The sequence below is a fragment of the Crotalus tigris genome, unplaced genomic scaffold (assembly GCF_016545835.1).
Source record: "Crotalus tigris isolate CLP2741 ecotype Arizona unplaced genomic scaffold, ASM1654583v1 scf7180000024513.1755786, whole genome shotgun sequence".
Lineage (NCBI taxonomy): Eukaryota > Metazoa > Chordata > Lepidosauria > Squamata > Viperidae > Crotalus > Crotalus tigris.
In genome coordinates this window covers 183,695-244,642 of record NW_024100685.1, presented here as the reverse complement: position 1 = coordinate 244,642, position 60,948 = coordinate 183,695, and the positions used below count along the sequence as shown (strand labels likewise).

Here is a 60,948-nt window from a genome sequence, read left to right as displayed (position 1 = left end):
AAATAGAAAGAAAAATGGAAAGAAATAGAAAGAAATAGAAACAGAAAGTAAGATAGAAAGATAGAAATAGAAAGAAATAGAAAAAATAGAAAGAAATAGAAAAAATAGAAAGAAATAGAAAGTAAGAAAGATAGAAATAGAAAGAAAGGAAGGAAGATAGAAAGATTGAAAGAGAAAGAGATAGAAAGAAGGAAAGAAGGAAATGTCGGAAGGAAGGGAGGGAGGGAGGGAGAAAAAGATAGAAGGAAAGAAAGAAAGAAAGAAAGAAAGAAAGAAAGAAAAAGAAAGAAAGGAAAAACACTAATAGGGTTTTACTGATAAACAGCTGGAGAAAAAATATCACAAAATCCAAAGACCTGCAAAATAGAAGGACGGTGGCAAAAACAAGGAAAGGCAGTCCCAACAGTGATAGGCGCCTTGGGTGCAGTCCCAAAACATCTGGAGCAGCTCTTGAACACCATCAGGCAGGCATTGACAAACCCACCCTCAGTCAGTTACAAAAGTCAGCTTGACTTCGACCAGCTGACCTCAGGGGGGGTCTCCAAAATTGGCAACTTTAAGACTTGGGGACTTCAACTCCCAGTATTCTCCAGCCAGGCAAGTCTGGAAGTTGGATACCTGGCTTAGATCCTGCAAAGATAATAATAAAGTTGGAAGGGACCTTGGAGGTCTTCTAGTCCAACCCCCTGCTCAGGAAGGAAACCCTATACAATTTCAGACAAATGGCTGTCCAGCCTCTTCTTAAAAATTTCCAGTGTTAGATGCTTCTAACTCCATCAAACGACCACATCTGCCTATCCCAGTTGCTGGAGAAGGACTCCAGAGGTGGACAAAAAAGCCAAATCCAGCCTGAACATCTGGCTGACTGTGCAACAGAACCATCATAATAAGCATCAAGGCATTGACAAATTCCCCACCAGTCAACTGCAAAAGGCAGCCTGACTCGGAACAGCTTACATCCTGCAACGATACTTCTAACCCCATCAAACAACCGCATCTGCCTATCCCAGGATCCTTGGGGTAATATCTAAGCCTAGTCCTGCAATTCCCACGGAATTCTGGGAGCTGAAGTCCAAGCTGAAAGTTGCCGAGGTTGAGAAATTCTGCCTTACGCGAAATCTCATATGGATCTCTGCAACATCACCCCGGGCAGAAGAAGCACAACAACTCACACTAGTTCAGGGGTAGGCAACCTTGGCTCTTTTGTGACTCGTGGACTTCAACTCCCAGAATTCCCGAGCCAGCCATGCTGAGGGGAAAGGGAGAGGTTTCCAAGCTGAGCCGTGCTGGCTCAGGAATTCTGGGAGTTGAAGTCCCCAAGTCATAAAAGAGCCACGGTTGCCTACCTCTGGCCTAGGCCTAGGCCGCTTTCTGACTCGTGGACTTCAATTCCCAGAATTCCTGAGCCAACATGGCTCAGCTTGGAAACCACTCCCTTTCCCCTCAGCATGGCTGGCTTAGGAATTCTGGGAGTTGAAGTCCACGAGTCACAAAAGAGCCAAGCTTGCCTACCCCTGCACTAGTTAGCATCAGACACCTGGTGGAGTTCACACTCCACCAGGGAACCCGAAAGCCCATCATTCCCCAACCTAGCCTATATATGAGGTTGCAACTCCTGTCGTTCTCCGACAGTTTGAGGACTTATGGAAGTTGTAGTTCAACAGTTGGAGGGGCCAACAGCGCCACCTGCCTGTGGTTTTGAGCTTTTCTTCTCAAGCTGCCCCACCCTCTTGGTTGTTAAGTTTTAATCTTTCAGTTCTCATGTTGTTGTTGTTTTTTAGCACTTTTAAACTTTATATTCCATGGTATGGCATCCAGAGTCACTGGATCAGTGAGATGAGTGGCACAGAAATTTAATAGATAAATCATAAATATTAGCCGGGTAGGGCCATGTAGCTGTCAACAAAAGTGCGTATAGTCCAGGCCATGGTTTTCCCAGTTGCAATGTATGGCTGTGAAAGTTGGACCATAAGAAAGGCTGAGCGCCAAAGAATTGAGGCCTTTGAGCTCTGGTGCTGGAGAAGACTCCTGTGAGTCCCCTGGACTGCAAGGCGTTCAAACCGGTCAGTCCTGGAGGAGATCAACCCCGGCTGCTCTTTAGAAGGCCAGATCCTGAAGTTGAAACTCAAGTACTTTGGCCACCTAATGAGAAGGAAGGTCTCACTGGAGAAGGGCCTAATGCTGGGAAAGATGGAGGGCAATAGAAAAAGGGGATGACAGAGAATGAGATGGCTGGATGGAGTCCCTGAAGCAGTAGGTGTGAATTTAAATGGACTCCAGAAGATGGGAGAGGACAGGAAGACCTGGAGGAACGTTGTCCATGGGGTCGCGATGGGTCGGACACGACTTCACAATTAACAACAACAGCAACAAAGGGCCATACAGAGAAACAGTCATTTTCACATGGAAGAAAGTGTGACTTATTTCTAAATTTCATTTTTACGTCTGCGGGTTATAAGCGGCCCCATTTGCAAAAAGGCTGAAGCTTGCAACTGAACTGCTTTGACGGCTCTCTTTTATCCTTTTATTATTGGTTATATCTTTTTTTCCAAATACTGACATGGAAATTATATAAGGTATTCCAGAAGCAGATGCATAACGCATTTACATGTTGGGCTGGCAATTTTGGCAAGATAACAGAATTGGAACAGACCTTGGAGGTGGAGGACTAACAGGGAGAAAGGAGAGTCGACGGTAGCTGAATCGCCTCTGTTCTTATTTATTTGTATCCCATCTTTATTATTTTTTACAGATAAGGCAGTGAACATCTCCAACATGTCTTCCTATTTTGCCCACAACGACAACCCTGTGAGGTTGGTTGGGCTGAGAGAGAGTGACTGGCCCAAAGTCACCCAATGGCTTTCAGGCCTAAGGCAGGACTAGAACTCACCGTCTCCTGGTGATTGGCCCAAAGTCACCCAGTTGGCTTTCAGGCCTAAGGCAGGACTAGAACTCACCGTCTCCTGGTGATTGGCACAGTCACCCAGCCGGTTTTCATGCCTAAGGCAGAACTAGAACTTACGGTCTCCTGATGATTGGCCCAAAGTCACCCAGTTGGCTTTCAGGCCTAAGGCAGGACTAGAACTCTCCATCTGCTGGTATTTGGCCTAAATTCACCCAGCTGGCTTACAGGCCTAAGGCAGAACTAGAACTCAGGATCTTCTGGTGATTGGCCCAAAGTCACCCAGCTGGCGTTCCTGGCTAAGACAGGACTACAATCCACAGTCTCTGGTTTTCTAGCGTGGGGCTTGGTTCTCATTTAAAAAAAGCAAAACAAAAATGAATTTGGATTTGAACATGTCGCACGGGTGGAAATCGTTGTGTTTGGCAAATACTGTCGCGCTCAAGAGGGAGATAAAGAGAGCCTTGGGGCCAGGATGGAGTCAAGATTCGAAAGGCCTTCAGACAGACAGAACTCCCCCCCCCTTTTGTCCAGCTTGATCAGCCCAGGTTTGGCCCGCTTGCGCACCCATCTGCAGGTCCTCTCCGTAGGTTCACAAGCTGCTTGTGCAACTGGACTCTGACGCAGCCTCTTTCGGGGCAGCGTCGGCCTTCAAGGTTAGCTTTCGATAGGAGCAGCAGAACCGTCCAGCCGGAGGCGTTTCGGGGTTCTCTCCATTCAGCTGTGGAAAGACCAAGAAAGCTAGTCAGAAGGAGAACCTCAGGCGTCTACTTCAGGGGTAGGCCACCTTGGCTCTTTTATGACTCGTGGACTTCAACTCCCAGAATTCCTGAGCCAGATATGCTGAGGGGAAAGGGAGAGGTTTCCAAACTGAGCCAGGCTGAGTCAGGAATTCTGGGAGTTGAAGTCCATGAGTCATAAAAGGGCCAAGTTTGAAGACCCCTGATCTACAGAATAGAATAACAGAAGCTGGAAGGGGCTATGCTGGCTCAGGAATTCTGGGAGTTGAAGTCCACACGTCATAAAAGAGCCAACGTTGCCTACCCCTGGTCTACTTGAACCAAAGAAAGCTTTTCTGATGCCAAAGCAGACCCCGGGAGAGGGAGCTGGTCACTGTGTCTCTGGATGAATGACTGCTCTGGTCTTAGAATAGAATAGAGCTGGAAAGGACCTTGGAGGTCTTCTAGTCCAACCCCCTGATCAAGCAGGAGACCCTATGCCATTTCCGACAAGGGACTGTCCAGCCTCTTCTTAAAAACCTCCAGTGATGGAGTACCCACAACCTCTGGAGGCAGGTTGTTCCACTGGTTAATTGTTCTCACTGTCAGGAAATTTCTCCTTAGTTTTACTTTGCTTCTGAATAGAATAGAACAGAATAGAATAGAAATAAGGGAATAGAATAGAATAGAATAGAAATAAGGAAACAGAATAGAATAGAATAGAAATAAGGAAACAGAATAGAATAGAATAGAATAGAATAGAATAGAATAGAATAGAATAGAAATAAGGAAATAGAATAGAATAGAATAGAAATAAGGAAACAGAATAGAATAGAATAGAATAGAATAGAATAGAATAGAACAGAATAGAATAGAAATAAGGAAACAGAATAGAATAGAATAGAAATAAGGAAACAGAATAGAATAGAATAGAATAGAATAGAATAGAATAGAACAGAATAGAATAGAAATAAGGGAATAGAATAGAATAGAATAGAAATAAGGAAACAGAATAGAATAGAATAGAAATAAGGAAACAGAATAGAATAGAATAGAATAGAATAGAATAGAATAGAATAGAATAGAATAGAATAGAAATAAGGAAACAGAATAGAATAGAATAGAAATAAGGAAACAGAATAGAATAGAATAGAATAGAATAGAACAGAATAGAATAGAAATAAGGGAATAGAATAGAATAGAATAGAAATAAGGAAACAGAATAGAATAGAATAGAAATAAGGAAACAGAATAGAATAGAATAGAATAGAATAGAATAGAATAGAATAGAATAGAATAGAAATAAGGAAATAGAATAGAATAGAATAGAATAGAATAGAATAGAATAGAAATAAGGAAATAGAATAGAATAGAATAGAATAGAAATAAGGAAATAGAATAGAATAGAAATAAGGAAATAGAATAGAATAGAATAGAATAGAAATAAGGAAGTAGAATAGAATAGAAATAAGGAAATAGAATAGAATAGAATAGAATAGAATAGAAATAAGGAAATAGAATAGAATAGAAATAAGGAAATAGAATAGAATAAAATAGAATAGAATAGAATAGAAATAAGGAAATAGAATAGAATAAAATAGAATAGAATAGAATAGAATTGAGGAAATAGAATAGAATAGAATAGAACAGAACAGAATAGAAATAAGGAAATAGAATAGAATAGAATAGAATAGAATGGGACCTTGGAGGTCTTCTAGTCCAGCCCCCTACTCAAGCAGGAGATCCTCTATCATTCCCAGACAAGTGGCTGTCCAGTCTCTTCTTAAAAACCTCCAGTGATGGAGCACCCATGACTTCTGGAGGCAGGCTGTTCCACTGGTTAATTGTTCTCACTGTCAGGAAAGTTCCAGGTTGCTTCTCTCCTTGATTCCTTTCCATCCATTGTTTCTCTTCTACCCTCTTACATGAAGTGCAACCCATTTTGGTCACCATACTACAAAAAAGATGTTGAGCCCTTGGAAAAAGTTCAGAGAAGAGCAACTAAGATGATCCAAGGCCTGGAGACTAAAACATACGAAGAACGGCTGCAGGACTTGGGTCTGGCTAGTCTAAAGAAAAGAAGACATAAGAGGGACACGATAGCAGTATTCCAGTATTAGCGGGGCTGCCACCAAGAAAAGGGGGGGTCACATTGTTCTCCAAAGCACCAGAGGGCAGGACGAGAAACAATGGTTGGAAATTGACCAAAGAGAGAAGCAACCTGGAATTAAGGAGAAACTTCCTAACAGCGAGGACAATTAACCAGTGGAACAGCTCGCCACCAGAAATTGTGGGCGCTCCATCACTGGAGGTTTTTAAGAAGAGACTGGACAGTCAATTGTCTGAGATGGTACAGGTTTTCATGCTTGAGCAAGGGGTTAGACTAAAAGACTATGACTCGTGGACTTCAACTCCCAGAATTCCTGAGCCAGCCATGACTCTGTTGTTCTGTTTGTCACTCTAACTGAACAAGCCAATACTGAAAAGAAGGCTGTGCAAGCTTTCATTTCATCACCAGGGCCACCACCTTGACCACCTCTTGACCTCTGGATACCTCTGGAAACTAGCGATGGCAATGTTTCTCAACCTTGATCATTTTAAGGCATGTGGACTTCAACTCCCAGAATTCCACAGCCAGCAATGCTGGCTGTGGAATTCTGGGAGTTGAAGTCCACATGCCTTAAAATGGTCAAGGTTGAGAAACGCTGAGCTATGGGAAGGCAGCTGTTGTGTTGATGAAAAGGCTGCCCCAGTTTTGAGTCCAGAGGTATCTTTCTCAGCCTGTAATTTGAGATGGATCTAGAGGCCTCGTCCTTCAAGGCTTTGGTTTTTCTGACCACTGTGGACCTTTTGTGGGCATCTGAGAATTTGAACCAGGAGATCCTCAGATTCCACAGGCAATGTTGATATCTGGGACACCTTGACCACCATTCCCTGGTTCTGGATGTCCAGGGACTTCTAGCTGGCTCTCAAGGCACCTGCTGATGGATGGATGGATGGATGGATTTTGAAGACCATCCAGTTCCTACTTTGGGCGTCTTCTATTCTTACGTTCTCCTGGCCCAACAAACTTGCCAGCCTTTTCAAGGAGGCTGTGCTTTGTCTGGTCAAGATTTCTAGGCCTAAACAGTGACCTTGGGTGCCCAACATCTCCCCACCCCACTCATGATGGAAGGCATCTTCTGAAATCCTTGGCTGATAGCCATATTGCCCTGGAGAGGCTAGGAGAAATTAAATGTTCAGATTATATATTAAAATCCGGCCAACTTCTTTCCGAATGGCCTTCTTCTCTTTCTGAAGCCTGGTGGCCTTCAACCCCGTTGCTTCTACACGGAGAACAAACGGTCAGGAAGTTCTTCCAGATCCAAGCTCTAAGCAAGATTTCTCCCCAGCCGCGAGACGGACCTGGATCACGTCTTCTCTGTTTTCGGCCGGCTGCACCTCCTCCATGCTGCTCTTCTCTTTCATCCACGTTACCCATTTTTGGTACATCCTGCAAAAGATTTATCGGTCAGACGGCACCGTCAGCTATCACCTAGCCGCCAACTCGGATGGTTTTGTCTTGCGAGAATGGGAGACCCCCCAAGGACAGATCGGGCCACCAGGTCAGCTAATGAAGAGTTCTCCAAATGAATGTGAATTTGGGCAAACTCCAGGAGACGCTGGAGGATGGGGGACCTGGCGTACCGTGGTCCATGGGGGTCCTTCACCTAAGGTAGGGAGTCTCCGAACTTAGGCAACTTTAAGACTTGTGGACCAACTCCCCAGCAATGCTGGCTGGCAAATTCTGGGAGTAGAGTAGAGTAGAATAGAATATAGAATATAGAATATAGAATATAGTAGGGTAGGATAGGGTAGAGTAGGGTAGAGTAGAATAGGATAGGATAGGATAGGATAGGATAGGATAGAACAGAACAGAACAGAACAGAACAGAGTAGAGTAGAGTAGAGTAGAGTAGAGTAGAATAGAATATAGAATATAGAATATAGAATATAGAATATAGTAGGGTAGGGTAGGGTAGGGTAGAGTAGGATAGGATAGGATAGAATAGAATAGAATATAGAATAGAATAGAATAGAATAGAATAGAATAGAATAGAATAGAATAGAATAGAATAGAATAGAATAGAATAGAATAGGAATAGAATGGAATGGAATGGAATGGAACGGAACGTATAGAATAGAATGGAATGGAATGGAATGGAAAGAATAGAACAGAACAGAACAGAACAAAACAGAACAGAATCGAGCTGGAAGGGACCTTGGAGGTCTTCTAGTCCAACCCCTTGCTCAAGCAGAAGACCCTACAGCATTTCCAACATTAACCAACCCATCATGGTTATGGGCTAGTTTTTGGCAGAAACCGGTTTCGGGGGGGGGGGAGGTCATATATATCTCAGTCACGTGACCAGGAGACATTGCAAACCTCCATAAATGCCGGTCACGTGACTTGGGGAGAAGCCCTGGGAATTTCAGAACTGGTTCATAAGTACCTTCATAGGGGGTGGGGGGTGTCTGTTGTAACTTGGAATAGCAGCTAAACAACCGGCTGTAATTCGAGGAGTAACTCTATGGGTATAGCTAACCTGACTGTCAGGCTAAAGGGGAGCTTGGGAGGGACTCTGCCCCACTCCTCAAAGACCCCTGCCTCAGTCTCACCGGGAGCCGTTGTTACGCACTCCGAGGATCAGGCCCCCCAGGACAGCTACGCAGACCAAGGCAGTGGCGATCCCAGCCCAGATCTTGAAGATGGTCAGTTCAGAGAGGCCTGCGGGAAAAGAGAAGAAGAGACACGAGTAACAGAGCTGGAAAGGGACCTTGGAGGTCTTCTAGTCCAGCCTCCTGCTCAAGCAGGAGACCCTCTACCATTCTAGACAAGTGGCTATCTAATCCAGCGGTTCTCAACCTTTTTAATGCCGCGACCCCCAACTGGTCGTAAGTCGAGGACTACTCAACCGGTCGTAAGTCGAGGACTACTCAACTGGTGCAGCACCGTTTGCAGAATGGGACTTTTGGCGGGCTCGGCAGGGCAGAGACAGCCTGGACAATTCCTACTGGCTTTTGAAAGCCAATAGAATTGGACTCTATTCAAGAGAGTCTCTTCTCTTGGCTTTCAAAAGCCAATAGAATCAAAGGGAATAGCACAGCTAAGGAAAAGGGGGGAAAAAATGCCAGACTGTGTTGTTTGGCGACCCCCGTGCAATGGTCGTTCGACCTCAAATGGGGTCCCGACCCACAGGTTGAGAACCACTGGATTAGACCTACCCAATTCCAGCCACCGTTCTTTGTATGTTTTCACCTCCAGTCCCCTCATCATCTTTGTTGCTCTTCTCTGCCCTCTTTCTAGAGCCTCAACACCTTTGTAAAGTTCTTCCAAGTTCACTAAGCGAACGCCTGTAAGTCAAGGACTGCCTGTGGGCATCAGCTCAGCTGGCATTGACCCAGCTAGTGAGTCTAGAAGTGGAAGCCTAGCTTCTCCAGAAGTTGCAAATTGGAGCGGTCCAATCCACGATACATCTTCAGCTCTGAAGTCCCCCCCCCTTATCTTCATCCTGTCTCTCTAGGGCAGGGGTCCCCAACCTATGGGCCACCGCCCGCTACCGGACTGCATGAGTGGCTGGGCAGCGTACATGCATGTACGCACCTGCACACCTTCCTCCACTCGCGCTGGCATTGCAGCAAGTGCCGTGTGGGCGCTAGCAATGTGGCGAGAGTCACACTCGCAGCCCCATTTGCGTCACACTCAACGCTCCTTTTGTGTGCGCGCTCACACAGGTGCCTCCCTCCCTCCCCCTTTCCCCCAGGCCACCAACTGACAAAGGTTGCAGAACTCTGCTCTAAGGAGTCCACTTACATCTTGCATTGAAGGCGATGCTGCTGGTTGCATTGCCCAGTGTGTTGCGTGCTTGACACACAAAATGCCCTGAATCTTTGGCGGTGAGGTCCTGTATATCCAGTCTCAGGCTGTTATCAGAGTAGAAGGTGTGGAAACGCTGACCAGCTGGTGACCAGCTTTTGGGGTCAGCCAGTTGACCTCTGTATATGGCCAGGCTGGAAGATGGGTAGCTGTCCACTTTGCAGGTGACGATAGCCAGGTTCCCATTCTGAGTGTCCAGGTAAACGGTCAAGGAGGGCTGTTCAGGCGCATCTACATGAACAAGAACATCGGAGCTTCCTCGGTCAACAGCCAAAGTCATGCGGAGATAAACAACGTTTACGCGCCGTTCCAATGAGACCAACCCAAAAAGCTAAAGGACCACAGCACCTCCTTGCCAGCAATCAACACTCACGTCAGCAGAGGTGAACACCAAGATTAACACCGGATCAAAAATCAAGCAATAAAGAATAACCCAATCAAGGAACGATCCACTCCGGCAAACAATCAAAGGGTAAACAACAGCCTAATCAAGGAATCGCCAAGAACATGCGATTTATTTAATGCTACACATTTTAATGGCTTCCAGACTGGTTTTTGCTCAAAATTGGAGGAATAAGGGAACTCCAACGGAAGAAGAGATCCTGCATATCATGTGCTGAGATGGACAGGCTTACAATGATTCTATCATGTGCTGAGATGGACAGGCTTACAATGATTATGAAAGACAAGACAGAACACGAATACTTTGAAATCTGGGGCAAATTTTACCGTTGGTATGAATTAAGAAATGCTCGGACTTCAAGTTAATGGTAGAATTAAAAGATATACATAACTGTACATATAATTGTATATATAATTGTATTGTATAGAAGATGAGGCTTATATAGAGGTTAAGAACGATGTATTAAACTTTTGTACCATGATAGGAACTGATAGGAAAATTCATTCTGGAATGTCATGTTTGTCCACTGTTGTTTTAATTGTATTATGAATAAAAATTATTATTATTTTTTTTCTTTCTTACCTTTTTTTTTTATTAAAAAGTTTTATAAATTTTACAGAAAATAAAAGACAATACAAAAACAAAAAACAACATATACAAATAAAAAACAAACATTACCCAACAAAACCCCCCTTCCCCCACCCCTACCCAAACCCCCCCTTCCCCCCCCAGGGCCTCCCAGAGCAGAATATAGGCTTAATTAAAAAAAAGTTAAAAAAATTTATATTTATAAAAAAAGAGAATATAAAATAGAAAATATATATATATATAGAGTTAAAAATTATGAAAAAACTATATAGTATTTTTTTATATCAAATTTAAATTGTATGAATTTTATCCATTTATCCCAAACAGCAAGAAATTTCTCTTGCGTTTGACCCTTTAAGAAAGCCGAAATCTTTGCCATTTCCGCCAAATGAGACACTTTAAGAAACCATTCCTGCAATGTAGGCAAAGATTCCTTCTTCCAATATTGTCCTACTAACAGCCTCGCAGCTGTAATCAAATTTAACATCAATATAACCTCCTTTGTATCACAATCAATAACTATACCTAACAAAAATAATTGTGGAGTAAATTTTACCCTCCTTTTAAAAATTCTCTGGATATTCCACCATATCTTAATCCAGAATGCTTTTATCTCTCTACACGACCACCAAATATGATAATAAGTAGCGTCCATACAACCACATCTCCAACATTTAGGTTGTAAGTCAGGGTACATAAAAGACATTTTTTGTGGATCAAGGTGCCATCTATAAAACATTTTATAAAAATTCTCCCTGAATAAAAATTATTACCCACCTAAGTAACATCATCAGTGCTAGAAGGTGGTGGGCGTGTTCTTGGCGATTCCTTTTTTTTTTTTTTAATAATTTTTATTATTAAAAAAAAAAAAAAAGGAATCGCCAAGAACACGCCCACCACCTTCTAGCACTGATGATGTTACTTAGGTGGGTGATGAAATGTCTGTAAGAAAACCACCAAGCTCAGAGAGCATCAAGGACACCATGGTCTCTTTCCTCCTCCTCCTCCTCCTCCTCCTCCTCCTCCTCCTCCTCCTCCTCCTCCTCCTCCTCCTCCTCCTCTTCTCTGCAAACCCCACTCCCTTCTAGCACTGATGATGTTACCTAGTTCGGTGATGAAACGTCTGCAAAGAAACCACCAAGCTCAGAGAGGACCAAGGACCCTACAGTCTCCTCCTCCTCCTCCTCCCCCCCTCCTCCTCCTCCTCTTCTCTGCAAACCCCACTCCCTTCTAGCACTGATGATGTTACCTAGTTTGGTGATGAAACGTCTGCAAGAAAACCACCAAGCTCAGAGAGGACCAAGGACCCCACAGTCTCCTCCTCCTCCTCCTCCTCCTCCTCCTCCTCCTCCTCCTCCTCCTCCTCCTCCTCTAACCTCACTCCCTTCTGGCACTGATGACATTTATCATTCGTAAGGAGGCAAAATTGCACACCACATTCTAAAGCCACAATACTTACAGTGCACCTTCAGACGGACTATGGCTGAGGTCAGGCTGCCTGTTCTTCCAGTTGCCCGGCAGTGGTAGTCACCCTTGTCATCCTTGGTCACCCCGCTCAACAGGAGGGACTGACTGGGGCTATCCCAAAGCCACTGGCTGTTCTTGTACCAGGTGTAATTCATGGGCTCCACTACCTGGCTGGCTATCTCACAGGTCAGGTTGGCTGTAGCACCTTTGGAAACATCTGGGGATGGGTCAACGATGATTCTTGCACCTGAGGAGGTTAAGAGCAGACAAGGGACGCCAATAGCCCAGCCTCTTTGTTGGCTGGTTCTTCTTCTCTTCTCTGCCCTTCTCTCTTCCCTGTGTCGAGAGGACTCTGTTCCCACAACCCACTCGTTGGGTTAAGCTGGGCTAATGTTAATCTGAGTTAGTTGAGGGTGCTGTGCAAGGCAGCTCATCTGGCGAGATCTTCAGCCAGCCTAGCCTGGAGAGTAGAACATGCTTTAATTCAGAAACCGGATTAAGCGTCTTGTGTGAACGCGGCCACGTGGTGGACTGGAACCAGGTTCGGTATGCTGAAACAGTTTCCCGTTGAAAGTCAACCTTGTCGCGCTTTCCGGTTCCAAGGAGACAAGGTTCACCTTGGATAGTGAGACGGGCAGAGTATACTGTACAGTAATTTTAATAAACGGATGGATGGATGAATCAGAAGGAGGAGGAGGAGGAGGAGGACGATGAAGAGAAAGAAAAAGCAGAAGAGAAAAAGAAGCAGAAGACCGCATCCTGCAGAAGAACTTAGTCTACAACTCCCATCATCCTGAGCCACCTAACACACACCACTGGGTTAGAGAACTTTGGCTTACAGTAGAAAGAGGAAGTGTGTGACAGATTTTATCTTCCTGGGCTCCAAGATCACCTCAGATGGGGACTGCAGCCAAGAAATTAAAAGACGCTTGCTCCTGGGGAGGAAAGCTATGGCAAATCTAGACAGCATACTAAAAAGCAGAGACAGCACCCTGCCAACAAACATACACATTGCCAAGGCCATGGTTTTCCCAGTTGCAATGTGTGGCTGTGAAAGGTGGACCCTAAGAAAGGCTGAGCGCCAAAGAATGGAGGCCTTTGAACTCTGGTGCTGGAGAAGACTCCTGCGAGTCCCTTGGACTGCAAGGCGATCCAACCGGTCAGTCCTAGAGGAGATCAACCCTGACTGCTCTTTAGAAGGCCAGATCCTGAAGTTGAAACTCAAATACTTTGGCCACCTAATGAGAAGGAAGGACTCCCTGGAGAAAAGCCTAATGCTGGGAAAGATGGAGGGCAAGAGAAGAAGGGGACGACAGAGAATGAGGGGGCTGGATGGAGTCACTGAAGCAGGAGGCGTGAGCTTCAATGGACTCCAGAAGATGGTAGAGGACAGGAAGACCTGGAGGAACGTCGTCCATGGGGTCGCGACGGGTCGGACACAACTTCGCAACTAACAACAAGAAGAAGAGGAAGAGAGGAGAAGGGAGGGAGGAGGAGAAGAATTACTCACCTGGCACACCGAAGTGTATCGACGCTGCAGAGGTCCCGTAGGTGTTGTTCGCTGTGCAGCGGTATTGTCCCTCGTCCTCCTGAAGGACCTTCTGGATCTCCACTTTCAGGAAGTTGTGAGAGGCCTGAACGACATACCGTTGACCGGGCAAGTTCCCCGAGGTCCTGCTGGAGGCCACCAGCCCTTTTCCTCTGTAGAGCGTCAGCTCCGAGGGTGGGTAGCTCTCCACCACGCACTGCAGGACCGCCTGGTTCCCAGACGGGGTTTCCAGGAAGGAGGTGAGGGTGACCTTCTTCGGCTCGTCTGTGGAGGAGACCAGGTGGAGAACGTCAACCGTGGAAAGGCGAAGCTGCTTCTGGAGCAGGCAGTGGCCACTGGCTGCACCCTGGGATCTGGGGCAGGCAGTCCTCGACTTACAACAATTAATTTAGTGACCGTTCAAAGCTACCGCGGCTGTGAAAAAAAGTGAGCATCTTTCACACCACCACTGCAGCATCCCCAGGGTCACGTGATCCAAATTCGGAGACTTAGCAACTCCTCCTCCTCCTCGTCGTCTATCTTCTCCTTTCTCCCTCCTCCCCCCCCCTCATGTATCTTGTACTTTCTCCCTCCATCCTCCTCCTCCTCCTCTTCCTTGTCTATCTTCTTCTTTCTCCCCCTTCTCCTCCTCCTCCTCCTCCTCCTCCTCCTCCTCTTCCTTGTCTATCTTCTCCTTTCTCCCTCCTCCCCCTTCTCCTCCTCCTCCTTTTCCTCCTCCTCCTTCTTCTTCTTCTCCTCCTCCTCTTCTTCTTCCCTGTCTATCTTCTCCTTTCTCCCTCCTCCCCCTTCTCCTCCTCCTCCTTCTCCTCCTCCTTCTCCTCCTCCTCCTCTTCCTTGTCTATCTTCTCCTTTCTCTCTCCTCCCCTTCTCCTCCTTTTCCTTCTCCTTCTCCTCCCCCTCCTCCTTCTCCTCCTCCTCCTCTTTCTCTTCCTCTTCCTTGTCTATCTTCTCCTTTCTCCCTCCTCCCCTTCTCCTCCCCCTCCTCCTACTTCTCCTCCTCCTCCTCTTTCTCTTCCTCTTCCTTGTCTATCTTCTCCTTTCTCCCTCCTTCCCTTCTCCTCCTCCTCCTTTTCCTCCTCCTTCTTCTCCTCTTTCTTCTCCTTCTCCTCCTCTTCCTCTTCCTTGTCTATCTTCTCCTTTCTCCCTCCTCCCCCTTCCTCCTCTCCTCCTCCTCCTCTCCTCCTCCTCCTCTCCTCCTCCTCTTTCTCCTCCTACTCACTCACTCACTCACTCACTCACTCACTCACTCACGTAGGTGTATATCCATGACCTCAGAGATCAATCATTATAGGGCATGAATGTAAAATAGCACCTCCAGGGCCCCCCCCAAGCTCATCTTGCCAAAAGGGTCCGATCCCCTTTTGAGCCTGGGGACCTCCATACCTGCTGAAGCCCCCACCATCTTCTCCAGCCAATAGTTCAGATTTCCCGGAAGGGCAAAGACAACAGGGCTGAGGAGCGACTGCGACGGGTCTGACAGCGCGTGGGACCCAGCCAGACGGGAAGTTGTGTCCTCCACCACCAAGCCGGAGGTACTCACGGTGCACATAGAGAGTGACGGCTGGAGAGGTCCTGACGCCCCGCTCGTCTCGAACCTGGCACACGTAGGATCCCATGTCCCGGGGAGTAACAGCTCGGAGTAGGAAGGAGGTGGCCGGACCATCTCCCAACCACCTGGCGTCCTTGTACCAGGTGTAGACGGCGGAGGGCTGGGAGCTGGCATCTTGGCAGATCAGAGAGACACGCTGTCCTTCATGCACCTCTGGGGTGGGATCGATCACCAGCCTGATAGCTACGCGGGGAGAAGAACAGTGAAGCTGGAGTAAACCGAGGGCAGATGTCCTCCAGCTCCTCTCAGGCCAAGTCAACAGACGGCGTGAGCGTCCTCAACCATCGCCCCTAAGTGGCCTCCTTCCTACTCTTCTGACCCTTCCCCAAACTTTCAAGCACCTGACAGACCAGAAGGAACACAACCTCCTACAACACAGAGGACCTCTTTCTCCTACGGCAGAGGAGGAAACCAACATGAAGAGGACAAGGGAGGAGAACCGCTTGTTCTTATTGTCCAATTAACCAGTGGAACAGCTTGCCACCAGAAGTTGTGGGTGCTCCATCACTGGAGGTTTTCAAGAAGAAATTGGACAGCCCCTTGTTTGGAATGGGAGAGGGTCTCCTCCTTGAGCAAGTGGTCAGACTAGAGGACCTCCAGGGTCCCTTTCAACTCTGTTATTCTATGGCAGGGCTTTTCAACCAGTGGTACGGGTACCAGCTGTGGTCCATGGGCACCTGGCAGGTGGTACGTGACCATCCTAGAAAAGGGGTAGCGGGGGAGGGGAATGGGCTGAACCGGGGGCAGCACCGCACAAGCCCGAGCGAGAGACGGCTGGAGCTGCAGGGCTGTCAGGGCTCAGCGGAAGCGCCAGGATCAGTGCCGCTTTCCAGCTGATCCGCACTTCTTTGGGACTGTCGGGGCTCAGCGGAAGCATCAGGATCAGCGCCGCTTTCCAGCTGATCGGTGCTTCTTCAGGGCTGTCAGGGCTCAGCGGAAGCGCCAGGATCAGCGCCAGGCTCCAGCTGGACCGCAGTGCTGATCCTGGTGCTTCCGCTGAGCCCAGAAGAAGCACCGATCAGCTGGAATGTTGCAGCCTCTCCAGGCTCTTGTGATTTCCATTCAGATGCTTGGCCACTGATTCGTATTTATGATGGTCCCAGTGTCCAGGGTCATGTGAAGGGACCAAAACCTGCTGCAACCACCCAGCAGACGGGGGGAATAAAAACCAAACACCCCCCACCCACCCCCGCTGCCAATCCTCAACAGAAATGGCCACAACAATGAAAACCTCGGACAGGAGGAAGAGCGCCACTGGGCAGGCAGGCAGGTGTCTTGCTCGGCTGTGGCTTGGGGGGGCCTTTTTTCAGTGCCATTGTAACTTCGAACAGTCACTAAGCGAACTGTTGTAAGTCGAGGACTACCTGTACTTCATCACTTTTTTCCTTTTTTTTGGTCATTAAGTTTTTGACACCTGGCTAGGCGACTGGGTACAATGGGTTGAAAAGCCCTCTTCTATGTTATACAGATAATTCTCGACTTACGACATTTAGTGACCGTTCAAACTTACAACGGCACCGGAAACCGTGACTTACGACCGCTTTTCACACTTACAACTGTGGCAGCCTCCCCACGGTCACGGGATCAACATTTGGACGCTTGGCAACTGACTCGTCTTTACGACGGTCGCCGTGTCGTGGGATCACGTGATCCCCATTGGCGATCTTCTGATAAAAGAAAGTCAAGGGGGGGGGAGGAAGCCACATTCGCTTAACGCCCGTGGGACTAACTTAAGAGCTGCAATTATTCACTTCACAACGGTAGCAAGAAAGGTCGTAACGTGGGGCCGACGCTCACCGAAGGAGCGTCTCGCTTAGCAGGATAAATTTGGGGCTTGAGGGCAGTCGTAACTCCGGGGACGACCCACAGGTCCTCAGCCTGAGCCCAGCTACTCACTCCCCACGGAGAGGTTGAAAGACGCGTGGGCTTCGCCGAGGGAGTTTTCCGCCCAGCACTCGTAGCTCCCTTCATCGTCCAGGTTGACGTCTTTGATCTCCAGCCTCAAGGAATTTGGGGAGGAAGCAGCCCTGAGCTTCAGGCCTGGCCCCCCACGGACTTTGGAGGAGCTGGACGCCAAGACTTGGCCAGCACGACGGAGGGACAGCGCAGACGGCGGGTTGCTCTGGACGGTGCACAGGACGATGGCCACTTGGCCCTTCTGGGTCTCCAAGAAGGATTCAACCAGCACGTTCCTGGGTGGATCTTCCGGAAAAAAAAAGGAGAGAGAGATCAGGCCGTGGATATGTCAGAGAGGGACGGACCTCCTAGAGTTGAGAGAGACCTTGGGGGATGCCTAGTTCAACCCCCTGCCTGGAGAAGAAGCTGAGAACATCCTGAACCAGTGACGGAACACCCGCAACTTCAGGAGGCATGGGCTACGTGACGGGTTCAGTTACTGACACCTGGTGTTTCTTGACTCATGCCCAGGATGATGTGGCAAGGAAGAGAAGGACGAGGGGGGGACAGGAGAGCAGTCTTCCAGTATCTCAGGGGCTGCCCCAAAGAAGAGGGAGTCAAGCTCTTCTCCAAAGCGCCTGAAGGCAGGAGAAGAAGCAACGGGTGGAAACTAATCAAGGAGAGAAGCAACCTGGAATGAAGGAGAAATTTCCTGACAGAACAATTAGCCAGTGGAACAACCTGCCTCCAGAAGCGGTGAATGCTCCAACACTGGAAGTTTTTAAGAAGAGACTGGACAGCCCTTTGTCCGAAATGGTATAGGGTTTCCTGCCTGAGCAGGGGGTTGGACTAGATGACCTCCAAGGTCCCTTCCAACATTATTGTTGTTGTTGTTGTTGTTGTTATGGATCATCGCACAGTCAGCCAGATGTTCAGACTGGATTTGGCATTTTGTCTACCTAAAAAAAATTATTATTTTGTCTACCTAAATATTATTATTATTATTATTATCATCATCATCATCATCATCATCATTATCATCATCATCATCATCAAGCTATTCTCCAAAGCACCTGAAGGCAGGACAAGAAGCAATGGGTGGAAACTAATCAAGGAGAGAAGCAACCTAGAACTAAGGAGAAACTTCCTGACAATGAGAACAATTAACCAGTGGAACCACCTGCCTCCAGAAGCAGTGAATGCTCCAACACTGGAAGTTTTTAAGAAGAGACTGGACAGCCCTTTGTCCGAAATGGTATAGGGTTTCCTGCCTGAGCAGGGGGTTGGACTAGATGACCTCCAAGGTCCCTTCCAACTTTATTATCATCATCATCATCATCATCATCATCATCATCATCATCATGAGGTGACCAGCAGGTACCACCAGTGGTGGGATTCAGCCAGTTTGCACCACTTTGGCTGAACTGGTAGCTAATTTTTTGTTGCCCAGGCCCAGAATGGACTTCCGGAAGCAGCATCCACAACAGAGAACCGGTTCTTTGCATACTTGAATCCCAGCACTGGGTATCACCCAGTGGTGGTCTTGGCAGAGACTGGAGGAGAAGGAGGAACGTTGACGAAAAGGGCCTTGTCTTAGATGCACATAGAGAATAGGTGGTATCTGGTTGAACAGCTGTAATTTAGACAGGGATCTCGGTGTCCTAGTGGACAATCGCTTAAATATAAGCCAGAACTGTGTGGCTGCTGCCAAAAAGGCCATTAAGAGAGGGATAGAATCAAGATCACGTGAAGGGTTAATACCGCTTTACAAAGCCTGGTAAGGCCACACTTGGAATACGGCATCCAGTTTTGGTCACCACGATGTAAAAAAGATGTTGAGACTCTAGAAAGAGTGCAGAGAAGAGCAACAAAGATGATTAGGGGACTGGAGGCTAAAACATACAAGGGACGGTTGCTGGAATTGGGTCTGTCTAGTTTAATGAAGAGAAGGATGAGGGGGGACAGGATAGCAGTGTTCCAGTATTTGAGGGGCTGCCACAAAGAAGGGGGGGGTGTCCACCTATTCTCCAAAGCACCTGAAGGCAGGACAGGATGGAATTCAATCAAGGAGAGAAGCACCCTGGAATTAAGGAATTCCCTGAGGGTGAGAACAATTAATCACTAGAACAGCTTGCCTCCAGAAGTTGCGGATATTTCACCACTGGAGGTTTTTAACAAGAGACTGGGCCACCATTTGCCTGAAATGGTATAAGGTCCCAAGCAGGCATTTGGACTAGGTCTCTTCTAACCCCGTTGTCCGGTGAAGTAGGTAACACCGTAAGTGCTAGTTTGCCCTAGCACTGATGATATTACCTAGTTGGGTAATGAAACATCTGCAAGAAAATAAGATCAAGGATCCCACAGTCCTCCTCCTCCCCCTCCTCCTTCTCCTCCTCCCCCTCCTCCTCCTCTCTTCAAACCCCTATCCCTTCTAGCACTGATGATGTTACCTAGTTGGGTCATGAAATGTCTGCAAGAAAACCACCCAGCTCAGAGAGCACCAAGGACCCCACAGTCCTTTTCCTCGCCCCCCTCCTCCTCCTCCTCCTCCTCCTCCTCTCTGTAAACTCCACTCCCTTCTAACACTGGTAGTGTTACCAAGTTCGTTAATGAAATATTTGCAGGAAAAAACCAAGGTCAGAGAGCACCAAGGACCCCACAGTCCTCTTCCTCCTCCTCCTCCTCCTCCTCTCCTCTTCCTCCACGCCGCAACCCTTCCTCCCTTCTAGCACTGTTGATGTTACCTAGTTGGGTCATGAAACGTCTGCAAGAAAACCACCCAGCTCAGAGAGGACCAAGGACCCCACAGTCCTTTTCCTCACCTCCTCCTCCTCCTCCTCCTCTTCCTCCTCCTCCTCCTCCTCCTCCTCCCCCCTTCCCCTTTCTCCTCCTCCTCCTGACAAACCCCACTCCCTTCTGGCACTGATGATGTTACCCAGTTGGGCCACGAAACATCTGCAAGAAAACCACCCAGCTCAGAGAGCACCAAGGACCCCACAGTCCACCTCCTCCTCCTCCTCCTCCTCCCTGCAAACCCCATCCCTTCCAGCCCTGGTAGCGTTACCAAGTTCGTTAATGAAACGTCTGCAGGAAAACCACCCAGCTCAGAGAGCACCAAGGACCCAAAGCAGGTATCCTGAAAAGGACACCATTTCTCCAGCAGCTCCCTCATCCTAAGGACAGGAAGGCGCCAGTTGCCTTAGGGAAGCAGATTGCAGAAAGCCCTCTTTTTCGAACCCAGCCCTCCCCCAGGACCTACAGAGGACATTCAAGGTGCTTAAGGAGGAGTTCCGCATCCTCTCCCGGGTATGGACCGTGCAGTAGTAGCTGCCCGCGTCTTCTACGGTGGCCTGGTGGAACACCAGCGTCCTGACCAAGCCGTCTGCATACCACTCGTTGTTCTTAAACCAGGTGTAGCGCATCTCCTCCTGGGCGTCACTGTCCACTGCACAGGTCAGGTTGACGGAGTTGCCCTCCAGGGCGTCTGGAGGGGAAATCCAGAGCTTTGCAGCTAGAAGGAGAGAAGGGAGAGAAGACTTGCTACCGGCACAAAATGGCTGGGGAGATTTTTTCTGAAATGTTTCTGGATTTATATTCGGGGATTTAGCCAGAGGCAGAGTGGCAAATGGTTCCTTAACCAGCCCCCCCTTGAAATAGTTGGGTCTTGCAAAATCAGAAGGAAGGCAACAGGGCGAAGTGCTGGTTTGGATTCCAGACGTTCGTGTCATTTTAGGACATGCATTTATTTATTATGAAAATAAGAAAGGCCGAGCGCCAAAGAATGGAGGCCTTGGAACTTGGAATGCGCCGAGGTGGCGCAGCAGTTAGAGTGCAGTACTGCAGGCCACTTTAGCTGACTGTGTTCAGCAGGTCAGCGGTTCAAATCTCACCGGCTCAAGGTTGACTCAGCCTCCCATCCTTCCGGGGTAGGTAAAATGAGGACCCAGATTGTTGGGGGCAATGTAAATATATATATATACATTGCTTACTGGTGTACACCGCTTAGAGAGTGCTTGCACTTAAAAAAACGGTATATAAGTCTCATAAATAAATAAATAAATAAACTCTGGGGCTGGAGAAGACTCCTGCGAGTCCCCTGGACTGCAAGGCGATCCAACTGGTCGGTCCTAGAGGAGATCAACCCCGACTGCTCTTGAGAAGGCCAGATCCTGAAGTTGAAACTCAAGTCCTTTGGCCACCTAATGAGAAGGAAGGACTCCCTGGAGAAGAAGGGCCTGATGCTGGGAAAGATGGAGGGCAAGAGAAGAACGGGACGACAGAGAAGGAAGGGGCTGGATGGAGTCCCTGAAGCAGCAGGTGTGAACTTCAATGGACTCCAGAAGATGGTAGAGGACAGGAAGACCTGGAGGAACGTGGTCCATGGGGTCGCGATGGGTCGGACACGACTTCGCAACTAACAACAACAATTTATTACATTTATACGCAGTGGTGGGATTCAGCCAGTTCCCATCACTTCAGTGGAACGGTAGCTAATTTTTTGTTGCCCAGGCCCAGAATGGACTTCCGGAAGCGACATCCACACACAGAGAACCGGGGATTCACCTATTTGAATCCCACCACTGTTTATATGCACCCCCCCACATCTCACTCTCGAAATGACTCTGGGTGGCTTATCTGTCAACACTGGGGTGTAACTTTCATTTTTCGTGTTTGTTCTCCTCAGCTGGAAAGTTTTTGTCCTTTGTGGAATAGAGAAACCAAAAGAAACACCACCTCCTCCCGGGCGGGGAGGGGATAGGAAGAAGAGGAGGAAGAGGTGAAGGACCACTGTAGGGTCCTTGATGCTCTCCGAGGTTGGTTGCTTTCTTGAAGACATCTCATTACCCAACTCTGTAACATCATCAGGGCTAGAAGGACTGGGCTTGGCCCTCTGTTTATATATAAGTGGCTAACCTTACTCTCTTCTAATATTACCTAGTTGGGTCATGAAACATCTGCAAGAGAACTCCTCCTCCTCCTCCTCCTCTCTGCAAACCCAACTCCTTTTTAGCACTGATGCTATTACCTAGTTGGGTCATGAAACGTCTGCAAGAAAATCACCCAGCTCAGAGAACATAAAGGACTCCACAGTCCTCCTCCACCTCCTCCTCCTCCTCCTCCTCCTCCTCCTCCTCCTCCTCCTTCCTCACCACTCCCTTCCAGCACTGATGATGTTCCCTAGTTGGGTCATGAAACATCTGCAAGAAAACCACCCAGTTCAGAGAACATAACGGACCCCACAGTCCTTCTCCTCCTCCTCCTCCTCCTCCTCCTCCTCCTCCTCCTCCTCCTCCTCCTCCTCCTCCTCCTCCTCCTCCTCTCCACACATCCCACTCCTTTTTGCACTAATGATGTTACCTACTTGGGTTATGAAACATCTGCATGAAAACAACTGAACTGAAGTAAAATCCTTTCTCGAATTCAACTGGCATCCAGGCCGCTTATGGACGAGGTCAAAATGCATTTGTCCACACGCCTCTCCAACTGCCCCATGGGAGGCTGTGATTTCTGGGTGCAAGGCTTTCTGGGGTGCCCTGAGCTCTGCACGGTCCTTTCCCAGAAGCTGCCGAGAAAACCAGACGTCCCTGCTACTCACCCTCTGCTCTGAAGGTGACCCTGGCGCTCCCGTTGCCGTGTTGGTTGCTTGCAAAACACACGTATTCCCCTTCGTCTTCCATCACCACGTCCCAGATCTCCACCCTCAGGCTGTTGTAGGTGGCGGAGGTCTTCACGCGCGGCGGGTGGGCGAGAGCGGAGTCCGTGCTGGAGGCCAAGAGCTGCTGGCCTTTGCGTATGGCGAGGTGGGCCTGGGGGTCGCTCTCCACCGTGCAGAGGAGGACGGCCACCCGGTTGCCTTGCGTCTCAAGGAAAGCCGTGATCTGGGGGTTCCCAGGGGGGTCTATGTGGGAAAAAATTAAACATCCTGATTGCAGAAGCCAGGGATGCATGGAATCCCAAAGGTGGGTGCCAACCTCCGGATCGAATATCCAAATAAAAAGTCCAGGGTCACTTTAATTTCTGGAAAGCTTACTGGTTTATTGAATACATGGCCTGGTATCGGCAAAGGAAAACTAACTCTAAAATCCCAAGGCAACTAACCATAGCATATAACGATAATGTTCCCAGCCAAAATCCCCCAGATATCCATGTAGCTCATGGGAATGGAATAGAATAGATTAGAATAGAAAATATAGAATAAGGAATAGAATAGAATAGAATAGAATAAAATAGAATAGAAATAGAAATAGAAAATGGATAGGATAGGATAGAACAGAAATAGAAATAGAAATAATAGAAATAGAAATGGAATAGGAATAGAAAATGGATAGGATAGGATGGGATGGGATAGAATAGAATATGATAGGATAGGATAGGATAGGATAGGATAGGATAGAATAGAATAGAATAGGAATAGAAATAGAAATAGAAATAGAAATAGAAAATGGATAGGATAGGATAGAACAGAAATAGAAATAGAAATAATAGAAATAGAAATGGAAATGGAATAGGAATAGAAAATGGATAGAATAGGATGGGATGGGATAGAATAGAATAGAATAGAATAGAATAGAATAGAATAGAATAGAATAGAATAGAATAGAATAATAGAATGAAGTAATAGAATAGAATAGAATAATAGAATGAAGTAGAAGAATAGAATAGAATAGAATAAAATAATGAGAATAGAATAGAATAGAATAATGAGAATAGAATAGAATAGAATAGAATAGAATAGAATAGAATAGAATAGAATAGAATAGAATAGAATAGAATAGAAGCTGGAAGGAACCTTGGAGGTCTTCTAGTCCAGCCCCCCCCCTCCGCTCAAGCAGGAGAACTTATACCATCTCAGGTAAGTGACTGTCTAGTCTCTTCTTAAAAACCTTCAGTAATGGAGTTTCCCACGATTTCTGGAGGCAGGCTGTTCCACTGGTTAATTGTCCTCCCTGTCAGGAAGTTTCTCCTTAATTCCAGGTTGCTTCTCTCCTTGATCAGTTTCCATCCGTTGCTTCTTGTCTGCCCTTCTGCTGCTTTGGAGAATAATTTGACCCCCTCCTGTTCTTCGTGGCAGCCCCTCAAATACTGGAATAATTGCTATCATGTTCTAGAATCTAGATCTAGAATGTCCCTGAAAAGCTTCCAGATAGCCTCTCAGCAAAGTAAGCCAATAGCACCACCTGCTGGCCATAGAAAGCACAGCCTGGAATCGGTTTTCTATGGATTTATACATCTTTAGCTGGGGACAGGCCCAGCTGTTTGGGGGGGGGGAGGCATGCTGGGATGTAGGAAGACCCCCCCACCTTCCTTATTCTGGCTTCATCTTTCCCAAGGGGGTGCTCTAAGGCAGGTTTCCGTGGAAGAGCAGAGCTTGAGGCAGGCAAACGCGCCCTGAATTCTGCCTAAAATCAGCTTTCCCAACCGTGTATTTGGGACTACAACTTCCAGACTCCCCAGCCAGCCAGTTTCCTACCCCTTGAGTCGAGAATCTAGACAGAATGCAGAAAAGAGCAACAAAGATGATGAAGGGGCTGGCTGGAGGCTAAAACATAACGAAGAACGGCTGCAGGAATTGGGGATGTCTAATTTAGCAAAAAGGAGGACTAGAAGTGATACGAGAGCAAGTCTTCCAATATTTGAGGGGCTGCCCCAAAGAAGAGGTGGGGGTGTCAATTTGTTCTCCAAAGCCCCCCGGACAAGAAGCAACGGATGAAAACTATTCAAGGAGAGAAGCAATCTAGAACGAAGGAAAAAAATCTTGTCAATGAGAACACTTCACCAGTGGAACGGCTTGCCACCAGAAATTATGGGTGCTTCCTCATTGGAGGCTTTTTTAGGAAGAGATTGGACAAGCATTTATCTGAAATGGTCTAGGCCAGGGGTGGGCAACCTTGGCTCTTTTATGACTGGTAGACTTCAACTCCCAGAATTCCTGAGCCAGCCATGCTGAGGGGAAAGGGAGAGGTTTCCAAGCTGAGCCATGGTGGCTCAGGAATTCTGGGAGTTGAAGTCCACCAGTCATGAAGGGGCTAAAGTTTCCCTCATGCTGGCTCAGGAATTCTGGGAGTTGAAGTCCACCAGTCATGAGGGGGCCATAGTTCCCCCATGCTGGCTCAGGAATTCTGGGAGTTGAAGTCATAAAGCAGCCTAGGCCTTAGGCCAGGGGTAGGCAACCTTGGCTCTGATGACTCGTGGACTTCAACTCCCAGAATTCCTGAGCCAGCCATGCTGAGGGCAAAGGGAGCGGTTTCCAAGCTGAGCCATGCTGGCTCAGGAATTCTGGGAGTTGAAGTCCACGAGTCATAAAAGAGCCAAGGTTGCCTACCCCTGGTATAGGGTCTCCTATGTGAGCCGGGGGTTGGACTAGAAGACCTCCAAGGTCCCTTCTAAGTCTATTATTCTATTTATTACTCTGACTGGGTGGTTCTACAAATTCTGACCAAGACGGCTCTGTGAATACATCACGGGGGCCCCCATCTTGACACCTCTTGACCTCCAGATACCCTTGGAAGGCAGCTGTGGGAAGGCAGCTGGGAAAGGCACCTCGGAGGTCCTCTAGTCCAACCCCCTGATGGAGCGAGACACCCTCTACTATGGCATCCCAATCAAGTGGCTGTCCAATCTCTTCTTCAAAGCCTCCAGCATTGGAGCGCCTCCAGCTTCTGGAGGCAGGTAGTTCCGCTGGCTAATTGTTCTCGCCGTTCATGGGGAGGCTCCCCCGCTGTCAGGTCCAGAGGTACCTTTCCCAGCCTGTAATCGGAGAGGGATGTGGAGACAAACCAGCCCTTTGGCACTTACAAAAGACGGTCAGGCTGACCGACGGGGAGATGCTGACGCTGCTCTCCTCGCTGGTCTGGGCTTTGCAGTAGTAGGCTCCGGCGTGCAGGCGGGTGACGGGCAGGAGGGCCAGGGTGCCCTTGGCCTCCTCTCGGAGGCGTTTGCTGTTCCGGTACCAGGAGAAGCTGGCATCCTCCGGGAGGCTCCCCATCACGTCACAGGTGAGGCTGACCTGGTCCCCTTCGACCACCTCTGGGGAGGGCGTGATCAGAATCCGGGCCGCTGCATCCCAGGAGGGAGGGGATAATAGGAAAATGGAAGGACATGTTGAGGAATAACCTGGAGGAAAGGCAAGCTTGCACTTAGAAGAAAGAGAGGGGGAGAGAGGGGGAGGGAAGAGAGGAAGAGAGAGGGGGAAGGAAAGGGGAGGGGAGGGGAGGGGAGGGAGTAAATGACCATAAGCGAAGGGGAAATTATCTACATCTATCTATCTATCTATCTATCTATCTATCTATCTATCTATCTATCTATCTATCTATCCATCCATCCATCTATCATCCATCCATATCTGTCTGTATCTGTCTATCTATCTCTCCACTTATCATCCATCCATCCATCCATCCATGTCATGTCTTGTCTTGTCTTGTCTGCCTGCCTGCCTGCCTGCCTGCCTGCCTGCCTATCTATCTATCTATCTATCTATCTATCTATCTATCTATCTATCTATCTATCTATCTAGCTATCTAAATATTTATCTATTTATCTATCTATTTTCTCATCTTTTTCTGTCTATCTATCTATCTATCTATCTATCTATCTATCTATCTATCTATCTATCTATCTAAATATTTATCTATTTACCTACTTTCTCATCTTTATCTTCTCATCTCTATCTATCTATCTATCTATCTATCTATCTATCTATCTATCTATCTATCTATCTATCTATTTATCTATTTATCTACTTTCTCATCTTTATCTATCTTCTCATCTCTATCTATCTATCTATCTATCTATCTATCTATCTATCTATCTATCATCCATATCTGTCTGTCTATCTATCTCTCCACCTATCATCCATCCATCCATGTCTTGTCTGCCTGCCTGCCTGTCTACCTGCCTATCTACCTACCTACCTACCTATCTAAATCTATCTATCTATCTATCTATCTATCTATCTATCTATCTATCTATCTATCTATTTTCTCATCTTTATCTGTCTAGTCTGTCTATCTATCTATCTATCTATCTATCTATCTATCTATCTACTCATCTTTATCTATCTATCTATCTACTCATATCTATCTATCTATCTATCATCTATCTATCATCTATCTATCTATCTATCTATCTATCTATCTATCTATCTATCCTCATCTTTATCTATCTATTATCTGTCTGCTCTCTCTCTCTTATTACTATTAAATTGTAAACACTGTTCAAAAACCATAATACAGGCAGTCCTCGACTTACAACTTCAATTGAGCCCAAAATTTCAGCCGCTAAGCGAGACGGCCGTTAAGTGAATGTTGCCCCATTTTGCAATCTTTCTTGCCCCAGTCGTTAAGCGAATCCCACTGATTTGCCTGGTCAGAAGGTCACCCAAAGGGATGATTGCATGGTCTCCCCCGGGACACTATGACCGCCATAACTACCAGCCCGTGGCCCAGCGTCCGAACTTCGATCTCGTGACCCCATGGGGATGCCGCCACACTCTTAAGAGTGGAAAGCGACCCTAAGTCCCTTTTTTTCAGCGCCGTTGTAACTTTGAACGGTCACTAAACGAACGGTTGTTAAGGTGAGGACTCGCTGTAAAGACGTGTGAATTTGGGGTGAGGGTCAGTTTTTTCCCCCTTCCCTCCGAGGCTAACAAACGCAACCCTCACTTTGCACCCGAAAGTAGAGCCGTCGGGAGGCGGATCCGTGGGCGTTGGTGGCCGTCACGTTGTAGCTCCCTTCATCTTCCGGCATCACCCTGGTCATCTCCACCCGCAGGGTGCCGGGCCCGGTCGTGACACTGACCCGACGGGAGGCCGGCTCATCCTTCTCGCCGCTGGTGGCCAAGACAGCGTCTCCTTTGTACAGGACCCACGTGGCGGGAGGATGGCTGTCCACCGAACACTGGAAGATGGCCACGGTTCCTCTCTCGGTCTCCGTGAAAACCGACACGTGGAGGTTCCTCGGAGCGTCTGAAAGCAGAGACCGCCCTTAATTATGGGGGCACGACGTCCACATCGGGTGGGAAACGTCAAAAAAGACGCGGAGAGTTTGGAAAAAGTTCAGAGAAGAGCAACTAAGGGGATCCAAGGCCTGGAGACTAAAATATACAAAGAACGGCTGCGGGACTTGGGTTTGGCTAGTCTAGAGAAAAGAAGAAATAGGGGGGACACGATAGCAGAGTTCCAGTTTTTGGGGGGCTGCCACAAAGAAGAGGGGATCACCTTATTCACCAAAGCACCAGAGGGCAGGACGAGAAACAATGGTTGGAAACTGATCAAGGAGAGAAGCAACCTGGAATTAAGGAGAAACTTCCGGAGGAAAATCAACCAGTGGAACAGAAGTTGCCTTCAGAAGTTGTGGGTGCTCCATCACTGGAGGTTATTAAGGACAGCCATTTGTCTGAAATGGTCTAGGGCTGGGGTAGGCCACCTTGGCTCTTTTATGACTTGTGGACTTCAACTCCCAGAATTCCTCAGTCAGCCACGCTGAGGGGAAAGGGAGGTTTCCAAGCTGAGCCAGGCTGGCTCAGGAATTCTGGGAGTTGAAGTCCACGAGTCATAAAAGAGCCAAGGTTGCCTACCCCTGAACTAGGCCTAGGCCCCTTAATGACTCATGGACTTCAACTCCCAGAATTCCTGAGCCAGCATGGGGGAACTATGGCCCCTTCATGACTTGTGGACTTTAACTCCCAGAATTCCTGAGCCAGCATGGCTCAGCTTGGAAACCTCTCCCTTTCCCCTCAGCGTGGCTGGCTCAGGAATTCTGGGAGTTGGTCCACGAGTCATAAAAGAGCCAAGGTTGCCTACCCCTGGCCTAGGGTCTCCTGCTTGAGCGGGGGGTTGGACTAGAAGACCTCCAAGGTCCCTTCCAGCTCTGCTATTCTATTACTCTAATAATAATGTGCACCAGTCACGTGCACCAGAGATTTCTGAAAATAAAGGAGCTTGTAAAGGGATTTAGAACCGATTTTCAGGAAGGTATGAAAAACAATAAGCATTATGGAGAGACTTGGAGAAGACATGTGGACACATTTCTTCAACCCTGACCACTTTAAGAGGTGCAGGCAATCCTCAACGTACGACCACCGTTGAGCCCAAAATGTACGTTGCCAAGTGAGACATTCGTTAAATGAGTTTTGCCCCCATTTTACGATCTTTCCTGCCTCCGTTGTTAAGTGAATCCCTGCAGCTGTTAAATTAGTCACCCGGTTGTTAAGTGAATCCGGCTTCCCCATGGAAGGTTGCAAAAGGGATCACGGGACACACTCACACCCCGGAACGCTGCGACCGTCATCAACACGGAAACCCTACATCATTTGAAATGGTGTAGGGTTTCTTAAAATGGTGTAGGGTTTCCTGCCTGAGCAGGGGGTTGGACTAGATGACCTCCAAGGTCCCTTCCAACTTTACCACTACTATTATTATTATTATTATTATTATCATTAACAGAAGTCAGTAGCCAAGCGTCTGAATTTTGATCATCCCGTGACCGCAGGGATACCACGACGGCCGTAAAGTGTGAAAAACGGTTATTGTATCGAGTTTTTATAAAACTTTTTTCCCCCTGGCGTCGTAACTTTGAACGGTCCCTAAACGAAGCGAGTCGGGAAGGGTGGGACTCTTACACAGCACAGAGAGGGAAGCCGAACTGGACGTCTTGCTGACTCCGTGATAGTCCACTCGGCACTGATATGCTCCGGCGTCCTCCAGGGCCACGTGTTCGAGGACCAGGGAATCCCCAGAGACCCCCGGGAGACGGAGGCCCCCCTTGAACCAGGAGTAGTTAGCCGAGGCTGAGAGGTTGCCGCTGAGGACGCAGGAGAGGCGGACGGCGTGGTCTTCGTGGACCTCCGGAGAGGGGGTGATGGTGATGCTGGCGGCTGAAGATTGGTGGGATGGAAGAAGAAGGGAAGGGAAGAAGGAGAATGGAAGAAGCGTCACTCATGGGGCCAAACCGTCCTTTTAAAGGAGCCGTGTCTTTGCCATTTGGCAACCGATTCCCTTGTGAGATCCTGGCAAAAGACATCCACTTTTTCCCCTCTGCGGTAGCAGGTGGGGCCCTTGGTGCTCTCTGAGCTGGGTGGTTTTTCTTGCGGACATTTCATTACCCAACTGGGGGACATCATCATTGCTAGAAGGAAGGGGGTATGTGGAGAGGAGAGGAGGAGGAGGAGGAGGAGGAGGAGGAGGAGGAGGAGGAGGAGGAGGAGGAGGAGGAGGAGGAAAAAGACCATGGGGTCCTTGGTGCTCTCTGAGCTAGATGGTTTTCTTGCAAACGTTTTATTACCCAACTATGGAACATCATCAGTGCTAGAAGGAAGGGGGGTTTGCAGAGAGGAGGAGGAGGAGGAGGAGGAGGACGACTGTGGGGCCCTTGGTGCTCTCTGAGCTGGATGGTTGTCTTGCAGACATTTTATTACCCAACTAGGGAACATCATCAGCGCTAGAAGGAAGGGGTGTTTGCAGAGAGGAAGAGGAGGAGGAAGACGACGACAACTATGGGGCCCTTGGTGCTCTCTGAATTGGGTGGTTTTCTTGCAGACGTTTCTTTACCCAACTAGGGAACATCGTCACTCCTTTCTAGCACTGACGGTGTTCCCTAGTTGGGTAATAAAATGTCTGCTAGGAAACCACCCAGCTCAGAGAGCACCAAGGACCCCACAGTCCTTCTCCTCTTCCTGATAGGCCACAGTTTGGGAGTTACATTTTTATGGATGCATCCCATAATTGCATTTGCTAGTTTTATTTTTTATTTTTTGCAGAAGCATCATGCGGCGGGCTTCAGTTTCGCTTGCAATCAACTCGAATTCCCAAGATCTTTTTTGCTGGCTGGGGAATTCTGGGAGTTGAAGTCTCTCCATCTTCAAGCCGCTAAGCTTGAGCAGCATTGCTCTAACAACAGTGTTTCTTAACCTTGATAATTTTAAGGCACGTGGACTTCAACTCCCAGAATTCCACAGCCAGCATTGCTGGCTGTGGAATTCTGGGAGTTGAAGTCCACGTGCCTTAAAATTGTCAAGGTTGAGAAACACTGCATCTACCTGACTACGATTTAGCATAGTTGTCATGATTCTTATTTTTTTACCCATTATTAGCCATTATGCTTCTTTTTTCACCCTTTAGACCCCCCACCCTCCCAATTCTACCCAATTTCCCACTCATGTTTGCCCGCCAGCAGAGTGGGGAAGAAGACCCTCTTCCCATCCACCTACTTTCTGCAGTGAACTCCATGGTGGACATGGCATCTCCGTAGCGGTTTTGAGCCGAGCACACGTATTCTCCTTCGTCGTCCCACCTCAAGACCTGGATGATCACCTTCAGGGTGTTATGCGAGGAGGTCACCTGGATCCTTGGGTCCGTCACCAACTGGAGAAGATCAGTGGAGCCCACAAGCGCGTTGCCCTTGTACAGAGCTATCGCCGAAGGTGGGTCGCTGTCCACTGTGCACTGGATGATGCCCAAACGTCCTCCCTGGGTCTCCAGGAATGAGGTCATCACGGGCAACCTTGGGGAATCTTTGGGGAGGGGGCACAAAGGAAGAGATGTTGGCGTGGTTGCAAGGAGAGGGATCGATCTGAACGTTCTCCCCAGGCCCTCTGTTTTGTGAGTCTGAGGCTACACAGAGGCCTTGTGTAGGAGGTCTCCTTTTGCCTGGAGGACAGGAGACCACCCCGCAAGTTCTCCTCTGCCTCTTTCCCTAGTCTCTTGTCCCCACCTCCCACCTCCCGAAGTGTGGGAGTGTCCCTCTCATCCATCCCCATCCCAATCAGCAGCATGGCAACCGATGCACTGGGAGATGGATTTGCAAAGCCCTGTTAGATGCCTCCTTCTAGGACAGTGGTGGCGAACCTTTGAGAGACCGAGTGCCCAAACTGCAACCCAAACCCCTCTTATTGATCGCCGGGGGGCCAGGTGGGCGTGGCCCACTGAGTGGGTGTGGCTGTGGTGGTCATGGCAGACTGGGTGGGTGTGGCCAAGGTGGGTGTGGTCACCTCAATATTGCTCGTGGGGACGGACGGACGCCTGTGGGGGCCGGGCAGGATTGGGGGAGATCTAGTGGGTCTCTCGCAGGTGGAATGGTGGGTAGGAGGCTCGTCCTGCAGGGTGAGGCGAGGCAGAGTGGGGGTGCCATTATGTCAGGGCAAGGTGAGGCAGGGGCCGGGGCAGCTACTGCCTGACACCATCGGCCCCCGCACACAGAGGCCAGCGAGCGCATGGGGGCCGACAGTGTCCGTCAGCAGCCACAGCCTGCCGGCCCCTCGACCGGTGCACACTGGGGCTCCGCAGCCCGCCGCCAGCAGTTCGGAGAAGCGCCCACAGAGAGGGCTCTGAGTGCCACCTCTGGCACGCGTGCCATAGGTTCGCCACCACTGTTCTAGGACATGCCCTGGATGGAAGGAGAACTTCTCCAGTACAGGTACTCCAGGTAACATCTATGGAGCTTCTCCATCCTCCAGGTCAGGCTTGTCCCAAAAGTGCTTCCCTCCACCCCCGAGGCAAGTGGACTTTCTTTGTTCTCTTTGAAGATGTTTGAAGACGTTTGAGGACTGTGTTATAGCCTGAAGGTAGACGGTGTCTTTGCAAGAAGGATCAAAGAGGCCACCGAAGGTCCAAACTGAACAACGTCCTCTGTCTCCCGTCTACTACGCAGTCCTTTCAGCGGTTCCAAGAAGGCTCCACGCCCGTTTGCACACCACTCAGGTGACCCCTGAGGACACAGGTAAACCTCAACAGTGGCCTCAACGACTCCCTCAAAGGATGCCAACAACCGGCTGTCTGCAAGGAGTATAAATCCTTCCATCCTCCACCATCCAGTCAGAGAGGAAGAAGCTGAAAAAGCACCTTTGGGACAACCAGGATCTGGAGGACAGACAATCTCCATAGACATTTAGCCCTGCACTTAGGAATGGACACCCTTCAAATGTTGTGGGAGTCTGAAGGGATTTCCAGAAAACATTGTAGACTACAAGAACCATCTGCACGTCAGTTTGAGATTCAGACGGCCCAGACTCATCCCCATCATCCTGCGCCCGTTTTCAACGGGGAAGGGGCCCAGGGCAGTAAAACACCCTGCAGCCAAGAAGGCTCCCCACTCATTTGCACCACTCGGGTGACCTTCAGGATACAGGTCAACCTCCAAGTGGCCTCAACGACTCTCTAAACCAGTGGTTCTCAACCTTTTTAATGCCGCGACTACTCAACCGGTCGTAAGTTGAGGACTACTCAACTGTCGCAGCACCGTTTGCAGACTGGGGCTTTTGGCGGGCTCAGCAGGGCAGAGACAGCCTGGACAATTCTTATTGGCTTTTGAAAGCCAATAGGATTAGACTCTATTCAAGAGAGTCTATTCTATTGGCTTTCAAAAGCCAATAGAATAAAAGGGAGTAGCACAGCTAAGGAAAAGGGGGAAAGAAAATGGCGGACTGCGTTGTTTGGCGACCCCCGTGAAATGGTCGCTCGACCCCAAATGGGGTCCCGACCCACAGGTTGAGAACCTATGCTCTAAACGGAGGCAAATGACCGGCTGTCTGCAAGGAGTATAAAGCTATCCATTCCCCACCAACAATCCAGAACTGAAGAAGCCTCTGGGAAGAGAAGCGAAACAACTTCAAAGAGAAACAAGCAGGTCCAGTGGCCTCCTGAAAAAGCCCATCCCCCAGGTTTGGCTACTCACAGAGCACGCGCAGAGCGATGGGCGGTGAGATGTGGCTCCCTTTCTTGTTTTCGGCCACGCAGTGGAACGAGCCAGCGTCTCCGCTGACCACCGCTGAGAGAACCAGGGTGTCCTTCTGGCCTTGCTCTAGCCACTTGGCGTTCTTGTACCAAGCATACGTGATGGGGTCGTCTTCTTCTTTGCTCCCCACAGTGGTGAGACAGGTCAGGGCGACACGCTGGCCTTCGACCAGCTGGTCGGAGGGGCTGGCCACCACCCTGGCAGCTGTAAGCAGAGCAGGGAGGAGGAGAAGACCACGGCTGTCAGGCCTACAAGGTGGATCACTCAACCGGCCTCCAGAAGCGGTGAATGCTCCAACACTGGAGGCTTTAAGAAGAGACTGGACGGCCACTTGTCTGAAATGGTCAAGGGTCTCCTGCTTGAGAAGGAGGCTGGACTAGAAGACCTCCAAGGTCCCTTCCAGCTCTATTCTATTCTATTCTATTCTATTCTATTCTATTCTATTCTATTCTATTCTATTCTATTCTATTCTATTCTATTCCATTCCATTCCATTCTATTCCATATTTTCTATTCATATTGTTCTATTCTGTTCTAAATTCTGTTCTATTCTATTCTATTCTATTCTATTCCATTCTATTCCATTCCATATTTTCTATTCTATTCTATTCTATTCTATTCTTCCATTCCATTTCATATATTCTATTCTATTCTATTTCTATTCTATTCTATTCCATTCCATATTTTCTATTCTATTCTATTCTATTCTATTCTATTCTATTCTATTCTATTCTATTCTATTCTATTCTATTCTATTCTATTCTTCCATTCCATTTCATATATTCTATTCTATTCTATTTCTATTCTATTCTATTCCATTCCATATTTTCTATTCTATTCTATTCTATTCTACTCTATTCTATTCCACATTTTCTATTCTATTCTATTCTATTCTACTCTACTCTACTCTACTCTACTCTACTCTACTCTACTCTACTCTACTCTACTCTACTCTACTCTACTCTATTCTATTCTATTCTATTCTATTCTATTCTATTCTTCCATTCCATTCTATTCCATTCCATATTTTCTATTCTATTCTATTCTATTCTATTCTATTCTATTCTATTCTATTCTATTCTATTCTATTCTATTCTATTCTATTAATTCTAACTCACCTTGTGTGGGGGTGGGGACGGGAGGAACGGAAGGGGGATGCCGGCCATGGGCCTTTGACGGAGGTCTGGCCCTCCCTCCAAGGGGCTCTTCTCCGGCTCTCCTCCGTCTTCTCTTCCATGCCCCCCTTCTTCTCCCTTGGGTTTCCCAGACTGGGCGCCCTAAGGAGGCTGGGGGTACCCGCTGCAACCCCCCACCTCCCCCCCACTTACTCACTCTGGCTCCGGAAGAAGCTGGAGCTGCTGGTGTTCCCGTACTGGTTGCTGGCCAGGCACCGGTACTGGCCCTCGTCCTCCGGGGTGACCCTCTGGATCTCCAGCTTCAGGGAGTTGCGGGTGGCTGCGATGCGGATCCGCTGGCTGGGCGCCGAGTGTGAGCTGGTGGTGGCCAGGAGGCGCCCGTCCCGGAAGAGGCTCAGGGTGGCCTGGGGGTTACTGTCCACCGTGCAGTGGACGATGGCCAGCTGGCCCCTCTGCCTCTCCTGGAACAAGGCCAGGGAGGGCAGCCGCGGGGGATCTGCCGGAGGCAAAAGGGGGTGAGGCTGGATGGCAGGGGCCCGGGTCCACCTCCCAAAGGGGGCCTTCCTGGAACACAGGGCGGTGCATCATGGTTTCTGGGGTCCCGGGGGACGGGAAAAGCCAGGGAGCTGGGTCTAAGGTTGTGTTTCTCCACTTTGGCGGCTTTCAGACGGGTGGACTTCAATTCCCAAAATTCCCCAGTCCAGCCATCTTAAAGCATGCTGGCTGGGGGATTCTGGGAGTTGAAGTCCATATATCTTAAACATGCTGAATGGGGGATTCTGGGAGTTGAAGTCCACCCCTCTTAAAGCATGCTGGATAGGGGATTCTGGGAGTTGAAGTCCATACATCTTAAACGTGCTGAATGGGGGATTCTGGGAGTTGAAGTCCACCCCTCTTAAAGCATGCTGGCTGGGGGATTCTGGGAGTTGAAGTCCACCCTTCTTAAAGCATGCTGGCTGGGGAATTCTGGGAGTTGAAATCCACCCATTTTAAACTTCCCAAGGCTGAGAAACACCCCTCTAAGGACACTAGCAGAGGCGTTAATTTTGCCCAGAAGCATAAAACCATGAGTAACATCCCAGTTTAAAGTCTGTCTGAGTTGATAAATGGCTGAAATTAAGCCTGCTGTTATTTTCACAACGGGCTGCGGAGCCAACAAATCCTCCTGCTCCTTCCGCCTTGTGCATAAATTCTGCAGTAAATGTAATTTAAAACAGGCAGCCGTCCATCATTCTGGCGCCAAACTGTGGTTTACATCCTGGGGGCTGTGTAGGGAGTGGGCTTCCTCATTGTAATGGCTCCTGAAGCATTGCACATCAGCCTTCCTTCCACCAAATTGCTTGGGGGGGTCAAGATAGGATAACTTTATCCCCCCAAATAAGCTGGGATCCTGACCCATTTTGGGGGAAGGCTGCACAATCACAATCACAATCACAGGCACAACCACCACCACCACCACCACCACAATAACCATTACAATCACAATAATAATCACAACTACAATCAATCATAATCACAACCACAATCACCACAATCACAATCACAATAATCAGTCACAATAATAATCACAATCACAATCACAAGAATAACCACAACCACAGCCACAACAACCACAACCACAATAATAATCACAGCCACAACCACCACAACCACAACCACAAGCCACCACAACCACAACCACAACAATCATACAATCACAATAATAATCACAATCACAGCCACAACCACCACCACAATCACAATAATAATTACAATCACAATAATAATCACAACCAAAACCAAAACCACCACAACCACAATCACAATCACAACCATCATACAATCACAATCACAATAATAATCACAATCACAGCCACAACCACCACCACAATCATAATCACAATAATAATTACAATCACAATAATAATCACAACCAAAACCACCACCACCACAACCACAATCACAATAATAATCACACACAACTACAGCCACAATCACCACCACCACCACCACCACAATCACGTAACCACAATGATATAGTCTATAACCACACCCACAATCCTCTAGCAAGAAGCAACCTTGCAGGGCTGGTTTTGGGCCAGGCCCGTTTCTCGGGACTCAAGCGCAGGCCGAGGGCCCCGGGGGGCCCAAACTCACACAGGACGGTCAGGCTGACGGCGGACGAGGTCTGGCTCCCCTTGTCGTTCTGGACTTTGCAGGCGTAGTAGCCGGTGTCCCCGACGGTCGCCGCCTGGAAGGTCAGGATGTGGGCGCTGCCCTCCTTCAGCCACAGGGTGTTCTTGTACCAGCTGTAGAGGATCTCCTGCTGGTCTTCTCCAGGTACCTTGCAGGTCAAGGTGACCGTCTCACCTTCTCTGACCCTGGAGGAAGGACTGATCGACAGCACAGCAGCTGGGCAGGGGAGGGACACGGGGTTGTAAGCCAACGTGGAGCAGAGTTCTGCAAACTTGGCCCCGGGAAGACGTGTGGACTTCAACTCCCAGAATCCCCCAGCCAGCATGCGCTGGCTGGGGGATTCTGGGAGTTGAAGTCCACACGTCTTCCCGGGGGCCAAGTTTGAAGACCCTTGCTGTGTAGTCCAACAGACTTTGATCACACCCAACCAGACAAACTGGCCACAACCTAAATTAGTATCCTGGTCTCTTTTCCCTTAGGAACCACCATCCTGAAAGGGAGCAGGGAGGGGAGGCCCTAGCACTCCAGTTCCCATCATCCCCTGTAGGCATAGAGACAAGATTGATGAAGCAGAGACTTGGTCTTATGCTTACAATATATGGAAGTTGAAGTCCAGCCCTCTTAAAGCATGCTGGCTGGGGGATTCTGGGAATTTGAAGTCCACCCTTCTTAAAGCATGCTGGCTGGGGGATTCTGCAAGTGGAAGTCCACCCATCTTAAAGCATGCTGGCTGGGGGATTCTGGGAGTTGGTCCACCCTTCTTAAAGCATGCTGGCTGGGGGATTCTGGAAGTTGAAGTCCAGCCCTCTTAAAGTATGCTGGCTGGGGGATTCTGGGAGTTGAAGTTCACCCTTCTTAAAGCATGCTGGCTGGGGAATTCTGGGATTTGGTCCACCCCTCTTAAAGCATGCTGGCTGGGGGATTCTGGGAGTTGAAGTCCAGCCCTCTTAAAGCATGCTGGCTGGGGGATTCTGGGAATTGAAGTCCACCCCTCTTAAAGCATGCTGGCTGGGGGATTCTGGGAGTTGAAGTCCACCCCTCTTAAAGCATGCTGGCTGGGGAATTCTGGGAGCTCCCAGGTCTAAAAGTTGCCAAGTTTGGGATCCCTGGCCCAGAGGCTACTCTTTAAGCTTTTATGGGTGGCATGTAAGTTTTAAGGAATAAATAACAATTTAAAAAGGAATGGAATGATTGAATCAGTCTGGTCCTCCTTCCTATGGCCTGCTGAGATGCAGTTGTGGCTACTCACAGAAAATGTGGAGCGGGACCCCTTCGGCCACTCCGGTGCCCAGCGCGTTCTCGGCCTCACAATGGTAGAGTCCGTAATCCTTGAGGGACACAGATGGGATGTTCTTCACCTGCTCGCTTCCGCAGGCAGAGCCGTCCTTGAACCACCTGAAGGCCGTGGGCTCCGGGTAGCTGGCGCTGACGTTGCAAAGCAGAGACACGGCGTCACCCACTCGGAGGTTCTGGTTGGAGGGGTGGAGGATCACCTGGACACCCTTGGGGGCATCTAGGAAGGGACAAAAGAGAAGGAGAATAAAAGATCAAAAAGCCCAGAGGGATGAGTGGTGGGCTTCCATTCTATAGGGCAGGGGTAGGCAACCTCGGCTCTTTTATGACTCGTGGACTTCAACTCCCAGAATTCCTGAGCCAGCACGGCTCAGCTTGGCAACCTCTCCCTTTCCCCTCAGCGTGGCTGGCTCAGGAATTCTGGGAGTTGAAGTCCAGGAGTCATGAGGGGGCCTAGGCCTAGGCCAGAGATAGGCAACCTTGGCTCTTTTATGACTGGTGGACTTCAACTCCCAGAATTCCTGAGCCAGCCATGCTGAGGGGAAAGGGAGAGGTTTCCAAGCTGAGCCATGCTGGCTCAGGAATTCTGGGAGTTGAAGTCCACACATCATAAAGCAGACTAGGCCTAGACCAGGGGTAGGCAACCTTGGCTCTTTTATGACTCATGGACTTCAACTCCCAGAATTCCTGAGACAGCAGGGCTCAGCTTGGAAACCTCTCCCTTTCCCTCAGCATAGCTGACTCAGGAATTCTGGGAGTTGAAGTCCATAAGTCATAAAAGAGCTGAGGTTGCCTACCCCTGCACAGGAGGTTACAACTTCCATATTTGGGCACCCTGCATGGCAATGGAGGCTAGTCCCGTCTCATGAAAGAATGCTAAATTCCATCCAGACTGGATTAAGTTGGTACAAGTTTATCTACTCCTGCTTAGCAGAACAACAGAGTGGAAAGGGACCTTGGAGATCTTCTAGTCCAACCCCTGCACAAGCAGGAGACACTAGACTAGACCATGCCAGACAGGTGGCTGTTCTTTTTTTTCCTTAAAAACCTCCCGTGGTGAAGCATCCACAACTTCTGGTGGCAAGCTGTTCCACTGGTTAATTGTCCTCCCTGCCAGGAAGTTTCTCCTTAGTTCCAGGTTGCTTCTCTCCTTGATTGGTTCCCATCTGTTGCTTCTCATCCTGCCTTCCGGGGCTTTGGAGGCTAGGTGGACCCCCTCCTCTTCTCTGGGGCAGCCCCTCAAATATTGGAACATGGCTATCGCGCCCCCCCCCCCCAGTCCTTTAGGCAGTGAAGATACCTAAATCGTTCTTCTTTGTCCTATTTTCTGTGAGTTGTGCTGGGCTGGCTCAAAGTCACCCAGCCGTCATTCATGCCTAAGGCGGGACTAGAACTCACCATCTCCTGGTGACTGGCCCAAAGTCACCCAGCTGGTTTTCATGTCTAAGGCGGGACTAGAACTCACCGTCTCCTGGTGATTGGTCCAAAGTCACCTAGCTGGCTTTCATTCCTAAGGCAGAACTAGAACTTACCGTCTCCAGGTGATTGGCCCAAAGTCACCTAGCTGGTTTTCATGTCTAAGGCAGGACTAGAACACACTGTCTCCAGGTGATTGGCCCAAAGTCACTTAGCTGGCTTTCGTGCCTAAGGCAGGACTAGAACTCACCATCTCCTGGTGATTGATCCAGAGTCACCTAGCTGGCTTTCATTCCTAAGGCAGGACTAGAACTCACCGTCTCCAGGTGATTGGCCCAAAGTCACCTAGCTGGCTTTCGTGCCTAAGGCGGGACTAGAACTCACCGTCTCCTGGTTTCTAGGCCAAACTCACTCTTTATTTCTATTTATTAATATTATATATTTATACATATGTTTATATTGGGAGCCAAAATCCAAAACACGTAGAGACGGTGAGTAAACACCAATGGCAAAGGGCTGAGTTGTTTGTACGGTTCTGTAACGGGAGCTAGAAAAAGAAACAAATTGTGTAACCTTGCCTAACGATTGCGGTCTCGTTTCTGTAATCAGCGTTGGCGTCAAGTTTCATACAAACTGTGGGGGTCCACTTGTGTGATGTACTGAAGGAGGGAACATGGGAGTGTGCAGAAACGACGGATGCCTTCCTTACATTGTAATAAGTCTGTTGTCTGATTTTCATTGGGCTGACAAAGTTTATAAAGCAATGCTAACTTTCTAAAGTGTGATGCTCCTGAAACACAACTGCTGCCAGTGTTGGAGCATTCACAGCTTCTGGTGGCAGGTTGTTCCACTGGTTAATTGCTCTCACTGTTTCTTGTCCTGCCTTCAGGCACCTTGGAGAATAGCTTGACTCCCTCTCCCCTGTTCCTTGGGGCAGCCCCTCAAATACTGGAATACGGCTATCATGTATTGATATATGTGTCAACAACAACAACAATAATAATAAAGTTGGAAGGGACCTTAGAGGTCATTTAGTCCAATGCTCTATACCAGTGGTTCTCAACCTTTTTAATGCTGTGACCCCCAACCGGTCGTAAGTCGAGGACTACTCAACTGGTCGTAAGTCGAGGACTGCTCAACTGGTGCAGCACCGTTTGCAGAATGGGACTTTTGGCGGGCTCAGCAGGGCAGAGGCAGCCTGGACAATTCCTATTGGCTTTTGAAAGCCAATAGACTGAGACTCTATTCAAGAGAGTCTATTCCAGTGCTTCTCAACGTTTGTGTGACGGCGACCCCCGTCACACAAACGTTCTGCGCATGCGCGGTGCCACGCGCATGGGGGGCCATGCGCGATGCGCATGCATGGTGCGCCCCCATGCGCGGCGCGCGTGCACGACGACGCCCCATGCACGGCGCGCGTGCACGGCGCCGCGAAAAATGGCGGATCGCCACCTTTGGCAACCCCCGAAAAATGGTCGATCAACCCCAAATGGGGTCGCGACCCATAGGTTGAGAACCGCTGGTCTATTCTATTGGCTTTCAAAAGCCAATAGAAAAAAAGGGAGTAGCACAGCTAAGGAAAAGGCGGAAAAAAATGGTGGACTGCGTTGTTTGGTGACCCCCGTGAAATGGTCATTCGACCCCAAATGGGGTCCCGACCCACAGGTTGAGAACTACTGCCCTATATCATTTCGGACAAATGGCTGTCCAGTCTCTTCTTAAAAACTTCCAGTGTTGGCGCATTCACCGCTTCTGGAGGCAGGTTGTTCCACTGGTTAATTGTTCCCACTGTCAGGAAGTTTCTCCGTAGTTCCAGGTTGCTTCTCTCCTTGATTCGTTTCCATCCGTTGCTTCTTCTCCTGCCTTCAGGCGCTTTGGAGAATAGCTTGACTCCCTCTTCTTTGGGGCAGCCCCTGAGATACAGGAAGGCTGCTATCCTGCCCCCCCCCTCGTCCTTCTCTTCCTTAAACTAGACCTACCCAATTCCAGCAGCCATTCCTTATATGTTTAAATTAAGTGCTGTACGTTTAAGAAGCCTCTGCTTGAGTTTTGATGACTGGATTTTTACAATTTCTCAGGTTTTGCCACAGGCCAGGGACCTTACAGCCTATTTCAGCCTGATGGGCTTCCAAGGTTTGGAAGAAGATCTGGGTTTGAAGCCTGACCGTGATGCTGCTTAGGTGGTGTTGAGGGGGGGGGTCCCTGCAGGAGGTTCCCTGCTCCGTCGCGCTACTCACATGCAACACGGAGAGTAACTTCGCCTCTGGCCTTCTGGGTCCCCACGGACACTTCACAGCCCAGCTTGTGTTCGTGGTCCTTCCAGGTCAGCGTCGTCTGGAGCGTTTGCCTCAAGACAGCCGCCGTGGTGTCAAGCTGGACTGTTCCAGAGACATCTGAGGTCTCGGGGTGGTGGCCGAACCATCGCAGGGAGCTGTGTTCGTAGGGACAGACGTACGGACTAGAACACTTAAAGGATGCTGGAACTCCCTCCCTCAGATAGTCGGGGGCAGCAATGGTGGGTATATCAGGGTTATCTAAGGAAAGATATAGGACAAAGGGATGAACTTGGCACATGATCTGGAGAAGACCTCTTATCTCCCTTGGCCATGCTGTAATTCAGAGGTCTCCACCCTTGGCCACTTTAAGACTTGTGGACTTCAATTCCCAGAGTTGCCCAGCCAGCACATGGATTAAAAGAAAGCACCAGACGGCAAGACAAGGAACAGAAGAGGAGAAGAGAAGAGAATAATGAATAGAATAGAATAGAATAGAATAGAATAGAATAGAATAGAATAGAATAGAATAGAATAGAATAGAATAAGAGAAGAGAATAATGATAATAGCATAGAATAGAATAGAATAGAATAGAATAGAAGAAGTGAAGAATAATGATAATAGAATAGAAGAATAGAATAGAATAGAATAGAATAGAATAGAATAGAATAGAATAGAATAGAAGAAGTGAAGAGAATAATGAGAATAGAATAGAATAAGAGAAGAGAATAATGATAATAGAATAGAATAGAATAGAATAGAATAGAATAGAATAGAATAGAATAGAATAGAATAGAATAGAATAGAATAGAATAGAATAGAAATAGAAAATGGCTAGGATAATAAAGAATAGAATAGAACAGAACAGAAGAGAATAGAATAGAAGCTGGAAGGGGCCTTGGAGATCTTCTAGTCCAGCCCCTTGCTCAAGCAGGAGAACCTATACCATCTCAGACAAATGAACTATGGATAGAAACTAATCAAGGAGAGAAGCAATCTGGAATGAAGGAGAAACGTCCTAACAGCCAGGACAATTAAACCAGTGGAACTGCTTGCCACCAGAAATTGTGGCTGGTTCATCACTGGAGGTTTTTCAGAAGAGGCTGGACAGTCACTTGTCTGAGATGGTGTAGGTTCTCCTGCTCGAGCAGGGGGGGCTGGACTAGAAGACCTCCAAGGTCCCTTCCAGCTCTTATTCTGACTGAAGATTCCTTTCGCAGCTGGAGAAGGAGACCACCTACCCGTGATGGTCAGCTGGAGCTGCTTCTTCTCCGTCCAGCTGTTCGCATTGACGATTTCAAAGCGGAAGGAGTATGAGCCGCTGTCTTCCTTCGTCAGGTGTCTCAGGAGGAGGGTGCAGTTGCGCTGGAGGGGGTCCCCCAGCAGCCGGACCCGGTTTTGAAAGCGAGAATCGGCCTTCTCCGGAGAGGTGGAATGGAAAACGGTGACCAACTGATTATTCTCGTCTTTGTACCAAATAGCCACGATCCCATTTGCCATGGAGACGTCGCCGGGGAAGGCAAACGTGCACGGAAGCACCGCGCAAGAACCCGTGATGGACGACACGCGGTCCGGGTAAGTCGCCGACCAGGAAGCCGAAGCTGCAGAACAGGAGGAAGGGAGAACACAAGAGCTGAGATAAACAGAATGAGAGTGTTGGGTGGGACCTTGGAGGTCTTCTAGTCCTACCCCCCCCGTTCAAGACAGAAGACTTTCTGCCGTTTCCGACCGATGGCTGTCCAATCTCTTCTTGGAAACCTCTGGGGATGGAGCTCCCACAACCGAGTTGGGAGGGTCCTTGGAGGTCTTCTAGTCCAACCCCCCTCCCACCCAACCAGGAGACCCTATACCCTCCTGGTCAAATTGTTGTCCGATCTCTTCTTTGATGGAGCGCCCACAACTTCTGGTGGCAAGCTGTTCCACGGATTATTTGTTCTCATTCTCCAGACGTTCCTCCTTAGTTCCAGGTTGCTTCTCTCCTTGAGTAGTTTCCATCCGTTGGTTTCTGTCCTGCCTTCGGGGGCTTTGGGGAATAGCTTGAGCCCCCCCCCACTCTTTGGGGCAGCCCCTCAAATATTGGAAGGCTGCTATCACGTCACCCCGAGTCCTTCTTTCCATTCAGTGCCATGGCCCCCAGTCTGACTGACCCACTCCTGGGTTCACGTAACGCCTAATGCCAGGGAGTTCTATTGGCCCAATGGGGGTAGCCGGGTTCATTTGGACCTTGGTTAATTTAGGGGGCTGTGACTCTTCATTTCAGGTTTAGGAGATTGCATAACCAGCAAAAGGGTTAATTCAATCCCTTAATCCAATGGGCAGTGGTGAGAATGCAATATTACAGGATAATTCAGCCCACTGCCAGGAGTTTGATCCCTTCGATCCTGACCAGTTTGAGATGACTCAGCCTTCCTTCCTTCCTTCCTTCCTTCCTTCCTTCCTTCCTTCCTTCCTTCCTTCCTTCCTCCCTTCCCTCCCTCTATCTCCTTCCTTCCTTCTCTCCTTCTCAAGTTTCCTTCCCTCCCCTCCCTCCATCTCCTTCCTTCCCTCGCTTTCCTCCCTCCCTTCCTTTCCTTCCTTCCCTCCCTCTCTCCCTTTCTTTCTTTCTTCCTTCCTTCCCTCCCTTCCCTCCCTCCATCTCCTTCCTTCCTTCCTTCCTTCCTTCCTTCCTAGGTTGGTAAAATGAAGACCCAGATTGTTGGGGGCAAAGAGGCTGACTCTGTAAACTGCCCAGAGAGGGCTGTAAAGCGGTATATAAGTGCTATTGTGAAGCGGTATATAAGTGCTATTGGAGGGAGGGAGGGAGGGAGGAAAACAAGGAGAAGGAAGCCCTGATGGCTGAGTGGCTAGAGCAGCAGTTCTCAACCTATGGGTCGCGACCCCATTTGGGGTCGATTGACCATTTCACGGGGTCGCCAAGCAAGGCTGTCCGCCATTTTTTTCCCCTTTTCCGGCGGGTGCCTCACCTCCCTTGGGCTGGGCCAGCTGGTGGCCCAGCCGGTGGTCGGCCTGCTCCGTCTCTGCCGCTTGCCAGCTACGCCTCGGTGCAGGGGGCGGCACCACGCATGCGCAGCGCTCCCGGGCAGGGAAAGTCCTCGACTTACGACCGGTTGGGTATTCCTCAACTTACGACCGGTTTAGTCCTTGACTTACAACCGGTTTAGTCCTCGACTTACGACCGGTTGGGGGTCGCGGCATTAAAAAGGTTGAGAACCGCTGGGTTAGAGCGTCATATCGCAGGCTGATTCTGCCCACAGCCAGGAAGTTCCATCCTGACCGGCTCAAGGTAGACTCAGCCTTCCGTCCTTCCCAGGTCGGGAAATTGAGGACCCAGATTGTTGGGGGCAAAGAGGCTGACTCTGTAAACCACCCAGAGAGGGCTGTAAAGCATTGTGTATATAAGTCTAAGTGCTAAGTGTTCAGTGCAGGTAGTCCTCCATTTACGACCACAACTGAGCCTAAAATTTGTGTTGCTAAGTGAGACGGTTGTTTAGAGACATTTAGCTGGCGTACCTGGCGAAATAATCACAGCAAACGACACAAAGGCGAGGAAGAGGAGTCTCATTGTGAGTTCCGAGGTTGAGTCGGGCCTGTGGAAACCTAGTGGGGAGAACAAAACCCAGACATGGTTAAAATGCGAGGCTAGCAGGAGTACTGCGGACTGTCTGGATCATGGCTACGGGGAACCCTCGACGTGTAACAGTTTAACGATCATTCGAAGTTGCAACAGCACTGGTTATGACACTCACTCTCCATGCCCATGGCCAGCCCTAGTGGGTTCTCCTCTGAACTCTTCTGAACCGAATCTTCCAAATACAGACTGCACAATAACAGAGTCGGGAGGGACCTTGGAGGTCATCTAGTCCAACCCCCTGCTCAAGCAGGAGACCCTGGGACATTTCAGACAACTGGCTGTCCAGTCTCTTCTTAAAAACCTCCAGCGATGGAGCGCTCACAACTTCTGGAGGGAAGCCCTTCCACTGATTGATTGTCTTCACGGTCAGGAAGTTTCTCCTTAGTTCTAGGTTGCTTCTCTCCTTCCTTTTAATCAAGGAAGGGAAGAAGATAGGGGAAGAATGATGAAGTGTAGAGGAAGGGTCTCTCCAGGCTGTTCATTCGAGCAGAAAACACACCGCCATTTGATCAGGGACTTCAGATACCAGCAGGGGCACCAGGTCAAGTCTGAAGGTTGACAGACAGAGAGACACAGAGAGATGATGGTAGATAAATAGACAGATAGACACAGACAGACAGACAGATAGAAGATAGATAGATAGATAGATAGATAGATAGATAGATAGATAGATAGATAGAAGAAAAGAAATGGGAAGGAAGGAAGGAAGGAAGGAAGGAAGAAAGAAAGAAAGAAAGAAAGAAAGAAAGAAAGAAAGAAAGAAAGAAAGAAAGAAAGGCGGATAGATAGATAGATAGATACCAATAGAAAGAGAGAGGGAGACAGAGAGACAGAGACAGATGATGGTAGATAAATAGATAGACAGACAGATAGAAGATAGATAGATAGAAGATAGATAGATAGATAGATAGATAGATAGATAGATAGATAGATACCTAGATAGATAGAAAATAGATGTTAGATAGATAGATATGAGATAGATAGATAGATAGATATGATAGATAGATAGCTATAATAGATAGACATAGAAAATAGATATAGATAGACAATAGGCAGATAGGCAAATAGACAGAGAGACAGAGAGACAGACAGACAGATAGACAGACACAGATAGATAGATAGATAGATAGATAGATAGATAGATAGATAGATAGATAGATAGATAGATAGAAGATAGATAGCTATGATACATAGACAGATAGATAGATAGATAGATAGATAGATAGATAGATAGATAGATAGATAGATAGATAGATAGACAGACAGACAGACAGACAGACAGACAGACAGACAGGGTTGGCTGGCTCAGGAATTCTGGGAGTTGAAGTCCACAAGTCATAAAAGGGCTAAGTTTGAAGACGCCTGCCCTATCACATTGCAGCAAGCAGAGATAGGCTTGCATTCCCAGGTCCTGCTTAGGACCTACAGGCAGAAGATAGCTGGCTGGGGAATTCTGGGAGTTGAAGTCCACAAGTCCACAACTGTGCAAGCTTGGACACCCTAATCTAGGACATAAATCCATCTATGTCTTTGGATCACCCAGCTGGAAAAACTGCTTTGGTTCCAGATGTGGCTTCTCAGATCTTAATACCTATTTTGGGAGAGCAACCTGTTCATCAGAAACAACGGGTGGAAACTAATCCAGGAGAGAAGCAACCTGGAATTAAGGAGAGACTTCCTAACAGGGAGGAGAATGAACCGGTGGAACTGCTTGCCTCCTGAAAATGTGGGGGCTTCATCACTGGAAGTTTTTAAGAAGAATTTGGACCGCCCCTTGGTGTAGGACAGGAGTAGGCAACCTTGACTCTTTTATGACTCGTGGACTTCAATTCCCAGAATTCCTGAGCCAGCATAGCTGGCTCAGGAATTCTGGGAGTTGAAGTCCACGAGTCATAAAAGAGCCAAGGTTGCCTACCCCTGGTATAGGATCTCCTGCTTGAACAGGGGGTTGGGCTAGAAGACCTCCAAGGTCCCTTCCAGCTCTATTTTGATTAAGGAAATTAGGAGAAGACCTTCTTAAAAAAAATGAAGCCTGGATGCTAAAACTTGCTGCTATCTTCTGCCTTTGGGGTCCAACGGTTGTTGATGTTTTTTTCCCCTCCCGAGCTTTTGCTTTTTAAGCTGGCTTGTCACAGTTGGCTTCCTTAAACAGACTTTCTTCCCATTTTCTAAAGGGGGACAGCGAAGAACAGACCAACCAAGATTGGACAATCAAAGAAAAGTCCCGTGGAAATAAGTTGCTATCGCCCAGCACTGTGTCACCCTAGGGCTGCATCAACAGAGTGATAGAATCAATATCACATCAAGTATTTGTATTGCTTAATCTAAGACAGTGATGGCGAACCTTTTAGAGCAGCGGTTCTCAACCTGTGGGTCGGGACCCCATTTAGGGTCGAACGACCATTTCACGGGGGTCGCCAAACAACGCAGTCTGCCATTTTTTCCCCCCTTTTCCTTAGCTGTGCTACTCCCTTTTATTCTATTCGCTTTTGAAAGCCAATAGAATAGACTCTCTTGAACAGAGTCTAATTCTATTGGCTTTCAAAAGCCAATAGGAATTGTCCAGGCTGTCTCTGCCCTGCTGAGCCCGCCAAAAATCCCATTCTGCAAACGGTGCTGCACCAGTTGAGTAGTCCTCAACTTACGACCGGTTGAGTATTCCTCGACTTATGACCGGTTGGGGGGGTCGCGGTTGAGAACCACTGTTTTAGAGACTGAGTGCCGAAACTGCAACCCAAAACCCACTTATTTATCGCCGGGTGCCAGGTGGGTGTGGCCCACTGAGTGGGCATGGCTGTGGTGGTCATGGCAGGTTGGGTGGCTGTGGCCAAGGTGGGCATAATCACCTCGATGTTGCTCGTAGGGAGGGACACCTGTGGGGGCTGTGCAGGGTTGGGGGAGATCCAGGGGGTCTCTGGCAGGTGGGGTGGTGGATAGGAAGCTCGTCCTGCGGGGTGAGGCGAGGCAGGATGGGGGTGCCATTATCTCAGGGCAAGGCAAGGCAGGGGCCGGGGCAGCTACTGCCTGACACCATCGGCCCCCGCACACAGAGGCCAGCGAGCGCATGGGGGCCGACAGTGTCCGTCAGCAGCCACAGCCTGCCGGCCCCTCGACCGGCGCATTCTGGGGCTCCGCAGCCCGTCGCCAGCAGTTCGGAGAAGCGCCACAGAGAGGGCTCTGAGTGCCACCTCCGGCACGCGTGCCATAGCTTCGCCACCATTGATCTAAGGCCTTGGTAAGAACACACTTGGAACACGGCGTCCAGATTTGGTCGCCGTGATATAAAAAGGTCTTTAGACTTTGGAAAAAGTGCAGAGAAGAACAAAATAGAAATACAAGTTAAGATAGGCAAGAAAACGGTAAGTGAGCACCTGTCCAGCCTAGACGAGTTCAAATCGCCAGGACCGGATGGATTACACCCCAGGATTCTCAAGGAACTGGCAGATGTGATCTCAGAACCACTGAACTATATTTTTCAAAGATCCTGGAGCACTGGGGAACTACCAGAGGACTGGGAAAGAGCTGATGTAGTTCCCATCTTTGAAAAAGGAAAAAAAAATGGACCCAGGAAATTACAGACCTATCAGCCTGACTTCAATACCTGGGAAGATTCTGGAAAAGATAATCAAACAACGAATCAGCGAACATCTCCAGGCAAACAAAGTCGTTATTAAAAGCCAACATGGGTTTGTCAAAAACAGATCATGCCAGACAAATCTTATTGTATTCTTTGACCAAGTGACAAGAGCAACAAAGATGATCAGGGGACTGGAGGCTGAAACATACAAGGAACGGTTGCTAGAATTGGCTATGTCTAGTTTAACGAAGAGAAGGACAAGGGGGGACATGATAGCAGTGTTCCAATATCTCAGGGGCTGCCATAAAGAAAAGGGAATCAAGCTATTTTCCAAAGCACCTGAAGGCAGGACAAGAAGCAACGGGTGGAAACTAATCAAGGAGAGAAGCAACCTAGAACTACGGAGAAACTTCCTGACAGTGAGAACAATTAACCAGTGGAACAGCCTACCTCCAGAAGCAGTAAATGCTCCAACACTGGAAGTTTTTAAGAAGAGACTGGACAGCCATTTGTCCGAAATGGTGTAGGGTTTCCTTCCTGAGCAGGGGGTTGGACTAGATGACCTCCAAGGTCCCTTCCAACTTTACTATTATTATTATTATTATTTATTATTATTAAACTCATCAAGGAGAGAAGCAACCTAGCACCAAGGAGAAATCTCCCAACAGTGAGAACAGGGAGAACAATTAACCAGTGGAACGACCTGCCTCCAGAAGTTGTGGGTGCTCCATCACTGGAGGGTTTTTAAGAAGAGACTGGATAGCCATTTGTCTGGGAATGGTATAAAGTTGGAGCAGAGGGTTGGACTAGGTGACCTCTTAGCTCTCTTCCAGTTCTGTTGTTCTGCTCTGTTCTGTTCTTTCCCAACATGCAAAGCGACTCATAGTCTAGGCCAGGGATCTTCAAACTTGGCCTCTTTATGACTTGTGGACTTCAATTCCCAGAATTCTAGGAGTTGAAGTCCACAAGTCATAAAAGGGCCAAGTTTGAAGACCCCTGGTCCTATGTGCGAAAAAAACCAGACAAAGCTGGATGAGGAATTCTGGGAGTTGAAGTCCACAAGTCATCAAAGGGCCAAGTTCGAAGAGCCCTGGTCTAGACCAGTGGTTCTTAACCTTTTTGAACGAATCACCCCCTCGAGCCAATGAGGAAGTTGTCATCGCCCCCCTCCCCCAATATAACCTCTCAATCACAACATAGGAAATAATTCTTCAATTTATGCAAACGCTTTTTTTGTTTTCTTTCAAATTGTCATCAGGACATATCGATGCAAATAATTTATTTCCAGTCTTTTCCCCATATCTCCCATATTCTGGCCAATAGCGCACCGTTGTATGGGTAGAGGCTGCTGCGCAACGCGCATGAAGATGCGTCTTCACATATGTACGGCGTTCTGTACTGAAGCTAGCTGGAGGAACATTTGAAAACACAATTCAATCCACTAAGAGCGAGCGATCTGATGTTTTTGTACGACAGATATACAGCCATTTGCTGTCCGAAAAAGTCTCAAAAGCAGGGGTAGTCAACCTTGGCTCTTTTATGACTCGTGGACTTCAACTCCCAGAATTCCTGAGCCAGCTAAGCTGGCTCAGGAATTCTGGGAATTGAAATCCACGAGTCATAAAAGAGCCAAGGTTGACTACCCCTGCTCAAAAGTGTCCCCAAAACCTCTCGCTCCATCGCCCCCATATCGCCCCATTTTCGTTCCATCGCCCCCCTGAAAAATGAAATCGCCCCCTGGGGGGCAATATCGCCCAGGTTAAGAACCACTGGTCTAGACAACCTCAAGAAGAACCTGAAGCTAAGGTCCACCTTACCTTCTCAACGACAACAGCTGCTTCTGCTCCGGGGCTCCCGTGGAACTTCCAGCATTAGGTTGGAGGCACCATCAGAAGATGTTTGGAGACCCCAGGTGGTATGCTGACGCTCTCCTGAGGTCGGTGTGGTCCAGAGAAGAATGTGGCTTTCTCCTTGGGGCAGCTTTATTGTCCTCGGTTTCAGGAAGTCCTTTTGGACAGTCAGCTGTTCTCACCCCTTGCTTGGCTTCTTCACATCCTTGTCTCTGGACCTCAGTTCCGGGAAAGGAAGAAGGCGGGGATGGGATTCTGGTTTCTTGAGTTCAGATTGATGGTGGGGGTAGGTCCTAGAGTGGTGGAGGAAGGAGGGGAACCGTTGACATCTCTGGGCATGTCCTACAAGAAATAAAGGAGGCTGCGGATTCCACTTGGGGAGGTGGAAGAGGAGAGGGAAAGCAGACCTTTGGGAATGATCCATCCCGGAAGACCGGCCATCCTTTGGATTTGGAACTGGAGAGCCTCAGCCACGTGGACCGTCCCCATCTCTCTCGGCTTGGAATCTCCTGTAATCCGCTTCATGCCGGTGACCAGATGGGATGGGAATGATAAGGAAGATAAGGGTGGTGGAGCTGCAGGAAAGCAGCAGCCAGGCAATCCAGCATCCTGTTTCCCAGGGTGTCCTGGTGGCAGGGAGGCCCACCACCCAAGGAGAGTGCCTCAGCCATCGGCTCACTGCTCTCACGCAGAGCACCAGAAGAGTAGGTTTGGAAGGGACCCTGGAGGTCATCTAGTCCAACCCCCTGCTCAGGCAGGAAACCCTATATATATACGTATGTATGTATGTAGGTAGGTCTTTGGTTGTTCAGGTTTTCTCCCACGTAAAATTGGAAGTGTCTTGGCGACGTTTCGACGAAGTCTCATTCGTCATCTTCAGGCTGGTGTTTTCGGCTTCGTGCTTCTAGGAGCAAAGAAGCCGAAAACACCAGCCTGAAGATGACGAAGGAGACTTCGTCGAAACATCGCCTAGACACTTCCAATTTGACGCGGGAGAAAACCCGAATAACCAAAGACCTACATAGAAACACCCGCGAAAACCTCAGAAAACAAATAGATAGATAGATAGATAGATATAGATATAGATATAGATATATATGTAGGCCTTTGGTTTTCCGGGTTTTTTCCTGCATAAAATTGGAAGTGTCTTGGCGACGTTTTGACGAAGTTCCATTGAAGCTCCTCGAAGCACGAAGCTGAAGACACCAGCCTGAAGATGACGAATGGGACTTCGTCGAAACATCGCCAAGACACTTCTAATTTTACGTGGGAGAAAACCCGATTAGGAAGTTCCTCCTTGATCCCAGGTTGCTTCTCTCTTTGGTCGGTTTCCATCCGTTGCTTCTTGTCCTGCCATCAGGTGCTTTGGAAAATAGGTGAACCACCCCCCCTCTTCTTTGAGGCAGCCCCTCAAATATTAGGAAAGTGCTGCCATATCACCTCTAGTTTTTCTTTTCATTGCCAACAGGTTTGGGATTTTTCAGAGCCTCCCTCCAAATCGGGATGAGCAGAAGTGTGTCTCCTGCTAGCTGGTCAGAGAAGGCGCAAAGGTGATCTATCTTTTGGGTTTTTCCAGCGTGGGCTTTCATCCCACGTTCCCTATTTCAATGAAATAGAATTGGAAGGGACCTTGGAGGTCTTCTAGTCTAACCCCCTGCTCAAGCAAGAGACCGTCTGCCATTTCAGACAGGTGGCTGTCCAGTCTCTTCTTAAAAAACCTCCAGTAATGGAGCACTCATGATTTCTGGTGGCAAGCTGTTCCACTGGTTAATTGTCCTCACTGTTAGGAAGTTTCTCCTTAATTCCAGGTTGCTTCTCTCCTTGGATTAGTTTCCATCCGTTGCTTCTGGTCCTGCCTTCAATCAATCAATCAATCAAACAACCAATCAATCAGAACAGAGCTGGGGGCACCTTGGAGGTCTTCTAGTGCAAGCCCCTGCTCAAGCAGGCGACCCTCTACCTGCCATTTCAGGCAAATGGTTCTCCAATATCTTCTTCAAAAACTCTAGTGTTGGAAGACCCACAACTTCTGGAGGGCAACTGTTCTACTGATTAATTGTTCCAACTGTCAGGAAGTTTCTCCTTAATTCCAGGTTGCTTCTCTCCTTGATCAGTTTCCATCCGTTGTTTCTTGTCCTGCCTTCTGTTGCTTTGGAGAATAAGTTGACCCCCTCCCCTTCTTTGCCCTCTTCAGTTTGAATCCTCCTCCTAATTGGGACGGTGGTTCTCCAACACCTTCAATTTTATAGGGCAAACTCCCCCCCCCCCAGTTATAATCCTTAGAATGCACTGAAGCTTTCCCCCTCTTTCTTCACACAGCTCTTTCACACCTTTCCTGACTTTTTTTTTTATATAAATGTTTTATTGAGTTTTATAAGGGTAGGGAAGGGATAAAGTTGGGCATGGATATTGGATGGGGTTAGGCCAGTGGTTCTCAACCTTTTTAATGCCGCGACCCCCAACCGGTCGTAAGTCGAGGACTACTCAACCGGTCGTAAGTCGAGGACTACTCCACTGGTGCAGCACCGTTTGCAGACTGGGACTTTTGGCGGGCTCAGCAGGGCAGAGACAGCCTGGACAATTCCTATTGGCTTTTGAAAGCCAATAGAATTAGACTCTATTCAAGAGAGTCTATTCTATTGGCTTTCAAAAGCCAATAGAATAAAAGGGAGTAGCACAGCTAAGGAAAAGGGGGAAAAAATGGCGGACTGCGTTGTTTGGCGACCCCCGTGAAATGGTCGTTCGACCCCAAATGGGGTCCCGACCCACAGGTTGAGAACCCCTGGGTTAGGGGATAGGGTTAGGATAAGGGTAGGGGTAGGTACGGTAGTGGGGCTACCCCTAACAAAAGTTCAACACTTTAGCAAGCAGACTATCGTCCCGGGTCCAAATATTAAATGACAGTAGTTAGATCCACAGTGTTTCTCAACCTTGACCATTTTAAGGCATGTGGACTTCAACTCCCAGAATTCCACAGCCAGCATTGCTGGCTGTGGAATTCTGGGAGTTGAAGTCCACATGCCTTAAAATGGTCAAGGTTGAGAAACACTGCAAGGAGAAGGAGGCACTGCCAAGAGAGAGGGGGTTCCTGGGTGGGGGGGGGTCCTCCAGCAGGCCCCCAGAGTAGCTCAGCTGCAGCAACCAAGTTTTCTCTGTGGGTCCAGCTGGAGGAACTTCTCCATGTCCTTCCCCCACAGCCCCTTTCCTGCCTGGCGTCTTCTCAGCACATACACGGAGGCTGACTTGGCTGTTCTCGCCTGGGGATCTTGCTGAGATCAGCAGCTGACCCAGGAAAGGCTGCGTGCCTTCTTGGCCATGTGCAAGTCCGACCATCTGCCCAGCTTCCGCTCAAGGAAACGAATCCGCGAGCGGCTGCAAGCTACAAACAAGTGGGGGGGATCCGAAGATCGCTTTCGATTCTTGGCTTTGATTTTTTTTTTTCCCCTGATGGGTGCATCTTTTGGGATGTGCTGGGATGCGGGCCAGCGGGGGTCAAGCGTGCTCGTGGGCGCTGACGGGCACCGACTTGTGTTTGTGGCTGAAAGTGAAAAACATGCAGCCCGGCACACTTCCCCTTTTCATTTAGTTATCTTATGACTCTCACTGTGCTGTGTTTTGATATATGATCATGATTAATAATAATAACAATCATCATCATAATCAAAACAATTGAAGCACCATTTGAACACCATCATTGGCATTGACAAATTCGCCATTAGTCAATTGCAAAAGGCAGCCTTACTAGGAACTGCTTCCATCCTGCGACGATACCTGTAATACCATCAAACATCCACATCTGCCTATTCCAGGTCCTGGGTAAGGACTCGATAGGTAGACAAAATGCCAAATCCAGTCTGAACATCTGGCTGACTGTGCGATGTTCCTCAATAATAATAATAATAATAATAATAATAATAATAATAATAATAATAATAATAATAGAGTTAGAAGGGACCTTGGAGGTCATCTAGTCCAACCCCCTGCTCAGGCAGGAAACCCTATACCATTTCAGACAAATGGCTGACCAGTCTCTTCTTAAAAACTTCCAGTGTTGGAGCATTCACTGCTTCTGGAGGCAGGTAGTTCCACTGGTGAATTGTTCTCACTGTCAGGAAGTTTCTCCTTAGTTCTAGGTTGCTTCTCTCCTTGATGAGTTTCCATCCATTGCTTCTTCAGATGCTTTGGAGAATAGCTTGACTCCCTCTTCTTTGGGGCAGCCCCTGAGATACTGGAACACTGCTATCCTGTCCCCCCTCGTCCTTCTCTTCGTTAAACTAGACATATCCAATTCCAGCAACCGTTTCTTGTACGTTTTAGCCTCCAGCCCCCTAATCATCTTTGCTATTCTTCTCTGGACTCTTTCTATTTTTTAGAAATATGCAATATGCATTTTAGTTTAAAATAAATAAAAAAATCTAAAGGAAGGAAGGAAAGAAGGATACGGAGGGAAGAGAGAAATAGAGGGAGGGAGGGAGGAAGGAAGGAAGGGGAGAAGGGGACAGGAGAGAGAGAAAGAAAGAAAAGAAAGAAAAAAAGCAAGAAAAGAAAGGCAGGAAGGATACGGAAGGAAGAGAGAAATGGAAGGAGGGAGGAAAGAAGGAAGGAAAAGGAAGGAAGGAAGGAAGGAAGGAAGGAAGGGAAAAACAAACAAGCTGCCAAGCCGGGACCAAGCAAATAGCCCTCATTCGGGGCTTAGGCCAGCTGCTGCCCCCCCCCCGCTCCCCCAGAGGTTCCGAAGCTGCTGGACTGCAGTCCCGCGGGGAGCCCCCGGCCCAGGCCCCCCTCGGCCCAGAAGCGCCGCGCTCCACGCCGCCAGCCGGCCTCCCTGCAGCCGCCGCGGAGAAACCGCCGCCCCGAAGGGCAGCCCGGCCCGGCCCCGCTCGCGGGCGCCCTCGCATTCCTCCCCGATAAGGCGCGTCGGGCGTCTGCGGAATGCCAGGCATCCCTGGATGGCCAGGAGCCTCTCCGGGCCCCCCTTGCGGGGCGAGACGGACGGGGGGGGGGGCTGCCCGGGTGGCGCCTGGGGGTCGGGGGGGGAGGGAGGGAGGGGGGAGCCTCGCCCCCCTGCGGCTATTGCCAGACCCCCCCTGCCCCCCCCCGGCTGCCATGGGGGGGGCTCTTCTAAGAGGCTCCAGAGGCCTCCAGCTGCCAGAGACAATATTTATCTGCTGGGGGGGGGCGGGAAGAGAGGCCCCAACAAACAGGAGAGGAATCTAGGAGGTCAGCGGGACCGCAGCTGCCCTTCTCCTAATCAGAAGAGAGCCGGGCCTCGGAGGTCATCTAGTCCAACCCCCTGCACAAGCAGGAGACCCTCTGCCATTTTAGATAGCAGAATAACAGATTTGGAAGGGGCCTCGCAGGTCATCTAGTCCAACCCCCTGCGCAAGCAGGAGACCCGCTGCCATTTCAGATAGCAGAATAAGAGAGCCGGAAGGGGGCTTGGAGGTCATCTAGTCCAACCCCCTGCGCAAGCAGGAGACCCGCTGCCATTTCAGATAGCACAATAAGAGAGCCGGAAGGGGCCTCGGAGGTCATCTAGTCCAACCCACTGCTCAAGCAGGAGACCCTCTGCCATTTTAGATAGCAGAATAACAGATTTGGAAGGGGCCTCACAGGTCATCTAGTCCAACCCCCTGCGCAAGCAGGAGACCCACTGCCATTTCAGAAAGCAGAATAAGAGAGCCAGAAGAGGCCTCGGAGGTCATCTAGTCCAACCCCCTGCGCAAGCAGGAGACCCTCTGCCATTTCAGGTAGCAGAATAAGAGAGCCGGTAGAGGCCTCGGAGGTCATCTAGTCCAACCACCTGCTCAAGCAGGAGACCCTCTGCCATTTCAGATAACAGAATAAGAGAGCTGGAAGGGGCCTCGGAGGTCATCTAGTCCAACCACCTGCTCAAATAGGAGACCTGCTGCCATTTCAGATAGCACAATAAGAGAGCCGGAAGAGGCCTCGGAGGTCATCTAGTCCAACCCCCTGCTCAAGCAGGAGACCCTCTGCCATTTTAGATAGCAGAATAACAGATTTGGAAGGGGTCTCGGAGATCATCTACTCCAACCCCCTGCGCAAGCGGGAGACTCTCTGCCATTTTAGATAGCAGAATAACAGATTTGGAAGGGGCCTCAGAAGTCATCTAGTCCAACCCCCTGCGCAAGCAGGAGACCCTCTGCCATTTCACATAGCAGAATAAGAGAGCCGGAAGGGGCCTCGGAGGTCATCCAGTCCAACCCCCTGCGCAAGCAGGAGACCCTTGCTGCCATTTCAGATAGCAGAATAAGAGAGCCGGGAGGGGCCTCGGAGGTCATCTAGTCCAACCCGCTGCTCAAGCAGGAGACCCTAGAGTCCATTCCAGACAAGTGGCTGTCCAGTCTCTTTTTCAAAACCTCTAGTGATGGAGCGCCCATGACTTCTAGGAGGCAAGTTGCAGTTTATTAATTGTCCTCACTGTCAGGAAGTTCCTCCTTCGTTCCAGCTTGCTTCTCTCCTTGATGAGTTTCCATCCGTTGTTTCTTCTCCTGCCTTCAGGGGCTTTTGGAGAAGAGGTGGACCCTCTCCTCTTGTTTGTGGCAGCCCCTCAAATAGCGAAACCCTGCTATCACGTCACCCCTCGCCCTTCTTTTCATTAAACTAGCCATGCCCAATCCCTGTGGCCGTTCCTCCTATGTTTTAGTCTCCAGGCCTTTGATCACCCTAGCTGCTCTTCTCTGCACTTTTTCCACAGCCTCAACATCTTTTCTTTTGTGACCAAAACTGGATGCAGGACTCCAGATGTGGTCTAAGTGAGGCTTTATAAAGCAGCACTAATCCTTCACGTGGTTTTGATGCTATGCCTCTGTTTATACCACCAAGGATTGTGTTAGCTTTTTTGCCTGCTGCTGATTCTCCTTCTTAATGGAAGGGGAATCCCATTGACCCCATCCATGGTCCAGCTTCGGAGGACAAACACTCTGGGCCTGTTTTTCTACCCCTTCTCACTTCACAAGTACTTTTAGGGATAGTAATTCTGCAGGGAGGACCCAGAAGTTGGGAGTGGTCCATCACTGGAGGTTTTTAAGAAGACTGGGCTGATACTAGAGGTGGTATGGGGGGGGATGGGGGTGTGAACGTGTCCACCCAGTAACATCAAAAGCTGGGCGCTCACAGGCAAATAGGCCTAAGAGGGAAGGAGGAACAGCTATTCTTAAGAAGGAAACAACAAAGCTCCAGAGGGTATAAAAACCCACTCCCTACATGTGCTCACTCTCTTTTTTTTCAGAGCCATCTTTCTGTCTGGCTCTCCTCTTCAATCAACTGCAACCTTCTTTCTAAAGCAATTGCCATGTTGTTTACTCCCGGCTTGGACTGAACCATGACGAAGACTTTTCCTTCAACCTCTGTTTTTATTCTGATGCTCGCTGCAATATCATCGGATTGGTAGGACCAGTGGTTCTCAACCTTTTTAATGCCGCGACCCCCAACTGGTCATAAGTCGAGGACTACTCAACCGGTCGTAAGTCGAGGACTACTCAACTGGTGCAGCACCGTTTGCAGAATGGGACTTTTGGCGGGCTCAGCAGGGCAGAGACAGCCTGGACAATTCCTATGGGCTTTGGAAAGCCAATAGAATTAGACCCTATTCAAGAGAGTCTATTCTATTGGCTTTTAAAAGCCAATAGAATAAAAGGGAGCAGCACAGCTAAGGAAAAGGGGGGGGGGAAATGGCGGACTGCGTTGTTTGGCGACCCCCGTGAAATGGTCGTTCGACCCCAAATGGGGTCCCGACCCCCAGGTGGAGAACCACTGGGTAGGACCAACAACAGTCTGTGTCAGCCTCTCTGGGAGGGGTACTAACACTGGGACACCCCCCCACACACCCAAAGTGTGTTCAGTACGCCAGAATAGGAAAGGCCAGAAAAAGCACATTTGATCCAGGATTCAGTCATTCTTGAGTGCTGGATCTTTACAAGCTGGAGGAAAATCTCCGTTCTGAATTCAAACTACGGGGACATTCAGCTATAAAAACAGGACATCAGGCCCTCTGGGGGGGGGGAGCAGGAAATGCAGAGCGTTCACAGAGAGGAAAAGTAGGTTGCAGTTTGAAAGTTGGCAGTTTGGGGGGGGGAAACAATAAAAAAGCCAACCGCCCTGCAGATGAATAAATAAATAACAGAATAAATGCGTTGGAAGGGACCTTGGAGGTCTTCTAGTCCAACCCCCAGATGAATCAGCAGACCCTATTCCATTTCAGAAAAATGGCTGTCCAATCTCTTTAAAACCTTCCCTATTGGAGAATCTACAACAGGGGTCTTCAAACTTGGCCCTTTTATGACTTGTGGACTTCAACTCCCAGAATTCCTCAGCCAGGCACACGTGCCTGGCTGAGGAATTCTGGGAGTTGAAGTCCACAAGTCATAAAAGGGCCAAGTTTGAAGACCCCCTGATCTACAACTTCTGGAGGCAAAGCTATTCCACTGATTTAATTAGGAATTTTCTCCTTAATTCCAGGTTGCTTCTCTCCTTGATGGGTTTCCATCCGTTGCTTCTTGTCCTGCCTTCAGGTGCTTTGGAAAATAAGTTGATCCCATCCTCTTCTATGGGGCAGCCCCTCAAATATTGGAATATTGCTATCATGTCACCCCTAGTCCTTCTTTTCATTGATAAAAATGGTGGCCCTGTTTGGTTTCATGGACAGAAACGTACTGATTTGGTCTTCTTATGGCTTCATATATTCAAACTGCCCTTGGTCTGGTCAGCCCTAAAAATCAGGGGTTTTTCTTTTTTGAGCAAGGACACATATAGCTACAATGCTTGTTTGGAGGAGTTTCAGACTTGAAATGAGGAATTTACAGTATATTGTAGTTTTACATATCCCATCACACTCTTTCTTTCCATCTTAAGTAAAACTATCGTACCACAATGTGATTTCCTAACTCCCTTAAAAATATATATGCCAGAATTCAAACTAAATATCTATATGCCAGAATTGAAACTAAATATCTATATGCCAGAATTGAAACTAAATATCTATATGCCAGAACTGAAACTAAATAACTATATGCTAGAATTGAAACTAAATATTTATATGCTAGAATCGAAACTACAGTAAATAACTACAGAGTACAGAGAAGAGCAATAAAGATGATTAGGGGACTGGAGGCTAAAACATATAAGAAACAGTCGCTGGAATTGGGGATACCTAGTTTAATGAAGAGAAGGACAAGGGGGGACATGATAGCAGTCTTCCAGTATCTCAGGGGCTGCCCCAAAGAAGAGGGAGTCAAGCTCTTCTCCAAAGCGCCTGAAGGCAGGACAAGAAGCAACGGATGGAAACTCATCAAGGAGAGAAGCAACCTAGAACTAAGGAGAAACTTCCTGACATTGAGAACAATTAACCAGTGGAACCACCTGCCTCCAGAAGTGGTGAATGCTCCAACACTGGAAGTTTTTAAGAAGAGATTGGATGGCCATTTGTCTGAAATGGTATAGGGTTTCCTGCCTGAGCAGGGGGTTGGACCAGATGACCTCCAAGGTCCCTTCCAACTTTACTATTATTATTATAAGAGCAACTAAGATGATTAAAGGTCTGGAGACAAAAACATACAAAGAACGGCTGCAGGAGTTGGGAACGGGCAATCTAGAGACAAGTAGGACTAGGGGGGGACATGACAGCAATGTTCCAATATCTCAGGGGCTGCCCCAAAGAAGAGGGAGTCAGGCTAGTCTCCAAAGCGCCCGAAGGCAGGACAAGAAGCAACGGATGGAAACTCATCAAGGAGAGAAGCAACCTGGAACTAAGGAGAAACTTCCCGACAGTGAGAACAATTAACCGGTGGAACAGCCTGCC

The 60,948-nt window shown here is 48.7% G+C and overlaps 1 protein-coding gene across 1 annotated transcript; it reads right to left on the bottom strand.

Annotated features, from left to right (window-relative positions):
- Positions 1-3,107: 3,107 nt before the first annotated feature.
- Positions 3,108-51,857, bottom strand: SIGLEC1 (sialic acid binding Ig like lectin 1). The gene is made up of 23 exons (XM_039333949.1): positions 51,536-51,857; positions 51,096-51,421; positions 45,581-45,667; positions 43,312-43,671; positions 42,034-42,330; positions 38,337-38,600; positions 37,049-37,303; positions 35,109-35,408; positions 33,718-33,981; positions 31,256-31,558; positions 29,669-29,923; positions 27,711-28,013; positions 25,846-26,106; positions 22,646-22,948; positions 20,309-20,560; positions 17,050-17,355; positions 15,085-15,336; positions 13,506-13,808; positions 11,988-12,242; positions 9,475-9,768; positions 8,280-8,388; positions 7,027-7,114; positions 3,108-3,623 (listed from the first exon to the last, which is right to left on the bottom strand). Exons 3-23 carry the CDS (start codon positions 45,630-45,632, stop codon positions 3,495-3,497), a joined length of 5,205 nt encoding a protein of 1,734 aa, XP_039189883.1. The 5' UTR covers positions 45,633-45,667; positions 51,096-51,421; positions 51,536-51,857; the 3' UTR covers positions 3,108-3,494.
- Between the last annotated feature and the right edge of the window lie 9,091 nt (positions 51,858-60,948).

Coding starts and splice junctions, on each gene's coding strand:
- SIGLEC1 (XM_039333949.1), bottom strand. CDS start 45,632: ATGAGACTCCTCTTCCTCGCCTTTGTGTCGTTTGCTGTGATTATTTCG. Junction 8,389..9,474: donor CATCGCCTTCAATGCAAGAT/GTAAGTGGACTC, acceptor CTTTTCCCGCAG/GCCTCTCTGAACTGACCATC. Junction 7,115..8,279: donor GTGCGTAACAACGGCTCCCG/GTGAGACTGAGG, acceptor AATCTTTTGCAG/GATGTACCAAAAATGGGTAA.